General features: G+C 32.2%; 1 protein-coding gene across 1 annotated transcript; it reads right to left on the reverse strand.

The window, feature by feature from the left end:
• Positions 1–11,455: 11,455 nt before the first annotated feature.
• On the reverse strand, positions 11,456–41,811 carry LOC127703807 (hemicentin-1-like). Its single transcript, XM_052207880.1, has 13 exons — positions 41,777–41,811; positions 32,509–32,571; positions 29,590–29,889; positions 27,440–27,709; positions 26,910–27,173; positions 24,036–24,332; positions 22,419–22,739; positions 21,019–21,114; positions 19,926–19,947; positions 17,901–17,929; positions 17,093–17,254; positions 13,857–13,900; positions 11,456–13,629 (listed from the first exon to the last, which is right to left on the reverse strand). The coding sequence occupies exons 2-11, from the start codon at positions 32,567–32,569 to the stop codon at positions 17,196–17,198; spliced, it is 1,719 nt and encodes a 572-aa protein (XP_052063840.1). The 5' UTR covers positions 32,570–32,571; positions 41,777–41,811; the 3' UTR covers positions 11,456–13,629; positions 13,857–13,900; positions 17,093–17,195.
• Positions 41,812–72,089: the final 30,278 nt, after the last annotated feature.

Genomic DNA, 72,089 nt, shown 5'->3' on the forward strand with positions numbered 1-72,089 from the left:
CATACTTTGCGATGAACTCTTTTAAAAAAGCTAAAAATAAGTTTGTGATTAGTAAAATATTCTGTATCTGCATTGTAGATGTCTAGATATTACATAAACAGTTACTCTGATGTAGTAGCTTGTAAATTTTAAAAATTCATTTGTATACTATAAATACTAACGTTTCTCGTTTTTATATAGATTAGACCGTTGGTTTTCCCGTTTGAATGGTTTTACACTTGTAATTTTTGGGGCCCTTTATAGCTTGCTGTTCGGTGTGAGCCAATGCTCCGTGTTGAAGGCCGTACCTTGACCTATAATGGTTTACTTTTATAAATTGTTACTTGGATGGAGAGTTGTCTCATTGGCACTCATACCACATCTTCCTATATCTAAGACATAATTTTAGGACAGTCATTGATGATCAACGTACATGTATAAAAGAGCTGCTCAATGGCGTGGGAAACGGTAGACCACATTGGCAGTAACTTTTGAGTAAACTTATAATTGAAAGAGATAAACAAAAGAAAGTGTAATTGTGGATTTCTACAATTCAAAACGAAATATGCTGAAAAAATCATATTAAGGTCAGCAAAACTGACGAACGTAATTCGGAAATGGAATGTCATTTTTTTTGGAGAGATTACGAAGAAGATTCAAGAATTGGATTTGTTTGAGCAGACTTAAGATTTACGGATTGAAAAGTGAACGTAAATGTTTCGTATGATCATACATTTCGTAAAAATATAAGTTTCCCGTCCATCAATTCTATGGTTTAGAGGATGTGTAGGATATACGTCCATGGTAAAGCTACCTAACGATGAAAATAACCAAATAATATCAAGTGAGCATCGAACCGTCTTCAACAACAGACACTTGTCAATACATATGCCTTGTCTGTTAAAGAGACAATCTTCTCATAAATGTAGTATATTAAAGGTGGTTGCTCAAAGGTTTAGATTTCCCCTGCATTTGTTTCACTCATATAGTCAAAATCAGAAAACCTGCTGGAATTTTTGAAATAAGGAAGTCTATTAAAATAATCTTAAAAAGATGCAACTTTGTGATGCCATATCCCTTGACAAAACTAATCAAAGTAGTTTAAAGAATTAACACGACGGGTGTTGCATGTAGAATACGATCTGGTTACCCTTCTGGAGCACCTGAGATAACACAAAATAGATTAATTTGTTTGTCTGTTAGTCTGATAAGTCGAAGAAATCATAAGTTGAAAAACTGTGTGAATGATCGACCAAAGTGCATTTTCAGAGACAAAGAAGCTGTTAGATCTATTATCTCTTCACGATAAATATGTTGTTGTTCCTGCGGACAAAGCTTCAAATAATATTGTTTTTGTATGTAAATTGTCCTACTACGAGTGTCTTGTAAAAAGAAATAGGTATAAATAAGCACTCAGGTAATCCCTCATTCAAATACATATCATTTGACAAGGAAGAGATTTTGGCGAATCATAAGTCCTACTTGGCCTCGATGAACATTGAACAGCGAATCTGAGGACGTGTCTGTATTGGATACCTAAGCTTCGCAAAATTCCGCACAAACAACAGTACATAATTGTCGGCTCATCTGCATGTTCTACTAAGGAATTGTCCATTAGATTGACAATCTGTCCGCAGTGAAAGAGGGTCTTCAGAAGTACTGGGAAACAGTTTACTCGACGTGCAGTTATATTAACCATGTGTGGATTCTAAAAAATCTAAAGAACTTCTGGATAATTTTAAATTTCGATCTTTTCTCTGAAATTATTTCTATCAAAACTTTTGATTTTAAACCCTGTGTACCACCATTCCCCATGTGAAATTGAAAAATCGTCCAAAAGAACAAATCCACAATGCTTTTCAATATGAGTCAGGTAGGTTCGATAAGGTCATGAAATGGCCCCTATTTCTGGCTAAAATTTAAAATTAGGATTAATTTACCAATAAAAAAATGAATCATAGCTAATACAATGACAATATCGAAAAAAAAAAATTGATAATTTATATACTTGCGCTCTGTTCATGACGTCACAAATAGCACTCATTTTAATTTTCGACGAAAAGGGATACATTGATTTCTTGGATATGAAACATAGAGCGCAGGCGTCGACAAAAAAAAATCTTTTAGCATAATCTTTGTTATGGCATTTTACATATCTGACACAAATATTTAGTTTGTCGACGCCTGCGCTCTATGATTCCTAGGCATTAATTTGGTTGAAATCAGTACGATTTTGTCAAATTTTGCAAAAATCTCTGTTTTTGACCTATTTGGGATGTAAAAATCAACGCTTCAGAATAAAACATTGACAAAAATACTTCTATTTAACTTCTTCACATGTCTTTTCATCAACTTAAAACATTTTTTATCCTTAAACATTGAACTTAATAATCTGGGCCAAATATGACCCTTACCGAACCTACTCTAAAAGAAATAATCTCACAATGCTTTTCAATATAATAAATTGTAGCAAACGCCATAAATTTATTACTTTGGGGTACTATACGGCATATTTTGTTAATCGTGAACAAAAAGGTAAAACATGCTTCACAGAGGAACAAGTGATCAGTATGCTGGAGTTTCTTATTGAAACATATTTGTTGAATTTGGAGGTAGTCTTTTTCAACAAATTGTCGGCATTCCTATGGGAACGAGCTGTGCGCATATCCTTGCAAACCTCTTCTTATTTTCATATGAGTCGGAGTTCCTGCAGACACTGGTCAAATACAAGAAATTCAAAGAAGCCAGATCATTTACTGTAAATTCAGATATTATTGCGTGCATTTATTATTGCGATTTTTCAAGAATGGACAAAAATGCGAGATTAATTATTGCGATATCAAAAAAATCTGCATACAGATATATGTTGCAGACATCAGAATGCGAGTTCTTATTTTTGCGATAGTCACCCAGTCGCATTATTCGCAATAACTTCTGAATTTACAGTAATTTCACATTCAGATACATGTATATTGATGATGTTTCTTTCCATTAACAATCCACACTTTTCTGATTGAGTTCCATTAATATATCCTCCAGAACCATAAATAAAAGAAACAACAGACGAAGATTCCTCCGCCTCATTTTTAGACTTATACCCCGAATTTGACAAAAGCAGTCATCTCAGTACCAGAATCTATGACAAACGAGACCATTTTAATTTTGAAATTATCAGTATCCCCCACATTAGTAGCAATATATCAACTTCACCTGCAAATGTGATATACATTTCCCACCTCATTCGGTATTCAGGAGCTTGTAGCTGCTACTCAGACTTTATAAAACGTCGCCAATGTCTGAGCAAACAGTTGATGAACCAGGGTTAAATACAAAGAACGTCTCGTCCTTTTTCTAAAAAAAAGTTCAACGGAAGATACAAAGACCTTGTTGAGAAGTATTTCGTATCATCTTCACAAATAATACATGATTGTCCTGATGTATAAGAGTCTAGTAAGTACTGACGTTATTTGTCATCTAAATTACGTGTCAATTTGTTGTCAACATTGTTGTCAATATAATGGAATTTTATGCGACTGTCATACAAATGAGAGGTTAAGCTAGCTATAAAACCAGGTTTAATTCAACATTTTCTTCATAAGGAAATGTCTGTAACAAGTCAGGAATATGACATGCAGTTTTTTTTCATTCGTTTGATGTGTTTCAGCTTTTGATTTTGCCATTTGTGAAGGGACTCTCCGTTTTGAATTTTACTTACTACCGAAATTGATGATTTGAAGCATTTCGAGGCATTTATATACTTGGGTCATAGGTTTCAAAATCACCAAAATGTAATTAAAGTAGAAACATGAATCTGTATTACAGCAAATTCTGATAAAAACTTGAGGACTGTTATAAATGGCCTTAGTCTGAAATACATTATGGGGAAATTGTTATTTTGGACCAACAGATTTTGTACCTCTATGGCTTTTGGTCGTCTCTGTTTTTAAGATTAATTACCCACTCATGTTCAAAAATGATTCTGTGTATTTATCGAGAAGGACGTCGTTTGTAATGTCATAGGCAAAGTAATAGGTAGTTACTGCGTTTTTGACATCATTGATTAAGTGATCGGAAATGTTAATGGTTAATGCGAATCTACTTAAATAGATTTATGTTGACGGTCATCCTGCAGTATCGTTCCTGCATGCTTGACTTCAATGTTTGGGGAATGCCTCGCTGGGTTGCAAAGTCTGTTGACAAAAGGGATGTTGTGAGATGGAGAAAAAAGTATTCTTCCAATGAAATACTCACACAATGCCGACTCCCCCAATAAGCAAAACCTAAACCCCGAAAAAAGCAAAATAATAAGTCCATATTAGAGATCATATTATCATAGCAAACATGTTACAGGAATGAATGCGACAAAACGGAGCTACCCCGACTGAGACTTAAATTTAAAAAAGCAAATAAGACTAATGTCACATGACGAATGCAGGATATGAAAAAATTCGTTGAACAAGTTAACATCCCGAATAAAACAGAATGGCAGAGAGAACGCTCTTACGATATAATCGGTATCGACGTTAATATTAAGTTTATACGTTTATACGTTTAAATGCGAGACTTGTATTTAGGATGATAAATTTTGAACTTTCATTTTAGTTCAAAACAAATTTCTTTACGTGGACATCACGATTATTAAGTCAGTATGTCTGAATGAAATAAGTTAATTTGAGAAACATTTTTTGCTGCTTTTAAAAAAAAACACTTATACAAACATCAATTTTTCTCAAGAAAAAACATATTTGACAACAAACAAAAATGGTGCAATACAGGTCTAGCCTAGATTAAACTGAAAAATCATTTCATAGTATACTTCCTCCGATGATCACTCAATAAACTTTTACGCTTAATCTATTCATATAAGTTTAGCTATACAATTTTTAAACATTATAAGGATGTCCGTTATGATACGTATTATTCGTCATTCAATTATATTTGAGTTTAAAATTGATAATCCATTTGAGTTTCCATTTCCTTTTCCGAATGAATTCCCATTTGAGTTGTCAGCTATTGTAGAATAATTTTAATAGAGTGTTCGTTTTCAACTATCATTTTCCGAAAATAAATACAGAAAGGGGGACATCGTTGGCATTTGCATTATTTGCTATTAAGAGAAACTGTCAAGTGAAATAACGGGATTGCAGCATGATAATGTAAATAACTGACTTTTGATTGATCCAAGACGACAAAATTTAACATGTTCTTAAAGTTAACATTCAACATACAGTCGTTGTTTTTAAATTTAGTTTCCCCTATCAACCGCTATGTCCGAATGAATATACATTTTTATGACATAATCTAAATAGTAGGGAAAGAAAACCAACGGTCGTTCATTGACCGTGAAAGGTCCGCCAAAGCGTAATTTTGTTAGTGAAAGCAATGCATATCCAGACCGGACTGTATAGGTTCTGCTCATACATGTAGTCGAAGGTCGAAGTGTTCACAAATTTAGATTTTTTTTACAAGATTGATTCAAGCGTGTGATTTCTAATACAAAAGTAATATGAATGGTTTTATTTTTTTTTATGATGTAATCAAGAATTTGTATAGTAAATTAACAAATCTTTGTTGTAAATAAACATCACCTCATTTTCATTTATTGTCATTCATGGCACTTATGGATAATTATGTTCATACCTTAAGAAAATATTTTTATCGATATTTATGAACACCTATTTATCATGTTTATATCTGTTTTCACATAAGAGGAATTAATAACAAGATATCGAACTCAATATGCCAACAAGGGAAAAAATCCTTGTATCTATACACGAGCCTATCGCAATACTTGACCACTGGTACATTACGTATTTTTTCCAATAATGTTTTTCGATATACCGAATGACGGCCGTGTTATTATAAACATTATTGAGAATGTATTTCAGTTTCAATTGGGATCAAGAATAGTTCATAATAGCCCACTTTCAGACAAAACATATGATTTTTCTCAATATTTTATTTTCTTCAGATACTACTACAAATCTGGGGCCTGTTTATCGAAGCTGTCTTTTGATCTATCCTAAGACATATCTTAGAACTAAATTAGGATAATGTTAGGACGGACTAACGACATGTCTGACCATACACATTGAAGCTTTATTATGACTATCGTAGCTAGGATTCCTTACCGCTGTACTAGTGTTAGCGTAAAGGACAATAAGATATTAAAAATGAAAAAAATATGTAAAAATGCGTCGCATTTCACCTGTAATAATGATTATAAGATTAAAAATAAGAGTTATGAGTAGTATTATTATAAAAATGATTAATAATATTTAACTAATTGACCGAGCTCTATTTAAAAGTGTACATTTAAACTTTTTCGCATCTCGTTGGCTTTTGTTTGTTTCTTTATGTTAATCTGCAAATTCATGTTCAAATATAGTAGCGGTATTGCAAGATGAAATATGTCTTCTTCTGATGGTTCCGTGAACGACATCAATTCGAGAACAACGTCGTTTATAATATTATAGTCAGAGACTGCATTTTTGATCTCTTTTATTTGATTGTTGTAGGCGTTCATCCTGCAATTTTTTTTCTGCATGATTGTTTGCAATTTTCGGGGAATGCCTCACAAGGTTGCAAAGTTTGATGACACAAGGGATGCTAGATAAATGAAAGAGAGTCTCGAGAAGTAAAACCGATATAAACTCACGACAAGGTATCCTTCCAATGAAATACTCAAGCAATGCCCCCTCCTAAAAAATAACAAAAGCATAAACCCACAAAACAATAAAATAAAGAAGTCCATAGTTATCCTTGCAAATATGTTGAATGAATGAACGCGACAAAAAGGAGCTACCGCCGATGGAGACTTAAATAAGTAAGACTTATGTCATAAGACGAACACGGAACAAAATTGCATAAAATTCGGTATCAACGTTAATTTTACGTTTAAACGTTAAACATGTTAAAATGTATGATATAAGGCTTGTATTATAGGATGATGAGTATTAAACTTTTTTTAAATTCAAAACAAAATTCTTTAAAGGGGCACCGCAATATTATTAGACAGTATGTCAAAATAAGATAGGTTAATTTTAGAAACTTGTTTTGCTGCCTATTAAGATTTATAAAAACATAATCATTCCCCCCCCCCCCCCCCCCCAAAAAAAAACGGATTTGACAACCGATACCTAATAGTTTAAGATTAACAACGAACGACAATGATGCAATAAAGGTCTAGTTTTAATTAAACTGACAAAGGATTTTATAGTATACTTCCTCCAATGGTCACTGAATAAACTTTTATGTTAATATTTTAATAAATTTAGTTATAAACTTTGTAAACATTTTACAGGATGTTCGTTATGAAACGTACAATTTGTCATTCGACAATATAACAATTGAGTTTCCATTTCCTCTTTCGAATTAATCGTCATTTAAAGTATCCGCTATTGAATATTAATTTCAATAAAAAGGTCGTTTTTAACTATCATTTTCCGAAAATAAAACCAGGAAGGGAGACGCCTATGTCATTTGCATGTTCATGCTATCATCTGAAACAGTTCGAAATAATGGGATTGCAACATCATAATGTAAAAAATAAATGATTTCTGATTTAATCCATGACGACAACATTTAACGTATTCCTGACGTGAACATTCATACAGCCGTTTTTTAACAACTTTGGTTTCCTTTTTTTCCGAATGCATACACATTTGTTATGCCATAAACTATATCGATTTAAAGAGTCCAGTTAACAACCCAAAGTTTGTACAATATTAAAAAAATTCCCCCAAAAGTTGGTATATTTGTTTAACATTATAATTATTTATGGGATTTTTAGCTTACTATGCGGTATGAGTTTTGCTCATTGTTGAAGGCCATACGGTGACCTATAGTTGTTAACTTCTACTTCATTTAGTGGAGAGTTGTGTCATTGCCAATCACACCACATCCTCTAATTTTAAATAGATGCAAATAGCACTGCTATACCACAAAAAAATACATTCTTAAATTCCCCGTTTTCATTCTTAATTCTATATCTCAAGTGCGTCAATCTAAATAATATACTCTTTTTTATGTATATTGTAACTCCATATAACGCTCCACTTGATGTAAGATTCTATCGATTAAAGATTATTTGAAATTAGAAAAGTAATGTCAATCTGCAATTTTGAACAACCGACAGTTCACGAATAAATTCTCTTATTCTCATAATAGTATATTTATACTTTTCTTGGTCTTCTAACTCATAAGATAACTTTGTTTCATCTTTACATTGCGTTAAATGTACATTGTATTTTATGATCTAGACATTGACAATGACATCTCACATGGCTGTTAGTTGGTTTATCAATAAAAACATGACAAATTATCGTGAAAGAATAAGTTACCATGAGTAACGCATGTAACGGTGATCAAGCTCTGATAAGACCGAGTAAGAACTGGTATCGGATTGTGAATGCAATGAAATTTAATTCAATTTCAAAATATGTGAAAATATTCGTTGTCTTATCAAATGCGATAAAACGAAATATGCCTGTCAATATGACCCAATTTCCTTCATAATACTGTTTACTAAGATAAAAAAAAGCGCGTTCCTTTTCAAGAAATCAAGAAAGGCGATGAGCAAACACGTTTTGAATCTAAATGGAGTCAGATTCTAATAAATGTTGATGTATCTAAAAATAAATATTATTTTTGTCTGATAGCACAGTAAAAGGTAATAGGTGTTGATATGTTCAAATTATTTATTAAAAAGAAGGATTTTTGTCAATTTTAATCTAAATCCGGCAAAGGGTAATTTTGATTCTGGAAGCAATGTGTGACCATTTCAGACCGTATAGGTTCTGGACATAGTTAAACATGTTTAAGGCCGTAGGTGAGCTATAGTTGCTTAAAACTACGTCATTTGATCTCTTTTTTTTTATATTTGTGTCCTTGGTTATCATACCCGACTGTCCATTGTTTTAATTATTTTGAATATAAGAGTTAAAAATAATATTGACTCAGGCGTGTGATTTCCTCAATTTCGTTCTTTCATCATTGAAATATTATCGATTTTGGCATTTTGACTCAGTGTAGATTCGTATGGATTGTGATGTATGCATATCAGGAGACGCTTATACTGTCAAAGCATTCGATTTTGTAACGTTTTGAGTTAAAAACGATTCCTTTTGTTTATGTTTGTTAGCTTTATTTGTCTTCTTTGTCAATTTATGAGATTGGAATACTTTTGCCTTCATGCATGTATTATGACTGGTTGTAAACAAGTAGGAAATACTACAAGTCGGATAATAGATACACGTTTAAATCTAGTTTTTTGTTACTATGTCATGCATTCAGAGATAAATTTGGGCATTAGTAGTTTACCGATGTATAAATCTCATATATTGATTAAAACCTTAAATTTTCTTTTTTTTAATGCGTATATAAATAAATGGAACTAAACTGTAACAGAAAAAAACAATTTCATTTGCTAGTTGTATGACTAATATAACGACGTCGGTTACCAGTTTCTTAAAGCCCTTAAATTAAGAACTATTTGATCACGTAAATAATTTTAAACCACAAATCTAAAAGAAACGATTGTTAAAAAAATGATCAGACAATATTTTTTTTACAACGCTGATGAAAGTGTAAGGTATCTAGATTCCTTAACAATAGTAATGAATGATTTAATTGACAAGTTTTGCCATGATTGTAGTATTTCAATGATCAGATTGACAGGTCTATTCCAGTGGTTGTCGTTTGTTGATGTGGTTCATACGTGTTTCTCGTTTTTCGTTTTTTATATGAATTAGACAGTTTATTTTCCTGTTTGAATTGTTTTACACTAGTCATTTGGGGCCCTTTATAGCTTGCTGTTCGGGTGTGAGCCAAAGCTCCGTGTTGGAGGCCTTACTTTGACCTATAATGGTTTACTTTTTACAAATTGTGACTTGGATGGAGAGTTGTCTCATTGGCACTCATACAACATCCTCTTATATCTCAATACATATTTCAACACTGAACCAATGGTTTACGAAGTCAGCTGTGTAAAAAAAGGAGACATAAACACATACCAGCGATATTCTAAATTTTAAACAGGCACATTAATATTTTGATGGGTTTAAGAAGTTTTGCTTTCTCAACCCTTTCCCTTTTAAACCCCCAAAAAAAAAGATTTATAACGTTGGTGTGTCCTCGGTGCTTTTCTGTATTTACTCCGTGTTGAAGGCCGTACTTTAACCTTTAATGGTTTACTTTTACAAATTGTGACTTGAATGGAGAGTTGTCTCATTGGCACTCATACCACACTTATTATATCTAATTACCTTCGTCAGGAACGGCAACCCGTAAATTTGAAGTCAAAGGATGTTTAAATACCCAAAAACGTGAGCGACTATGAGACAAAAAGATTATCCATATTTATCTAATGTAATGTAATAGAAACTTTGCCTGAGTGAGTTGGTGTATATGCTTATTCGTCATTTCTAAATATATTTTTTTTTATGTTGTAGTGTGTGTACTGTTGTTTGGTTTTTCGTTATTTTTTCGTTTTTAGCCTTGGCAATGTCAGTTTATTTTTGACTTTATTCTCTTAATACACGGATAACTGAAAAAGATTACAATTTAAATACGATCTGTATCTACGCACCGACTACTAATGTAAGGATTTATATACCATCGGGAAATAACAGCCCACCAGTCGTCAAATCGACTGATAGCTAGAAAATAAAAATAAGACTTTATACAGTTGGCGCGTCCTAATTTTTTCTGAATTAAAACAAGGAACCTAAATTAATCAAATTCCTATAAGATCGAAATTGTAGGGGGTGTGGACCCCTTAGTTTTTAAAATTTCTAAATTGTAAACGGACATTTGTTTAAATCCGATCACTGGAATTGCACCATGTGTAAATCGTCCACAAAGAATACCTAGTATACATATTTGTTTAGGGGCCAGCTGAAGGACGCCTCTGGGAGCGGGAGTATCTCGCTGCATTGAAGACTCATTGGTGGCCTTCGGCTGTTGTCTGCTCTATGGTCGGGTTGTTGTCTCTTTGACACATTCCCCATTTTCATTTTCAATTTTACAATGAAACAATACAAACTAATTAAATGCTAGTAGTTTTAACCTCCCTATTAATACTTCAACGATTATTCTGATGACAACAGTCAAGTATGAAAGCTGTTGCATTTACCCGTAATACTACCTTTTTCAAATAGGGTGTTTTATTATTTTCAATAAAATAATAAATGTTAGATATTATTAGTTACATAGTGTGCTAGTGACCTAATAAGACATGTATGGGGTCAGTTAATTCTGTATGAGGTGAGAGCGAAACTCGAATCCCCATATGGAATTTACTGACCTCATATATATCGTATTAAGTCATTTGCACACTTTGTTACGAATTTATCTTACTGACTATCTTAACATGTGGTATTTAAATTGGTGGCCTACTTATGTCATCAAGTCTTCAATATTAAGATATCTACTTCCATTGGTTTTCACAAAAACAAATGACAACAATAACAACGTGTTAGATTTTTGTTTCATGAATTTATTTCAATCTTTCATCATCAATTTCTTCGTCTTTTGAAACCTCTAAGATGTTTCCCCAAAATCGTTTTTTGTTTACAAAGGGCCGTAACACCGCTACTAATCATGTATTGAAATAAACCACTCCTACTAACCCCATATAAAATGTACACGGTTTCCACGCGGTTGCTTTTTACCAATCATATTCCTAGAAATTTATAGGAGGTAAAATAAATAATAATATCATTCTGCAAATGCTTTTTCATTGCAGACTTGCTAGATTTTCGAGACAAACCAGTTTTGATCAATTTTTCATAAAGTTTTGTATGTTTAATTTTTAGTTTTGTTCAAAGAGAGGCGGAAAATACCAATGGAATACTCGAACTCAAGTCAAAAAAAAACTGACAACGCAATGGCACTGTCAAGTAAATAGTAAAAATAATATAGCTTTTAAATGACATCCCTAGACTATTTGACTTTGAGAATTTGAAGAGCCATACATATATATTGTATTGATAAGATCAAAAGTTTAGACCATCTAATTATTCATCAATATTTCGACAATACGCAATATGTTCTTCTAACTGTTTATTAAATATATGTAAAATGAATATTCAAGTTCATATTGTTTCACTACAATGATGATATTTTGCTGATATGCATAATTGAATAGTCTGAAGAAGAAGCAATATCGAGATCTGTTACCAGAGGGCTCAGTTTATCGTTTTTGTTTTTATCTATTTCTGTAACACCTTATGCAACCCTTAAAACATACAGAGTTTTCATTATTTTTCACTTAACGTTGTTTGATGGCGAGCTGGGTTCATGAACAATAATTGTTCTATATCATGAAGATAAGTATCAGGCATTATGTGTTTAACTATTTCGCAGAGTGTTTAAATGTTTAGGTAAAATGTCCCTCTCTTGTTTTCCGAATGTTTCATAGCAAAAGTGTCATTGACTATAATTCTTGAACATGATTACTGGTTTATCATTAATTCCATGATCCAAAACATGATTTCACGTACCAAACTTGGTCGCAAGCAAAACCTTTACACACATGTTCATAAATGTGTCATAGCGCACTGATGTGCTTTCCTCTATTTCACAAAAGCTGACAAGTATGTCTAGAGACCATTCGTGTCACCTACCAACATAGATTAGAAATAATTCAGTTCGCTTTATATATACCTCAGTTGTTTTTAACAGGATACAGTTTCTAAGATCACTCGTTTTGTTTCAGTAGGTCTAAGGTAAACAATTAAGATGTGGGTATAAAAATAGAAAAAAAAGCTTGAGAGTTCAATGCTGATAGTAGCTTTACCTATCTTTTGAGACTACATTGAGTCGAAAGTACGGTTGCGATTGAAATCTGCGGTTTGTTGGACCACATTTTATTAATATATTTTATATCAAATGAAACATAAAAGAAAAGATTTGTATGATGCAAAAATTAGAGAATGTACCAGGGGCAATCGAAAATTGTTACCCCAATTAGATAAACAACACTATTGTAAAACAACTCGATACGATGAAGAGAAAAAAAATAATAGCAACATATATTCCTGACAACCAGAGATTGAGCAACACGAACTTATAGAAAAATGAAAATCTCCCTAAACAATCAAAAAGTTAATTAAGCATAACACAATTTACAAGTATGTAATACTAAACTACTTCTCAAAATCGTAATTGCATAAAAATAACCAAAGAGTTGTTGTAAACAGAAGCAAATTAACAAACATATTTTATAATTGCGATCGATGTAAAGAAACACACAATGTATAGATTCCTAACATAAGACAAACGCACATTTGTGAATGTTTATATTGATTGCCATTTTTCTATCATTGATCGCCCTTTTACATTCATAATAAGTGCATTTTTATAAAATTAAAAGGAAAAAACACGGGGAAAACATCGAACAACAAATCAATCGTCAATAATGTTCCACTGCTGAACGTCTTCCAAGGACACAAAATCATCGCCATTGTCCTTCCCTTTAATAGAACTTTCGTCATCCTCATCTGAACTAATGAGCGGTTCTGTTTTTGCTGAAAAGTCGATGTCTGCATATGGTGTTCTGTTGCCATCTCCATGGATGTAAAGATTTCCGCTATGTGTTTGGGGTTCAAAGACAACATCAACATAGTTCAGTTTTGATGAACCACTTTCCTGAAGTAGATATAAAACTCGCATAATTCTATATACCGGTCAAGGAGAGATATACATACACATATACAGTGAATACAAGTACATGATATACAATGTTAGCTTTCACAAAAATAAAAAAAAATCACTTATACCTCGAAATTGGCTTCCATATAAAGAGGATTCGAAAGTAAGTAATCGAGATCAAATTGTGTATTTCCAAATTAAAAAATTAAGGTTAGTATATTTACGGTGTGTCGTTTTTTTCCTTTTCTGTCTGTTAGCTGGAATTTGTCTGTAATAACTATAAAAGAATGCAGTCATCTGATTGAATTTGCGATAGATAGAACAATAAGTTACAGTTAGTGTACTTAATAAAAGAGGGACGAAAGATACCAGAGGGACAGTCAAACTCATAGATCGAAAACAAACTGACAACGTCATGGCCAAAAATAAAAAGACAATCAGACAAATAATAGTACAGATGACATAACATAGAAAACTAAAGACTAAGCAACACGAACCCCACCAAAAACTGGGGGTGATCTCAGGTGCTCCGGAAGGGTAAGCAGATCCTGCTCCACATGTGGCACCCGTCGAGTTGCTTATGTTATTACAAATCCGGTAAATAGTCTAATTCGGTAAGTCACATTCGTGAAAAGGGAAGGGTATTGTAGTTTCGACATAAGGAACATATCCGATATCATCTGTGAAACGGTTATTCCATAACGGTCAACCAACTCGTGATGGCGTCCGTAAAATTTACGAATGGATGACTTCAACTTCACCATTTGGAACTCTTGGTTTAATAGCTTCCTTGTGAGCAGCAATCCTCTATCAAGGAAATCATGATAGGAAACACAAGCCCGGGAATATCGTATCAATTGGGAGATATATACTCCGTATGCAGGCGCTGCTGGAATGTTGCTACATAGAAATGGAAAGTTCACAATTGGGAAGCTGAAATCATCTCTTTTGTCGTAAAGTTTTGTTTTCAACCGACCCTCATTGTCAATTTCTAGATGTAAGTCAAGATATGAGGCAGACTTAACTGTATCTGTAGTATCCTTTATCTCTAGTTCGATGGGATAGATTCGTTCAACATAGTCACCAAATTTTGTATTATTTAGTGAGAGAACATCATCTATATAGCGGAACGTAGAGTTAAAGGATATTGCTAACTTCTTATCTCTCTTCCTAAGAAGCTCCTGTATGAAGTCAGCCTCATAATAATAAAGAAACAAGTCGGCAAGAAGAGGGGCACAATTGGTTCCCATTGGAATTCCGACAGTCTGTTGAAAAATACGTCCTCCAAATGTAACAAATATGTTGTCAATCAAGAAATCAAGCATGTTGATAATGTCAGTTTCAGAGAATTTTTTGTTTGAATCAGAGTGATTCTTTACAAAGTAGGATTTATCCCTCCCCAAGACAAGATACTTGTATCTACGTTCGCCATTCTTTTTAATGAAACAAAGTAATACCAACTCTTTCAATTTGTCTTTTAGTTTGGAATGGGGAATACTTGTGTAAAGTGTAGAAAAGTAAAATGTTTTAATACTATTGCAAGATGAGAGAGTCTTAGATTGTATGTACTCTAAAAGATCTTTGGAATTTTTTAGTATCCACATCTGATTCACGCCACCTCTAGAATAGGCAGTTTCACAATAACTTTGGAGCCCGGCTTTGATTGCTGATAAAATAGATGTTAATAATTTAGAAAGAGGTTTCGTGGAGCACTTGGAAGACCCAGCAATATACCGTTGTTTGTAAGGACACTTATGTAGTTTAGGTATCCAATACAGTGATGGAAGATCCAGTTCTTCGTCTTTGGTTGAAATTCCAAAGGAACATAGAACAGACCTATGATTATCTAGGATTTCCTCTTAGGTAAGTGTCGTGAGGGTATATGTTGAGTTTCCAAGTGAATTGTCAATACCTAATTCATTTATCAAGCAATTCATGTAATGATATTTACACACAAAAACGATGTTGTTTGGGGCTTTATCTGCGGGGACAACAACATATTTGTCATGGAGGTAGGACAAGTGTTTTGCAACATTTGGGTCTTTAAAAATTGATGTAGCGTGGGTATTGATATGCCCATTTAGTTTCTTAATTCGGATTTGTATCAACGACCTCACAGCCTTAATCCATTCGGAAAGAGTATCTACGTCTTCTTTCTCGCGTTTAGCCCATTGCCTGGCATAATCCTCGACTGAATCCATCAGTATTTTGAAGTTGTATTTCCAATTGATGGATTTAGGCTCACGATATTTCGGACCTTTGGATAACAAATTTCGCAGGGAAGTGTTATCGACAATGTTGAGGTCTCCGGAAATAACGTGGCCAGCCGGATTATATGTGAATTGGGAACTAGCACAGGTGCAATCAGGAGGTTTAGACTTGAAGTCGTCAATGTTGAGATCCTGCAAAACGTGTTTGTAATTGAAAATTTTAGTTGCAATTGGTTTGGTATAGGTATAAGAAATTATTGGTACAGACTGATCTTTAAAATAAGGAGGTATTTTCGACTGAACTAATTTATGATGAAGGATATTGCCTAAGTTGACGCCATCGAGACCTTTGTTGGCAAGTTTAAGAAAAGATCTTTTCTCTTTTTCATCTTTTCCAATGCGAACTGGTTTGAAAAGTCTGTGACTTGCAATATCCGAAATAATAGCTGTAAGTTTGTATTGGTTTGAATGAGGGTTTGTAACCGTGGTTTCCAAACATAAATTGAACAGAGAATGAAGTTTTGAAAGGGGTAATGAATACAGTTTCGTGCGAATGTGATGAATACCTAACGGCTTTTGTATAAATGGCAGCAAGTCATTAATAGAGACATCATGCAAAGTAGGTGATGTATAATGACGATGACCATGACTGCGTCTACGTCGAGGAGTAGAGTTGAAAATATTCATCACATTCACCGAGCTACATGAAGGACTAGATAGAATACCTATACCATCAACTTTGTCATTGCAACCATATGGTGTCGCAGTTCCCAATTGTCGAATCCAGTAGTCCTCTTTTTGTCTATGGAGAGGCGTTGCAAGTTGAGGATTGTTAGTCTTGTGGTATATTTTTTCGATTATACGAACTGTCATAGAAACGATGGAATGATCAGGCTGATTGAAATGCTGGTACATTTAATAAGTTGATAAGCACGAAACAGCAGTTGCTTGTAAATTTGTATGCATAAGAATTCAGACATTACGGTTTCTTTTATTGAGAAAAGATCAGCTAGTTTTACGGCAATGAGTTCTTCTTACCATATTTAACATATTTCGATGCTTTGATAATTGTTTCTTATCATGTTTTTCCTTACAAAACACATAATTTTATTACAAATATATGCTAAAACATTTAAAAAAATACAATAAATAAATAAGTATCTAAATTATATTATTTCATTGTCACAACAATTTACCTACTCTTTTGTATACATTTTATCGTTTTGTAAACAAAAGTACTAACTGCTTACTTTTTTCTTGTCCGGCAATCTTGTACGTCACTTCCTGTTTGTCCAAATTTTCCTTGCGTCTGTCAATTGAGGAATATACGTCTGTTCTACCAGCAGATGCTGATTATGATCCGTGTAGATCAGCGGCAGACCCATACAGATTATTCACGATTACACCTACTCCTATAACAAACATTTATTGTGATTCAACTCTCATTCAAAATATAAATTATATTTTGTTTAAATAGGCTTAACAAATTGTGAAATCGTTTCATACGAAACTAGTCCAATCTTTTTTTTTTTAAACGATAACAAATATTTTTATTCAATCATTTCCTGATATATAAATACCTGAGTAGCCCAGGTTGCATACGTTGGAGCCCTGTATTTTTAACAGCCTCACTTGACCAGGGAAAAAATCAAATGAGTTTAAACTCCCATAGATTTACATACATAGTCCAATGTTGAACATGTATGCGAAGACTTGTTTTATTGTGATAGCAGTTTCACAAGAAAATAAAAAGTATTTATTCATAAATCAATGCAATGAAATCTAGAGCATTTTATTCTTATAATACATAAGGAAATAGTTATATTAGTGCTGGTGATTATTTGTTTATTATATTAATGCTGGCGACTATTTTTTTATTAGCTTAACTATTGAATTACAAGTAATACAAGTTATTTGGAACTCGTTTGTTTGTGACTTTTTAGAGTGAAAGGTTGAGGGTAGTTAATATCAAGGACTGAAATTTCGAATTCATTGTTTTGAAGTTTCCGTTAATAAAATATTTTTACGGGCATTGATAACATGAGTTTGAAAACTTACCTTGTATTTGTTGTTCGTTTTCTCTAGACCTACAGGAAAACAAAAAGACTGTTAGTTTGCCTTTCTAATATTTATACACATATATACAGATGTTTCATCATTGTCAAATGTCAAAGAAAATGTTTTGTAATTTTCAGATTTGCAACTGCTTTATATTCTCTTCATTGACACAATATAGATAAAGTAGAGAATAAGTGAACGAACACTATACTATAAACTGTCCATGTTTAATTTCCCTGTTGCATAATTAAAGAAAAACAGTTGAATTTTGAATAACTTTAAGTTGATAGATATATTTATATTCAAGGTGATACCATTCATTGTCACTACAGATATTGCAAAGACACTACTAAGAACTTCATATTAAAATTAGACATGTTGAATTTTAGCACCGCCTTGCAGTCCTCCTTTCCATTAATTCATGTCATCCAATTAAAATGACAAAACTGGCAACAACGGTCTACAAACCACTTTACAGAAAGTCTTAAACCTGAGCAACACACAATCGATTTGCTAATGGCAAATGAAAAATGAACAAGCATTCTGAGAGTGTTGCATGGCAATACATAGTCCCCTACCAGTTAAAAATTAATTGTACTGGAACAAAATGCTAACTTGATCTATAACTTGTCATGGTGTAAACTATATAACAAATATCAAGTCAATATCTTCAAGCATGACGAAAAAAAGTGCGGAAAACTGATAATTTAAGTGAATTTTCTAAGTCCAAAAACCATAACTCTGCATAAAATCTTCATTTTTTTTCTTTAATCCTTGCAATAAGATCAAGTGTAGATAAACATTTTCTAAAGATGAAAATAGTAAAATTCAGTTATGGTATTTGAACAGAAATTCCAACTCCGTGGGATATGTTTGCCTCAGTATCTTGTCTGTTACCGTTATTTGGAGGACATGGCACTCCTAATTGTTTAACTTATATGACATCTCAAACGTCATGATGACGGTTAACAGAAACTGCACCTTGAAATTGAATTCGTATTCAAATATCAGTATACATCACATTTTGATAAGCAATTCTATGGATAAAACATCATCATTTGATAAAATGTTGAAATAAACTAATTGATTTAATTGCCATTTAAATACAATGAATGAGGAATAGCCCTGAAAAATTAACTATGTGTGCTGAATAATTCTACTATTGACCTGTGTATAACATTTTGCGCCTCTTTTTTATGTGCGAGTTTCTTCTCATGATAATGACGTAACCAGAGTATGTTAACAAAACGACAACGACCAGGAAATTCAAAGAGCTCCGAGGACGCCAGGTTTAAAAGTCATCAGTTGCCGAGGATAGCCCTCACAAACGACCCTGTGCATAGGTATTAAGTGTTATCGACTAGCTCACACACATCAAATTGTTTAATTATTCAATATTTATATCACATATTCAACTATACACCAAAAACCATTCAAACCGACAACTGTGTGGATTGTTCTCATCAAACAAGCATTATTATGCAAATGATTTCCATACAGAATATAACATATATAACCCAGGGCACTACTATCTCTTTAAACACCTTTGGGGAAACATATCTGTTGATTGTCAGCAAGGTGATATATTCTATTTAATCATACGGATGATATTTAGAATTATCGTCTTCTTTCGTCATATTTGTGATTTGCTCTGTATGCAATGTGTTGGTAAACATCAAAGTTTAAGATTTACTCATATCTTCGTATTCCTACATTACGACAGGCATATTTCCTGATTGTTAAATAACTGGTTATAAGAACATATTCTTTTCTATCGACAAATTTTAAAGAAATTTTCATAGTCAATGCTTTAGATTGAAGAAATGTTAAAATAAAACATAGAAATGGAAGTAGATTAATCATTGTTAAATATTCCAAACGTCTATTCAAATATCGAGTCAATTTGGAAAAAAAAAGATGTATCAACAACAGAGTATAAAAAGTATATCAGCATAACCGAAGAGACATTAGTTGTCAAAATGCGTGTGTACCGTTAAAGTGATAACAATAATACAAACACTATACCTTTGATAATCTTGTCTCTTTGCTTTTTTAATAATAAAAAGATAAGTTATAAAATAACATTGGAAACATTCTTGAAACACATTAGAAACAAATTGCTTTTGAAGACGTATTCCTATTTTTATTGTGCATTGATTCCAAAATCAGATACAAGGTTAGACTATCATCAATCTTATATAACATGAACATCGGACCCTTTAGTTTATGGCAGTCTATTTTGATTTTACCTGCAATCATTTGTAATTAAATTATGATTTTACTAGTTTATGTTAGTTTTTACCTTAAATTTATAAATTAAGGCGACAGTTCTTAACCAATGCTCAAATCTCGTAAATCGATAAGGAGGAGACACATCAAGGTAATAAATAGAAACTAAGGGAATCCCTACATGAGCTAGAGTTGATGTGGCAATGGGTAAGCGTCTCTTACTTTGTCTTCACCACCCGCCATGTGTAAATTGGTACCTAAAGGTCTTCCTAGACCACAAAACATGTCTTTATTGAGTTAAGACACATCGTATCGGTCAACCAATGTTTGTAGGTGATGGTTGAATGAACGGTGTGACGATTTCACATTCCTCATAACTCTGTTTGAGCAGTTTTTGTGTAAGGAGCACACCCCTTAATCAAGTCAATTAAATATAGAACAAACATGCACAAGCGTAACGTATTATCTTATATATGGTTATATCGTACGATGTAGCAGAATGCATGTTACTGTTTGGAAATGGAAGTTGACATTTGGAAAGTTGAAGTCATTACGTTTATCATATATTCTACCTTAAAGTCGTCCATCTGTGTCATATTGAGGAAAAGATAAGAGACGTAACCATACATTGAAATATGGGTTATTTAGTGACCGACGTATAACTGACGTAGATGAAATAAGTAAGTTCTGTCCAAACAAAACCATAAAGTCGTTATATATCTAAAGTTTGAGAGAGTTTCTTTTCAACCACAAATATAAAATACACAGGATATAATCTGAAATGATACGTTACACTTGTTGCAACTTTACTTCATTTGAAAGTATTTCTTAAAAAGGAACATTAAATGTTTTCACTGACATAAATTGTTTGATTAACAGTAAAACCAACCTTTTCTTAAGCGCCACCATGTAAATAGTATGCAGACTGTAAAGGTGAAAACAAGAACAAATCCGATGTATTTCGTTCCAGAACTGCTCATTTCATCTTGGATATAGAATTGAAAATTATCATAAAAATATTGGCAAGACAGAAAGATGATGAAAGACATAATGGTATAGATTGGTTATTTCAAACAAAATTTACTCGTGCAGCTCCCTTTAATCATGTCTAACATTTTTGTAACTTTATTTTATATCCATGCCATATTTTCAAGGTTTTGATGTTTTAGATTTATATAATAAAAAGCGTAAATAAAACACGTCAAATGAGGATTTCATTACCTCAATCATTCTTTATGATCAACGTATAACGCTTATATTTGATCCAAAGTTATGCATGCCCTTAAGACTTCTAGCAGTATACATTTCAAAAATAAGATACCTTTTTTAAGTATCGTATTAACATCTGTCAAAGTACTATTGCCTTGTTTGTTACATGCATACATTCGCAATTCATATTTAGTGCTTGGCTCCAGGTTTTTTAAGCAATACTGGTTAAAAGAGTCTTCAATTTCAAGCCACAACCATGCCAAAGATGATGCTTTCCTATACTCAATAATGAATTTTTGAGAGCTTCTGCCATCAAATCCGGTATGAAATTCTACATGAATTTGATTTGTTGTCGATTGACCGCGAATATTCGTTGATTTTTCTGTTTTGCTTGAAAAGGTAAAACAATACACGGAAACACTAAAACAGATATATCCACATCCGTTTTATTTTTATACAAAACATTTATTTACACTGGATCATATAACAAATCTTATTTGTTACATGCAACTCACGTTCATATTTCAGTCATAGCTTTCACATTATGTACGATATACTTAGTAACTCAAATCAAAAATCTGAGAACAATTAATGCCGATAACTCTTTGTGTTTCTATATCTTTATTCGTATTTCGGGTTGCTCAGTCTTTAGTTTTTCTGTGTAATTTTTTGTGATTGTTGTAGGATTTTTCATCGTTTTTATTTTTAGCCAATGTTTTGTCTGTTTGATATGATTGTACCATTGGTATCTGCTCTCTCTCTTTTTATACTGTCATAATGATGCATACGTCTATTTAACATGTTTTGGCTCTGTTCAATAAAGACTTTTATATAAAAAAGATAAAAATTAAAAAGTCAGTTTTAACAGTTCAAACGATGTGGCACATGTATACATTCATAATGTTTTTTTTTTCTAATTGACTTGTAAAAAATCAAAAATCTTTAGGCTATTTTAGAAATTTATTTTAAAACAAATTCTGCATACATGTGTAAAAGATATTTATGCCACATGCACCATTGTAACTATTAACAGTTGCGCATTTATAACACTTCCCTAACGGATTTATTGATGATACTCACTTGCAGACACAAGCGAAAAATTAAACGCGATTTCCCCAAACTGGTTTTCTATATTCACGGTATAGTTTTGAAAATCTTCCTTTTTTGTTGTCTGAATCCAATACACGCATTTATACGAAGGAACTTTGAATAGATTTCCAAAAAAATCCGTTTTTGTCACAGATGGAGAACATGTACTAGTATTCAGGAGCATTTGTCTTTCATCAAACCAATCTGCTTTTAGCACGTTTGAAGAACTAAGAACAAAAACTGTGACACTGGAGGTGTCATCAAAATTGCCAATAAAAATGTGTTTTCCTGGGTTAACTAATACCGGAATACCTGCAATTGAATGATGAAGATTTATCAGAATTATTTTATGAACAAGCACTTAATAATTATATTGTATAAAAAATCACATATAGTTAATTTTTGCTGTATGTCTAGTGGCTAACAAATCGTGTCTATTTTACGTCACAATAAGTCACTTTTTTTCTTCCAAATCAGGACTAGGAAGCAAGCACTTATAATTCAAATATCTTAAAATACTTAATGTGTAAAATTTGAAACAGCAAGCAGATTTTTTTTTATCTTACGACATGCTTTAAATGTGCGTTGAAAATGAATGAAATTAAACTAACATCCTCGACTCGTTTGACATACATAAAATGTAACAAATGCGTTTTTGTCCATATATTATATATATAAGTTTTCCGTTTTACATACATCTAATATTTTTTAAGAAATATTGAAAATTAACTATTTCGAACCAATATTCATTAAAAGGTCTTTCCTATATTTTAATTTTTACAATTGTATATTTTTTAAATATTCGATTTTATTTATGCTCTTTAAATAAACTATAAGTCAATATTATCGTTTTCATAATCTTATCTAAACTCTTCTAATAGCTCAAGTTTGTTAGGCCGATTTGTTATAGTATGCCGATTGTGTTAAAGCTAGCGGAAGTAGTAGTAAGCATACAAATCGAAATAATTAATAAAAAGTAAAAGAACATTCGGAAATAATTTTGCTTTTATAATTATTCATCAACTTACAAAAAATAAACATCATTAGGGAGGATAACAAACAAAACTTTCCATACAATATTTAGAGTATAATGTAATATTGATTGCTTTGATCTGCAAGACGGACAAGCGACACAAAAACACAGGTCTTATTTAGTATTATAGATACCAAAAAGTTTATCTCGCTTTGTAACAAAAAGCAGCTAAGAGACCGTTGGATAGTCTCATACAAGTACTTGTATATACAAACACCCATGTTTCGCCTCGGTCAACAAATTGTTTGGGGAATAACCAAAAGGGTCAAGAGATTGCTTTTTTGACCCACATGGTAATATGTATAATTGTTATATAAACTACATTGTAAGTCGATATATGATTACATTTAATTACACATTATCATTTTGACTGAAATGCACTTTAAAAATCTTTCATTCGAGATCATAGAACTAGTAAAGTTTTCATTTTTAACTGTTTTATTATATCTAAACTGTATCAAATAACATAATAATCTGCTTTCAACAAAATAAGATGTTTAACTTTGTTGTTATAATTTTTTTCTCAATAATTTTTATAGTTTTTCTAACGATAACAAGTAAAAATGACTCTCTACCTTCAATGATCACTTCCACCTTTCCCGCTTTCCATACCAGGCCGTCCTCATCTGGAATGCCGTTTGTTACATTGCAGATATAAATACCACTGTTTTCATACGTAAGTTCTTGATGTGGCAAAATGAGGGTTCCATTTGTATATCCCTGAATAGTTCTTACAAGCTGATCATTATGAGTGAAATGTCGCCATTCACTGAATTTGTACGTGTTTGGTACACCTTTAGCCTCACATTTGAGAGTGATAGGTCCATCGTTTGTTTTAAAGGTCACGTTATAGTTTTGAACGACTGGGGAATCTGTAAAATATAATATCTGTCATCAATAGCTTAAAACATCTAAATGCATCATAGCATGTGTCAACTAAAAAAATAAACAAGTCATTTTATAGATCGTCTAAAGCTATTGCGAAGAAAGCACATACACTGCTCTCCCGCTAATGTTTTGTAAAACTCGGTTATCACATTGATTTTAACTCTAAAAAAGGGAAAACATCCTCTTTGTTGGTGACGTCATTTGTTTATGAAGCTTGATTTGCCACCATGAAATCAATAAAAGGTAAAAAGTAAAATCACACAAATACCGAACTCCGAGGAAATTCAAATTGGAAAGTCCCTAATCAAATGGCAAAATCAAAAGCTCAAACACATCAAACGAATGGATAACAACTGTCATATTCCTGACTTGGTACAGGCATTTTCTTAGGTAGAAAATGGTGGATTAAACCTGGTTTTATAGCTAGCTAAACCTCTCACTTGTATGACAGTCGCATAACATTCCATTATATTGACAACGATGTGTGAACAAAACAAACAGACACAATAGGTAAAAATGTCAAAAATTGGGGAACAGCAGTCAACATTGTGTTATAATCTTAATCACTATAAAAACAAACTAATATGTAACAAAGAAACACAAAAATGTATGTAGACAAAGCCCATTAGCAAAAATGAAAGACAAGAATACAAAAATTTACCATAACACAATGACGGGATGTATAAGTACAGAGCCACGTCATATGTAACAAAGAAACACAAAAAGGCATATAGAAAAAGCACATTAGCAAACATGAAAGACAAGAATACAAAAGTTAAACATAACACAATAACACAATGACGGGATGTATAAGTACAGAGCAACGTCATATGTAACAAAGAAACACAAAAAGGCATATAGACAAAGCACATAAGCAAAAATGAAAGACAAGAATACAAACATTTACCATAGCACAATAACACAATGACGGGAAGTATAAGTACAGAGCCACGTCAAATGGATATAAAAAAATAGACTAAACAGTAAAAGTAATATTCAAAAAGACAAATAAAAGAATACTTTAACACGTTATTAAGATAATAAACAACGTCAGTACACAGAATCTATACTTCAAGACCATCGTGTATAATTTGTGAAGTTGATACGGAATATTTATCAATAAGGTCTTGGTATCTTCCGATGAACTTTTTCAGAAAAAGGATGAGATGTTCTTTGACATACCCCTGGTTCATCAACTTTCTGCTCAAAAAACTGGTGACGGGTTACAAAGTCTGGGTAGCAGCTGCAAGCTCTTGAATACCGAATAAGTTGGGAAATGTATATCCCATATGCAGGTGAAGTTGGTATATTGCTACATAGGTGGGGGAAATTGATAATTTCAAAATTAAAATAATTTAAATTAAAAAGATACCAACGCCACAATTAAAACAAATCCGAATCCCCCTTGAGGCAATTAGTTCCTTCTTCACTAGCGACATTCGTCGTTGTGATTATTGTAAGTTGCAAGTAAGAATTGTGCGATAAGTATCATTCGATAATACTAGTATACAAATCGTGAATAGTTGGATGGGATTGAAATAGCGACAAGTTGACTACATCTTTGGTCATTTGTGACACATATATTAAATAATTTTCAACCAAAGCATGATAGCAACCGTTACAACTGTTAAAAGAGATGACTTCAACCATACAATTAAGAACCAAAGATGAATACCATTCCTGTCAGCAGGAACCACAATTCAAAGGAATCCTAATTTGAAATGTAAGGCTTCCAATAACTTATCAACTTTGCGATACATAATTGATATGCATGTGCTTGAATTTCTTTGTATATAAATGAGATCTAAATGGTTATTGAGGTCATCATTTTTTTTTCTATCTTATTGTAAAGCGTAGTTAACAATCAATCAGCTGTGTCCCTATATAACACAGTTTAAAGTATAAAGCAGAACTACATTTTGCAAATGTGTTTGTGGCATCAGTGAAAAAGGAAAACAACATTTCATAAACTTCATGCGTACGAAGCCTTCATCAGGAACGCTCAAACCCTAATACATGAATGTCATCGATGTATAAGATCCGAAACTATAGAAGATCTATTTGACCAAAAGGTACCTAAAAATTATACCGAAATCTATCGACGGTCAACTGTGTATCCACCGATCGTAACAGACTTGTTACCAATTACAAAAAGAAAAAGAAACATAAAATGAAAAAGCAACACCACAGTAAAAGCGAAAAAACGACGCCAAAACTCTACACCTTAGATAACACAAATTTATCAAAACAAGGTCAATCCGTCTTCTTGTGATTATTGAGGATTACTTGTAAAAGAATAGAGAAGTGACGTGTTGTATGTTACTGCAAGGTGAGCGGGACTAAGACTTGAACCATACGGATCTGTAGAATTTTGTGGTTTCCATATCTGATTTGAAAGTATAAATACTTCGTAAAAGCGTTTGCATGCATTCCCCGAAGTTTTGTTTTTAATATATCTTTAAATCATATAATAGTGACAAATCTCCAAACATTGTTCCAAAATAGTATGATCCTATCAAAACGATAGCACGAAAAAGTTATAAAAAAACTAACTCACTCACATGTTACAGTGACATTTACAACATCGCAATCCTCTCCAGCAATATTCTTAACAGTGCAGGTGTACTCGCCAGTGACATCAGAATCTGCACGTACAATTTGTAACGTCTTTGTATTGTTATTTAGCAGTCGCCCATGTTGGTTCCATGAAAAACTGTTGATTATTTCATCATTGCCAGATTCGTCCTGACATACTAATGTAATGCCGTGACCTTTTTGTACTGTCGGTGGACTTGGATATGAAACAACTTTCACATCAGGTTTAACTGTTTAATTTTAAAATAATTAGACATACATGTATGAGAACAATGTTGTAAAACCACTCATTAGTAATTTGATATTCCAACTAGTTCAGATTAACAATTATATTGCTTGGTTTTCGTGTATTATTGATCTTTTAGAGACGACAATAAATCATTGATGCAGCCATTAACAATATTATTAATGCGATAATAATGTTTGATTTTACGTTATATTTTAAAACATTCACATAACAACTATTTTAGATTTATTATATTCTACATTTACTTACAGATTAGACTCAGTTGTACTTTCGCTTCAAGAAAATAACTATTTTCACTACTGTTTGCAAAGCATACAAACTGTTTCATGTGGTCAGATGGCTTTGCTGTGAATTGATATATTACATACTTAGACTTATTTGACCTAAGTATCGTGCCTCCAACTGTCCAATATACAACCGTATTTTGTTGTGCACCATGTATTGAACATGTCAATGTAATATTTTCTCCTTCTCTGCGTTTTATTTCACTAGAATTGTTTGCTTCGACAATAGTCACGGCTTAAAGAATAAATTAAAAGACAAATGCAAAATATGTTCATAAGGTTTAAACCAGTTAAGCAACTACGAATCAAATGAAGACATCGGATCACTAGTTTTCCGAATTCGAAACCAAATAACCTATGAATCTACATACATACGTACGCATTGGGACAGGTAATACTTTAAAATACACAGTCCCTTGAATAGTATATTTAGCTTGAAATTAACCTTGTGTAATTGGTAGCAATGTGTATCTTATCCCCATCAAATCTATAACACAGGATAAAGACAAAATATATACAAAGTATATCAGCAAACAAATGGTTCTACTTATAAATGTTCATCCCATTATATCACTTTCTTTGATATGGTGGTTTGTCTGTGATGAGTAACAGCGTTTTAATTGATTTTTGCATTGTTTCGACCCAAAAGGTTTTTTAGATACTGCTAGTGCTCTTTGGAAGCTTTATCATTTGTACTTTTTTGAACAAATGTGCGAAATATACCATAGATGCATTCAAAATTCATAAATCGAAGAGAAACTGACACCGACATGGTAGATAATTTAACGAAAATATGGATAAGTCCACCAAACAATACTCAGATGCTCCGAAACCTTAGCAAGACCTATTTTACATGTGAAACCCGTCGTGGTACTCCATTGAAATACTTTTGTATGATCTATCGAGCGAGTAGGCGTCACGAAATAGCGCATAAGGTATTTACTCTTAGCCTACCTTTATACATGAACAAATTGGTAAAAACAATCGATCATGTAATTGTCTCACACTAAATCTTTTGGAATGAAGTTTTCAGAACAAAGATGATTAAGAATGTTGCTAGAAGAAAAAATAACTAAAACGTCCATATTTCGGAGGCATGCTAATGACAACAAAACATTTTACACATACGTAAGACAAAGGATATTGAAATAACAACAAATTGCAAATCAAAAGCTCAAACACATCAAATGAATTGGAAACAATTGTCAACTGTCAAACGGCAATGTTTGTTCTCAAATTATTTGACAGATTTTAGTTAAATATTGAATTAATTACAAAGTTGAAGAGTTCATACAAACTGTTTCGTATTGCCACTTCATACACTTCACACTGTAATAGTTAATCAAATAAAATAATTGTACCATTCTGCAAGGCCACTACTTTCTATTCAATAAACAATAGTTTGCACTATGTAAGGAAACGTTGTTTCATAATACTTTGTTTTTAATAAATGTGACATAAGCTGCAAAATGCGTTTGCACCTAATTGACTCTTTTTAATTTGATTTATAACACTCAATATCTACCATAACGTAAACGCATCCATATGAAACAATAAACAATGCATGAACTCGCAATAAAGAATCAGCATTTCGTTTGTTTTATTTTAGATCAAGATATCATCCAGTTAATCACCGATGTGACTCCTGAAGGATGCTGACAGATTTTCCTATGTCCGGTTAATCTCATGTAGAAGATCAACAAACTATGTAAATCGGCGCTTTGTTTGTAGAAGAAGAGTTTTCGTGGATTTAATCAGTCAACGAAATGGTTCTTCTTGAGGCTTTCGCGTTGCACGTTCGGTTTTGAGATTCTTTGCTTTCTAATAACGGAAAAAGCTGAGCACTTACGCAACCCATCTTCAACGTATGGTTAACTGTTTTGTACGAACCAAATGGGGAGAAACCATTGCCTACCACGACATGATATAGCAGAGGCTAGTATTGCTACACAATTGGAATCAAATAGGTTTCTAATAGCGAGTTAATATTTCAATATTCCACTTTCAATAGTGTTTGAAAAAATAACAATCATATTTGTCTTAGTATAAATGTAATACACCTTCATTAGATAAAATTTTGTATACAATTGTGGCGAAGGATAAGTTACAACTTACACCGAATTTGGATATCAAAACCGTACATGGGTTCTTTTGCATCAGGGTAAGTGACAAAGCAACGGTACTGGCCAACATCTTCTATTTTGAAATCCTTTATAGTCAAGTTTTGGCAGTCATCTGTTACATTTATTCTGTGAAATAGACTTTTTTTTATAGCTGCGTTTCCATTTTCACATGACGCTAATATGTCTCCTGTATCAAACTTCTGCCAACTACTAGATTGGTTGTCCGGACATGTCATTTGAATCTTCTCCCCAATAGCAGTAAATTGTACAGTAACAGGACTGGCTGATAAACCTAAAAGAAAATAAGCATAAAATACAAGTATCATGCAACCGCGCTCATACTACCATATTGACATGTTTTGTAAACATGAAACCTGGATCATAATGATCCAAGTATTGCGTATATTGTCACATCAAAATTGACAAAATGAACAAATGTACTAAGTTTCAAGTCGATTTGATTGATGTGACCCCTAATTCATGGTAAACTAAATTAAATAAAACTGAAACCGATCTTAGACGAACTGATGAATGGAGTAATTGATGGGAGGTCTTACAGGTAGAGCGCAAACAGCTTGTTTTTCTAACTTTTTGATATGTTCATTGAAAACATTGGCACTTCTTGCTGTTGTCATTTTTTTTTCGGGTAAAAGTAAACGATGTATACAGGTTTGGTACAAAAACAATGTAATCATTAAATGATTTTGCGGTTGAATCCAATGCAGAATATTTTTAGGATGTGTTTCATTCTGATAATCATGTTTATATAGATACATCTGTAGCATGGAATATGTTGAATAAGCATACATAATCAGAGGTAAAATATGTTCCACCATTTGAAAGTTTCTCTATCTACTATCTATTCTTATTTCATATAAAAGCTCATTTTTATTAAGAATTTTCATTAAGTTATTCTTATCCAAATTGAATGATTATTATATACAGAAATGTCTGCAGTTTCTTGCAATAAGTAGTTTGATACTTGTATGATTTATACTTTGTGGAAATCGATGTTTTAAAGCAAATCTGAATTTCTGCACGAAAACAATATATATGGCTTTATGGCTTTATAGGTATATATTATTTCATTTCAATATTTGTTTATAAATAATTTCATTTGAAATGACATAATATCCATCTTAATGCAGGGCTAGAAAACGTTTCCCATTGACAGTTTAACCTTTATTTTAAATCGTTACCACAGGAAGTTTCCTTTTAATTAAATAGCAAAGATAAACGCAAGATATTTCCGTCCACATACCATTCTAGATTAATGATCATCACAGATAAAGCAATCAAAACCGAGGCTGTTATACCATATTTATAAGAATGAAAAAAAATGATGTGATACATATAACTTTATGTAAATAATCTGACGGCGGCTATATATTCTAGTACAATGTTTTTTTAGAATTATCTATTTGACTGGTGTTAGAAGATATCCCTATCTCACATTGATTCCAAAAATACAATTTTTAAGGTACTTTTTTTCATAAATTAAGGGATAATAAACCACTTTCGGGTTAATCAAATGCACTTCCGGTGTCAAATACGCTGATTTCAAAATTATATGAATTGTATATACTTTTGCTTGAAATAATAGAGATAATTTGCTGCTTCTGGTTTACAAAATTTCACTTAAGTGTCATCTGATATGTTACTTCACACTGAAGGCAATTTCGAATAACCTGAACTTTATGTAAATAATCTAACGGCGGCTATATATTCTAGTACAATGTTTTTTAGAATTATCTATTTGACTGGTGTTAGAAGATATCCCTATCTCACATTGATTCCGAAAATACAATTTTTAAGGTACTTTTTTCATAAATTAAGGGATAATAAACCACATTCGGGTTAATCAAATGCACTTCCGGTGTCAAATACGCTAATTTCAAAGTTATATGATTTTTATATACTTTTGCTTGAAATAATAGAGATAATTTGCTGCTTCTGGTTTACAAAATTCCACTTAAGTGTCATCTGATATGTTACTTCACACTAAAGGCAATTTCGAATAACCTTTGCAAGGTCAAATGTCAACCATACTTATTGCTAAAGACCCCAGGGTTGTATCATGTATAAAAATAAATTTGTAGCAATGTCCAAATCTACAAATGACTTCAAATCAAAAGACCATAAGTTTTTTTCTGCATATGGCCAATGAGGTATATCACACTACAGCTAATTTTAAACATTACAGGGAAGAAAACTTCCATTAAATGTAAACCCTTTTATTAAACCAAAAAATGTGTTGTATGCCACAACTAAGTTTAGTAAAAAATAGTTTGTCCATATCTTGTACGGTATCTGAGGAATAGTGGTAATAAGACAAAATAAAATTTTGGAACATGACCTTGACCTTCGACCTTCACCTCATTTATTTTAAGGTGGACCAAGGACCACAAATCAAAATGCCTAAGATCTCTATCACCTAAGGTTTAACAGTTACAAATACAAACCACTTATATCAAATACATAAGGGGAACTAACTCTCATATGGAATCTCTGGATTGCTTCGGACAACATTGTTTTCGACATTTCGATCTCATGAGGCTGTAACGAGAAATCTGGGAAAACAAATTTGTCGGTTTCTTTTACGGTTCCGAAGGAGAAGAGATCACAAGAACAGTGTTCAGGGAGATAACTCTTACAAGAAAAGTGTTCGGTTAAATGTGTCAGTTTCATAAGCGTATAAACTGTTCGATATCATATACCAATTATCTAAGCAATATCTTGAGGAACAATAAAGCCTCGCAAAAAATAAAAGTGGCGAAAGAAAAGAAAAAAAAAACTCAGAACAAAATCAGTAGGTCTTTCCACGACACAGTGGAAAGACATAAGAAAACTACATGTCTTATAGTATAGGATAATTTATTCAAGAACTAATAAGAAAAACTAAGTATCTTACCTTCAAATAATATATACAACAGTATGTTCCATATCATACTTTTTATATACAATTTTGCCATTTCTAAAAGTATAAACATGTATATGTATTAATCTATTTGCTCTTATGGTTGTGGCCAATTAAGTAAGGAAAAATATAATTTATCATATCACTATGAACAGAGTGTGATATGAATAATTTGACTACCTCCGTAAGATATTCAGTATGCCTTTCTAAATTACAAAATGTACGGTGCACATCACAGGTCGTGTCATGGCTGTTCAGAATATACATTTTGTACATGGGTTTTGAGATGGGATCGTTTTCAAGATGTTTGACGATTAATTATATGCAGGGGACGGGGCATGTCATCAAGGGGCAAAACTATGGGGAACTAGAGCGTTTTCATTAATGCAATTATGACTATATAATATTATGGTTAATATTAGTTTTGATATATTTATTGTATGAGGGTTCTGAACATGACATAGAGAGAAACCCCTTTAAGGCACGACAAAGGCATGGCAGAAAAGAAAATGTATGGTTTTAGGGTGGATAAATAGAAATCAATTATTTGACGTTGCAGTTCAAATGTCAAAGGTATTATTCAACGGTACATAACACCGATTTTTGATATGCTCGACTATCAATTATACGAGGGGCTGGGGATGACTACCAGGGGCAAAGTTCATTGCATTAAAAAAGTCTTGAAAATGGCAATACCAAATTAGGGATGTGGGTGGACATGTAAAAATAAATTGACATTGAAAGTCATGCGTCCAGGTAATAGGCAACCTTGCATGGTACGTTATATGTCATCTTAAAGTAATTTACACATCTGCCGAATATCAAAAGCATATGTCAAAGGATAAACAAGTTAGAATCAAAACAATGAAACGTTAAAAAAAAACATATTTTTTTTTTGTCAAAGTGACATGAAGGGTATGGTGTTATACGACATAATTTGTACATGTAATTAGCCGTTTTGTGCCCGCAAAGGGTTGTTTAAGAAGAAGAAAAAAGATAACTCAAACATAATGTCTCTATTCTTTGAAGTAGAGACATGAATACTTAACACAATCCAACTAATCACATCTGGATAAATAAATTTTTAGAAAAAAAGCCACGATAATAAATATAGAAAGTGAGATAACAAAACTTCCGAACTCCGACATGTCCAAAGAAGATTCAAAACGGAAAGTCAAAAGGAAAATCAAAAGCTTAAACACATCAAACGATTGGAAAAAAACTGACTGTCATATTCCTGACTTGGTACAGGCATTTACTTATGTAAAAAATGGTGGATTAAACCTCGTTTCATAGATAGCTTAACCCCCAACTGGTATGCAACTTGTTTATAGTTCCTTTATATTGACACAATTGGGTAATCAACCCAAACAGACATAAAAGTAGTCATGTAATTTCCAGTAAAACCATAGTAAAAATATAAACTGAATTTAACAGAATATAACAATATTTCATATGCAAAACACATACTCCTAGCAACCAATCAATATTCTGATAGTGATGATTGTTCAAGCATGTAATGTAACAAACTAAACATGACCATTTGAACATGAAAAAAAGTTCAAGGTTATGTGAGAAGGTGTCATCATAGACTCTCTGTAGACATCACTACACGAAATCTCGGATTTAAAGAGGTATGCAAATGTTATGTAAATATATTCAGAGACCGACATTTACATATATTAACAAAAGGCTTTACATGCTATGGAAATAAAATAATTATATTGAGCATATCTTTGAGGACCTCCTAAATAATGTCAAAGATATAATACATTTACATTTATATTAGTAGGTCCGCAAATATATCTGGCAGAAAAGTAGTGTTTGTCGTGACAATTGAAATAGCAACATCAGTTGTATTTTGAACAACGCCTAAGAACACAATGGACATTTGTGTTGTTGTTGCTCGCAAGGAAAATAAATAAAATCATTCTAAAAGTAAGTGAACATGTATCTGTTCATTTTTTATCGTGAAACGTTTGATTTTCTTAATCGTTTTGGCTTAAAAAATCAAAAATGCTGACTTTGGACGTGTAACATAGGGACGCTTCAAAGTACAAAAGTTCTAAATTTTCATATTGAATCGAAATAATTATATCATGCCATGCTCTATGCTAATTTTATATGGGTAAAAACATATTTGTTGCGTCTGGAGGACGTGTTTATCAACAAATAATCGGCATTCCAATTGGAACAAACGGTGCCCCTCTTCTTGCCGACTTGTTCCTTTATTCATATGAGGCTGACTTCATGAAGGAACTTCTTAGGAAAAAAAAAGTTAGCGGTATCCTTTCACTTTACTTTCCGTTATATATATATGATGTTCTCTCACTAAATTATTCGAAATTTGGTGACTATGTTGAACGAATCTATCCCATCGAATTTGAGATAAAGGATGCAACAGATACAGTTAAGTCTTATACCTAGAAATTGATAATGAGGATCGGTTGAAAACAAAACTTTTCGACAAAAGAGATGATTTTAGCTTCCCAATTGTGAACTTTCTATTTCTATGTAGCAACATACCAGCAGCGCCTGCATACGGAGTATATATCTCAAAGCTGATATGAGAATACCCCTAGTTTTTGGTGGGGTTCGTGTTGCTCAGTCTTTAGCTTTTCCTGTTGTGTTTTGTGTACTATTGTTTGTCTGTTGGTCTTTTTTTTTCTTTTTAAGCCATGGCGTTGTCAGTTTATTTTCGACTTATGAGTTTGAATGTTCCTCTGGTATCTTTCGCCTCTCTGTTAAAGATGTTGACAAATATAATGCCTACTCATGTTGAAATGAGCATAGAGCATGGCATGACAGAATTATTTCTTATATAGGTAAAAGCTATATCACTCATTCAACCTTAGCATTCAAATCAAAGTTCACAAAAAATAACAGGTGTCTTCTATTCCGTCCGCAATTTTTTTGGAAAGTAAAATGTAAAGGAGTCAGTTCGGTAAGGATCATATTTGGCCTCGATTATCAAGTTCAATGTTTCAAGATGAAAAATATTTGAAGTTGATGAAAAGACGTGTGCATAGTGTGAAAAAGTGTTATATAACTACCTTTGAAGATGTTATATATTAAAGCGTTCATATTTACATCCAAATTAGGCCAAAAATAAAAAGTTTGCAAAATTTCACAAAATCGGTCGGATTTCATCCTAATCAAGGCCTTTGAAACATAGACCAGAGGCGTCGACAAACTAAACATTCAAGTCAGACATGTAAAATGTCAAAACAAACATTATGTAAAAAGATCTTTTTGTCGAGGTATGCGCTCTATGTTTACTGTTAAATACTTAGTTTCTTTATAATTTCAAAATTCATCAACGGACAATTTAAGAACGTTTTTTTTTATAAATCATGTCAGTACCGAAGTACTGACCACTAAGCTTGTGATACCCTCGGATACTGATAGTCCACCAGCAGAGTTATCGATCCAGTGCTGAAAAAATTGAAGACAAGACGTTATAAATTGCATGCATCCGAAATGCTTTTCTGGATTAACTGTCAGAAGGAACGCCTAAAGACGAATGTTTGAAAGCCAATGATGTATAAGAACCAAAACTGTTGAAGAGCGATATGGCAAAAAAAGACCTAAAAATTGCTAAATTCGTTAAGGTAAACTATGCCTAAGGGAGTCGAAACCTTAGTTCCTTTATAATTTCAAAATTTATTAACGCACAATTTCCAGAAATGGTTGTTATAAATCATGTCAGTACCGAAGTACTTACTACTGAACTGATGATACCTTGGGTACTGATAGTTTAACATCAGAGGTATCGACCCAGTGCTGTAAAAAATGAAAACAACACGTTATAAAGTGCATGCATATGAAGCGCCTTTATAAATTATAACATTTGAAAGCCAAGGATGTATAAAAATCGAAATATTTAAAGAGCTATATGACAAAAAGGGCAAAATTAGGAGCCAAATCGATCTATGGTTAACTTTGTCTGAGGAGGTTGAAACCTTAGTGTATTAATAATTCATTAACGGATAATTTTAGAAACGTTTGTTATAAATCAGGTCAGTACCGAAGTAATGAATACTGAACCAATGATGAGCTCGTAGACTGATAGTCCACCAGCAGAGGTATCGCCCCAGTGCTGTAAAAAAATAAAACAGCACGTTATAAATTTCATGCGTATGAAACGTTTATCTGGATTTACCTTCATCAGAACGCTCAAAGCCGATTTCTTGAAATATGGATGTTTAACAACCGAAACAGCTGAAGAGCTAAAGGACCATTAAGGACATAAAAAATATAGCCAAATCCGTCTAAGGTTAACTTTCCATGAGGGAGTTGAAAACTTAGCTTCTTTATTATTTCCAAATTTATTAACGGACAATTCTATAAAGGTGTGTTATAAATCATGTCAGTTCCGAAGTAAATTATTACAGTGTAGAATAAATTCTATCATCTTAGATATTTGATGATTGTGTCGTAGGATTAACCATACGTCGATTCAACAGCCTGATATACGTCACAGGACATTCAACAGTACGATGTCTTTCAACTTGTCAATAAACTTCTCGAGAAAACGCAGCATGAATTTCGGCTCAATCGTAGTATTGATTAGTATACGTCATATGAATAATTTTTGTTACCATCCACACTCCACAAATAATTTTGTAAACAGTAAGCAATACGTACTGAGCGGCAAATATTGTGTACACAATTCTGCTTCTGTACATGTTTGATTTATTGTTCAGTTTTTCTCACCAACAAAACACTAGAACATTGTCATTGCACTACAAACCAGTTGTCGACACTACATATACACTTATTTAATGTGTTACGCAACTAATTATTAATGAACTTATTCCTTTTTCGGTGCCGAGCGTCTGATCCCATGACATCGGATAATTGTTTTGTTTTTGTTTGCATGAATTATTCAGAAATAATCATGCGTTTAACAGACAATAAGTGCTTAACGTTAAACGAATAGAGAATAATGGATAAAAGGTGCAGAATAAAGGGCAAAATAGAATAGGGAAAATGGACCCAAAAAAAATCGGAATAGAGAAAAGTAGGATATTAAAGTATAAAGAATAGAGATAAATGAGCACAAAATGTAAAGGATAGAGACACATTGGCTAAAAAAAGAATAAACAGAAATGAAGGAACCCATCCACATGAAATTGATACAAGGCAAAAAAAATCATGAACATAAAATTGGTAAAAAAAATCATTTTATGACAAAAATTCCAATACACAGTCAACCGATAGTTTCAGCCATGTTTACTTATTTGTAGAGAATATATTAACGATCATTTTCTTTCTATCCGTTACAGTTTTAAAGATAATAGCGAAACTCATAAAAATATTTATAAAAAAAATGTCATTCAAGGTCGGCAAACTTTTATGAGAATCAGGAGTGCTTCACATTTTGTTTTGCCAAATTGGTCAGAAAGAAGATATTGATTTTCTCCATTTAAGACGGTGTTTTAAGATTATATACAATACTTCCATTTAACAGGTTTTGTTCTTTTCTTTTTTAGCAATGGCATCCGAATTGATTGGAAGCAGGATCATATGACACTTTTTTTTATTAAATACACATTCAAAGGATATATGTGGCCAATTATACTCCTATAGTTTCAGAGGAGAAGTTTTGTTTTGTAAAAGATGACGGACGATGATGACAGAGGTCTTGTAATGAGAATAGCTAAAAAAAAGTCCGCATTTACCAACACTTATTTTTGTATCATGTGACGATAATGAGTAAACACATGATTGATGACATTCATCAACACTAATGTTCATGTCTATTTATCAATAGCAAACACGATGATTTCCTCCTTTTCTGACAAAATAATCGGATACACATAATTAAAATTGAATGCGGAAATATTAAAATCTAAATTTCAAAAATAAAAATTGCACTAAGAAATACTATATTCCTATTTAAAAAAAACGATGAGTTTTGGGTCGTGTGCATAAATAAAATACTTCTTCTCTGAATAATAAAAACATAATACGTTCATGTACCATATACCATATTCACATTACCCCCAAACTAACTCAAAAACTATTAAACTTGTATGTGGTATGATCTGTGTTTGTGATTGAATTTCACTTTCCTGCTAAACGCTCAAATAATTGAAAAAAGACGACATGATGTAATATTTTTATATGCAAAATCTCTACACGCACTTGACAATACCAACAGCCAAGAAACAATGACTTAATTGTTATTTATCATCTCAAAGTCACCTTGAGACGGTCAATATGGAGCAAACAATCACACCAAAATATAAATTCAAGACCAGAACTGGTTAGAGTGGGATATTTTGCTAGATGTCGATACTAATCTGTTATTAAGAAACACAGCAGCAGGGCAGAAACAACAAATTACATATACATGTTAACAGATTCTTTCTTATGTTTATATTAAACTCACATAATTATACAAAATAAAATCAATCTTTACATGGACGTCGCTGAAAATATTAGCACTCTTTTTTTTAAACAACATAACTTGTTTTGTTTTGCATTTGCAGATAAAACAGAAGCGTTTAACAAAGATATGATCAGAAATAAAACGTTTCACGGAATGAATGCGATTTTAAGAGTTTTAAGAGATGTTTTAACCAAAGAGTAACGGTACCAATTGTACAGCTCCAGATGCGCATTTCAACAATAGATATCTCTTCAGTTATGTTCTATGCCAACTATTTAAAGTGTCGTTTTAGGATAAACATATTATCTTTATAATTTTTGTTAGATTGCTGCTGTTTAATTTCTGGTGAATCACTTAAATATTCTGTCCATTGTCTAGTACCATGTTGAGTTAATCGTTTTGTTTCCTAAACGTTTGTGTTTAATAGTTTAAAATGCTATTCAATTTCAAATAAACATACCTCAACTAAGCAGATGTTTCACAATAAAATGAATTCCTGTATCCACTTTAAGCAATATCAAAGTATTTTGCTGAAGTTGGGTCAATGGGATGATTAATTCTAAAGTGTAAAATGGTGTTCCCATCGTTTACACAATAATATAGCCATTTTATATTAATTATTTGTGTTATATTAAGTTTTTACTATTTACAATCCAGTGCCGACAGTTGTCAACACTACATTTACACTTATTAAATGTGTTACGCTACTAATTATAAATGAACTCATTCCTTTTTCGGTGTTAATCGTCTGGTCCCATGGCATCGGATATTTTTTTTTTTATTTTGCATGAATGTTTCATAGATAATCATGCGTTTAACAGACAATAAGTGTTTCACGTTAAACTATTAATAAGTTTTTACTATAAAGATATAGGGGGTGGGGGTTATCTAATAGAGAATAATGGATCAAAAGTGCAGAATAAAGGGTAAAAAAAAGAGAATAGAGAAAAATGAACCCAAAAAAAAAGGCTGAATAGAGAAAATGGGATATCAAACCATCAAGAATAGAGATTAATGAGCACAAAATGTAAAGGATAGAGACAAATTGGCTAAAAAATAAAGTAAACAGAAATGAACGACCCCATCCACACCCTCTACTCTTTCTAGCTTATTGATGTTTCGGTGGGTGATGCTTCGTTCGTAAAAAAAAAAAATGTGTTTTTCTTTTACAAGAAGTTAAACCTGGTACTTTGCATTAAATTGATATACAAGGCAACCAAAAAATTCATGAACATAAAATTGGTAAAAAAAAAGTCCTTTTATGACAAAAATTCTAATACACAGTCAACCGATAATTTCATCCATGTTTACTCATTTGTAGAGATTATAATGCCGATCATTTTCCTTCTATCCGTTACAGTTTTGAAGATAATAGCGAAACTCATAAAAATATATTAAAAAAAAAATGTCATTTAAGGGCGGCAACTTTTATGAGGATCAGGAGTGTTCGACATTTTGTTTTGCCAAAGTGGACAGTAAGAAGATATTGACATTCTATTTTTTTTTTTACTTCTGACAGATTTTCTCCATTTAAGACGGTTTTTAAGATAATTTACAATACTTTAATTTTAAAGCTTATGTTCTTTTCTTTTTTTTAGCAATGGCATCCGAATTGATTGGAAGCAGGATCATAGGACACTTTTTTGTAAAATACACATCCAAAGGATATATGTGGCCAATTATAGCCCTATAGTTTCAGAGGAGAAGGTTTTTGTAAAAGTTGACGGACGACGATGACAGAGGTCTTGTAATGAGAATAGCTAAAAAAAAAACGTCCGCATTTACCAACACTTATTTTTGTATCATGTGACGATAATGAGTAAACACATGATTGATGACATTTATCAACACTAATGTTCATGTCTAATTATCAATAGCAAACACGATGATTTCCTCCTTTTCTGGCAAAATAATCGGATACACATAATTAAAATTGAATGCGGAAATATTAAAATCTAAATTTCAAAAAAATAAAATGTGCACTAGGAAATACTATATTCCTATTTAAACAAACGATGAGTTTTAGGGTCGTGTGCATAAATAAAATAATTCTTCTCTGAATAATAAAAACACATTGTACACTTAAAATACGTTCATGTACCATATATCATATTCACATTACCCCCAAATGAACTATTAGACTATTAAACTTGTATACATGTGGTATGTGGTTGAATTTCAATTTCCTGCTAAAAAACACTCAAATAATTGAAAAAAGACGACATAATGTAATATTTTTATATGCAAAAATTCTACACTCACTTGACAATACCAACAGTCAAGAAACAATGACTAAATTGTTATTTATCATCTCAAAGTCATATTGAGACGGACAACATGAAGCAAACATTCACACCCAAATGTTGATTCAAGACCAGAACTGGTTAGAGTGGGAAATTTTGCTAGATGTCGATACCAATCTGTTATTAAGAAACACAGCAGCAGGGCAGAAGCAACAATTTACATATACATGTTAACAGATTCTTTCATGTTTATATTGAACTCACATGATTATATAAAATAAAAGCAATCTTTACATGGACTTCGCTGAAAATATTAGCACTCTCTTTTTTCAAACATAACTTTTTTTGTTTTTCATTTGCAGATAAAACGGAAGCGTTTAACTATATGAAATAACTTTATTAGAAAAAAATAAAACCCTGACGGGTTAAAATGCAAACATTATATACAAATGAAACATACAATACATGTAAAAAGTGTTAAACACGTCAAGTTAGTATTAATAATATATATATATATAAGTATATTTAACAAAGATATGAAGTAAAACGTTTCACGGAATGAATGCGATTTTAAAGAGTTTGTGGTTATAAGTTAATAAATGCTATTCAATTTCAAACTTACATAACTCAACTAAGCAGATGTTTCACAATAAAATGAATTCCTGTATCCAATTTATACAATATCAATGTATTTTGCGGAAGTTGAGTCAAAGGGATGATTAATTTTAAAGCGTAAAAGGATGTTCCCATCGTTTACACATTAATATAGCGATTTTATATTAATTACTTTTGTTGTATTTTTGAAGTTTTTACCATCCTATCATCACGGTTTCCCCTCGAACTAGCGTTGTGTGGTGGCCTAAGTTCTAGTAGAGAATTTTATAGAACTGAGAGCAGAATAAAAAAGGAATAAACCAATGTTCCTTTTTCCCCCTGAAAATCACGAGAAATACAATTTTGAAATAATTGTATTCTATTTAGCGTGTATTTCTGGAAATTAAATTGTATATTGATGTAGTTTGTTACATTTTAAAATAAATTTATTTTGAGCCATGTACTTCGCTGTGCGTTCAATAAAATTTGTCTATTTACAATAATGCATAGAATAAATTTATTCTATACATCCACACAACTTCCTGACCATCCAGAGTTATAGAATAAATTTATTCTATACATACACAAAACTCTCTGGGCAAACAGAGTTAAAAAATAAATTTATTCTATACATCCACAGAACTTTCTAACCATACAGAGTTATAAAATAAATGTATTCTTTACATACAGAGACTTTTCTGGGCAGACAGAGTTATAAAATAAATTTATTCTATACATACAGATAACTTTCTGACTATCCAGAGTTATAAAATAAATTTATTCTATACATACAGGGAACTTTCTGATCATACAGAGTTATAAAATAAATTTATTCTATACATACAGAGAACTTTCTGATCATACAGAGTTATAGAATAAATTTATTCTATACATACAGAGAACTTTCAGTCCATCCAGAGTTATAAAATAAATTTATTCTTTACATACAGAGAATTTTCTGGGCAAACAGAGTTATAAAATAAATTTATTCTATACATACAGAGAACTTTCTGACTATCCAGAGTTATAAAATAAATGTATTCTATACATCCACAGAACTTCTTTTACAGAGTTATAAAATAAATTTATTCTATACATACAGAAAACTTTCTGACTATCCAGAGTTATAAAATAAATTTATTCTATACATACATAGAACTTTCTGACTATCCAGAGTTATAAAATAAATGTATTCTATACATGCAGAGAACTTTCTGACTATCCAGAGTTATAAAATAAATTTATTCTATATATACAGCGAACTTTCTGACTATCCAGAGTTATATAAAAAAATTTATTCCATACATGCAGAGAACTTTCTGATCATACAGAGTTATAAAATAAATTTTATCTGAAATACTTTGACTTGCAGAGAACTTTCTGGGCATACATTGTTATAAAATAGATTTTACTTACTGAGAACTTTCTGTACATACAGAGTTATGATAAATTTATTTTGAAAGTATATCAAACTGTTTGTTAAGGATTATCCAAAGAATATATGTATTCTGCACTCAAATTGCTTTCTGGTCATAATAACGTATAAAATAAATTTGTTTTGAAAGATATACTACTCTGAATGTAAAGAATGAGGCATAGAATAAATGTTTTCCCAACCCATAGTGCTGTCTGATCTCAATTGTTCATAAAATATAATTCAAGTTCATCAATTTCGCTGTCTGTTTAGAAGACGTCATAGACTAAGTTTATATTCAAATCTTTACTAATACACAATGAAATAAGGAAAAGTCCAGAAAGATCCGAAATTACAAATGTTGACCTCAATGGTATGTACTATTCACTGAGGTTTCTTCTTTCAGGATTTTTCTCTGTAGTCTTTTTATAACTTTAGTTCAAACTCTTTTTTGTCATGTTCATACCACTAAAAAAAACACAAAAAGTAAATCTTAAGTGAAAACAATGGACGAAATATTCCTATTTCGTTTAGCAAAATTGTCTGACTGACAACATAAAATAAGAAAATTGATTTATCTATACTTCTGAGCAAAAATTAAAAAAAATAAAACAAACACAATCTAGATGCCTTTTTTTGGCTACCATGTTTTATCATCTGATAAAGTTTGACTGTGTCATTCCATTCTTTAACTTTGATAAGCATCCTCAATCAGCTTCAAATTTATTTGGCATCGAAATTTCCTGAAGATATTCTGAAATCGTTTTCGTATGTCAAAACACAGTTTTTCGGCGTTCATTGATTATATAGTTCATTCAAAAATCAATGTGTAAAATTTAACTGGATTTTGTATAAAACGATAATACGTTCTGGTTTTCCGCTATTACATACATTTTAGCAAAATATGTCGGTATTCATTCATGATGGTACAAATATATACTCCATTAACTTGTGATACAAATCGTCCTTCCCCTTACACATTACTGCTTTCTTGGTCGTCAGGATCTATGAAAAAAAATATTTGAACATGAATTGAACCACAATTAAAGTTCTGTCTTCACAGTACATGCCACGTCCAATGTTTGGTTATTCATTTTCTAACAGATATTCTATAGGTTTTTGGAGTATATGCTCTGAAAAATGCAGCAACGTGTACTTGGGCGTTTTAGTTAAAAAAAAATATCAATCTACTTAGTATATCAGATCTTGAAAACAGCATACATTAATAATAACAGGTTTTAGTCTTAGATGCATGATTTTTTTATTAGTTGTTATTGACTTTGACCTAGCTGTCAGTAACTGTGAGTATTCTCAGATCTGTACTTTGTGTCTTTTTGTTAAAAGTTGAAGATGCATGAAATCCCTGCCACGTCCGGTCTATGTTTTTGTTAATTGTTTTTGTGCTTTGTATCAATCTAATGAGTTATAAAGTCCCTTTTACCTGATTTTTATAGTTTATTCTTATGTTGTACTGTTACACCACTGTTCCATGTCATGGGGAGAGATTAGTACCAGCAAACATGTTTACCCCGCCACATTCAACATGTGGCTGTCCCATGCTAGGAGCCAGTACTTCAGTGGTTGTCGTATGTTGCTGTACATCATAGGTGTTGTTCGTTTATTGTTTTGTTATAAATTTAATAGTTAGTTAGTTTTCTTGTTTGAATGTTAACATTTGTCATTTCTAGGCCTTTTATAGCTTACTATGCGGTATGGGTTTTGCTTATTGTTGAAGGCCGTACATTGACCTATAGTTGTTAGATTTTTCATTTGGTCTCTGGTGGAGAACTGTCTCATTGGCAATCATACCACATCTTCTTATTTCCATATTCATAACGAGTGCGAATTGGATATTATATCGAACGATATCCATTTCTTACGAGTTGTTAAACTTATTTCTCTCATGGTAGACATTCTCTTTGTTTTAAATATAAATTCAGCTACTCGTTTCCCTAGTCTACTGCACATACCAACATGGCGCTGTGGCACAGGAGACAAAAAAGGTCATTACCAAATTTAAGCAGATTCTAGATTTTTTTCTTACGATTTGAGACCCAAATAGAAACTGGACCCCTGTTGTGTTCACCTATCGCTACACTAACAACAGGTACGGCCTAAGTCCCGCGGTCAGCTTTCGGTCTACGTGATTTAATAATTTAGACGAGACTAGTGCATCATGTGATGTGCTTATTATGTATTATACTGAGAAGAACTCAAACGAGAAACTAGCACATTCCTATCCCTACTGAGTTCTCAAGGAAATAAAAGATACCGGCTCAGTTTGTCAAGAATATGATAACACGCTCATGGGGCTGCCACCATCGGTTTTCAATATTTGAAGCAAATTTTATCATACTATGACTGTGGTTAATTGTGGATCTTTTAAATCCAATAGTATTTTGTTTCCCCTTTATATATAAATGAAATTGAATATTCAAAAGATTTTTAAAATAATATCGGTAAATATTTGATAGATCAACATATAAAAATTAAATATTGTATTTCTCTTTTTAACGCTCAGAATTTTCAGTCAGATAAGTTTTGATTGTTTTTTACCTTTATTTTTTTGATGGGTTGAACACAACTGCACATTTTTACAATTTTATTTTGGTTAGAACGCATAGCAAACTTTTCCAGATATATTTTTTTTTTGTGTTCACGTCATCAGAAAATACAAATGAACCTGAAAAATATTATGGCCAACTAACCAAATAAATTTTAAACATTTCTACATCTTCGATTTAAGTTGAAATGATAGGACTTTTTTTTTGAGTGGGAACTCACTTTTGTCTTCTATCTGTACATCTTCCTGAACTACAATATAATGTCATATTTTGAATCATGTGCATAGACCTGTGCATAAGTCTAGGAGTACGTCCATTTTTGAACACAATCATCCGTATCATGTCTTAAAATGTACATAAAATTAGTACCACCTAAAGATATGAATAGCTTACCGTACTGAGTTAATTAACAGACACTTATTTATTTTGCGGCATCGCAGTATTAACATTTGAGGTCAAGTTGTCAAAAGTTCCTGTCAATATAATTTGTCAATTTCGTAGCGAATCGTTTAATTTGTAAGACTCGTCCAATTAATGCCAAGGTAACAATGGCTCCAACGCGGACCTTGTTTAACCCAAATAATGCCAATGTTAAATATAAGGTAAAAGTCCGAGTAAGCCTTTTCCCTCCATGTTATTCTACAGCGAAAAGCTTTCACATATTATAAATTATAATTTTAATTAAAGCCGAAAATAATACAGATATACAGCTTTCATACAGATAATACCATCATGGACATACTGTATCTATAAGTGAAACAATTGGTCAAAAAAGAAACGTAAAATATTTATGAAATTATTGTAACTCTCATGTCCCGATATATTTTCAAAACATTTCTGAAACAGCCGATACCATGAAAATTCTTCAACAGCACAACAAAACTCACATATGGCATAAGTAATTCTATAGACAAGAATTTTTTTATAAGCATTTAAAACTCGCCAATGAGTTCTTATTTATAGATATAAGAAGATGTGGTATGAGTGCCAATGAGACAACTCTCCATCCAAGTCAAAATTTATAAAAGTAAACCATTATAGGTCACAGTACGGTCTTCAACACGGAGCCTTGGCTCACACCGAACAGTAAGCTATAAAGGGCCCCAAAAATTACTAGTGTAAAACCATTCAAACTTTTAAGTAATTGATAAGTATAATGAATACTCACTGTCTGCCGTTGCATATTCTTATCCGTTTAGGTACCGCCCATTTAACCGAGAGAAAAACAATTAAAATATTAATATTGCTATCAGTGGCCCAAACGGGAACATTTATGGAGACAAGGTCAACTTCTCTCGCTGTTAGAAATAGTATGCGATTTCCTTCACATGAGTTCTAGATATAAATATCGATCAAATGAAATTTTATAACCCATAATTATTAATGATGTTCGCTTTTTTTTATTCTAAATTAACAAATTTTAAAGAAGACAGTGTTATAAATTGAAAGTATTCATATAACGGATGAAGAAAAGCAAGGTCCATGTTCTTGTTTTTGAGATATAATCTATTGAAAATTTGGCGCGATATGACTCTCTGGATTTTTCATACTGTAAATATTGGCACGACGGACAGACGGACAACGGTATACCATAATACGTCCCGTAAAGGGGCATAAAAAAAATCATCATTTATGGGATATAATTATGTTATCAGCAGTTTAATAAAGCCACACAAATGACCAGGCTTCAACACGAAGGGAAATTGTACGTATTGGCATATATTCTTTATAATTACCAAGACAATGAGAGTAAATAAAATGTTTATCAGTGTACATATATTTAGGCGATGGTGAAATTTTAACAAATTACATTTAGTGGCGGATCCAGGATTTTCTAAAAGGAGGATGGGGCTGGTAAGCCGACGTTTTAAGAATAGTAACAAGTCTATATATTTGTCATATATCAAGATCAATAAGGAAAGGGCGGGGGGGGGGGTCTCCTGACTCCTAAAATCGGCATCTGCTATTGATAAAAAAATGTACTGTGGTTAATTAACCCATCAAAATTAAACATACTAAACTATAAGGTGATTTTATAAATAATTATTTTAACCGATTTTATAAACCAGAAATTTATCTGAATGCTATTTGAATAATATAAAAACAGCATTACAGTATAATATTCACCTCCATCAATTTAAAGTACAGATCGAATAGTGTTATAACCTAGTATCCCCGAGTTATGTTTCTGTCAACAGTTGTCAATATATTACAGTTATATTACATGATAAAGCCCAAATTTCATCCTAAAATTTAGGAGATATCAGATTGAACAATTCATAAATGCTAATTAATCCATTAGATAAATTACAACCTCTTATCAGCATCCCTGCTGCTAAAGATTAGAAAGTCTAAAAACAGGGTGTGAAAATTTTACATAAAGCCTGGTTATAACAAGGAATTGTATATTTAAAAGGAATGGAAACGCGGCTCGAGATCAATCGGGATACCCGCAGAGCACCCGCAGAGCTATAATCCATGTCTGACTCGGTCGGAAGTATGATGAATTATATAAAGAATCATGACGGTGGTCCATTTCCTCCCGACCGTGCAAGGGCTGTATAGCCAGTCAAGGTCGTTAAAAACTTCCATTTGTTGTTGTCCATTTCCTGTCATATAGATCGGTCTTTTAAATTCACGGAGTCATCTTGCTTGAGAAGATATAAAGGAGAGAGAAACCTAAAATCAAGAATAAACTTCCATTCCGTGAATAGTTAAGGCCTTAGGTATCATTTTAATGCCTCATCGAACATACGTTTGTAATATTTTATTATGAAAATTCTTATTAAAATAGACCTCGGTCTTGAAACTTGAGTGAGTTTCATCCGGATTACAAAACAAAAAATACAGTGTTTTGATTTTTTTCTAAAAGCTCGGCAACTACGAAGTGCAAAACAAAATAGTTGATATCATTATGAAGCTGAAACCTTATTCTAGCATTTTGCCATTTTTTAAGTTTCTGGTAATATTTCTGAATTTTCAACGATTTTTCGCAATTTCAGTTTTGAATTTCATTATTCTGTCAAAACACGTCTTTCAATCTGGGAGTGTAATACGATTTCTTCTAAATATTGGAAAGTAGAAAGAATAAAGTGAGAAAATGATCATATATCATTTTAAAGAAGGAATATTTTCCTACAGTTTGGTAGAAATTACGAATGCTAAATGATATTGGTACAATGTAAATGACTTTATTTCGAAACATGTTGAAAATCTTAAGTAGTGCGTCAATAAATACACCAACACGCCGTATTCTGGTAAGAGTTAAATAACTACTTGAAATAGATGTGACATTGACATACAATTAAAAAGCTTAGTCTTTTTTCTATCACATAGTGTTGGTTTTATGAAAATGGTGATAAAAACGAATTTGCTATGATTTTTCAAAATCCCATGTTTATAGTTCACATTGACGCCATTTTGTTCAGTCAAGTTCCACACCGACGAAGTCGGAAATTACAGGCAAGAAATGTATATATATATATACCGTTTTATACACGATTTTAATCATTTATGTTTTTTGTCAAATACTATTTTTATACTTAATCGTTGTTTGGTATTGCAGTTTGCCATTATTAAGCTTTGAAGCAAATTACCACAAGCTTAAAAGCAAAACAGTTCCTTCCTTTTTTCTAGAAGAGCAGTAGTCTAGAGGTCGCAAAATATCCCGTCGGTGTTAAAATAAATAATATGCGAATGTCGGAAAGTTTTAACTGTTTCTAATTAAAAAATGTATTGCACCACGGCATAATTTAGCATTTATTAACAGGTGAGCTCGGCGTGATTTCTTTTTGACACCTTAAATCAGGAACAGCCTATAGTTAGTATACACTGTTCCTGCTTAAATATATATACGACAAAAATTAGCTTATCAATGATACATGATAGATTATACCTGCAAATTGGATATCCCATACCGGTGTTTATTATAACACCTATTATCTAAGTTCTTTTATCTAGACAGAATACTACATCTGTTCACGTAATTCTTCCTTTATACTTTTCTATACCAGTCATATTCCAAAAATTGAAAAGTTATTTTTTAACTTTTTGCATTACCTTAAATCTTTTTAAAAACTCGTATAATGTCAGATTACATCTATTAATTGATTTTAATTGTTGCATACCTTCGTGAAATATCAAGAGGAGGTACAAGAAAAAAAATGTTTTTCAGAAGTAACTTTGTTTAAGGTTGTATTTTTTGTTTATTTCATTTAAGGAATTGTATATCTAAATAGACAATTCCTTGTTTCATTTCATGATTAAATGAACAAGTTCGATAACTACTGCCAGATAAGTAATGAGCCAGTTAGAGCGACGGATGTAATTAACACACCACCCAAGTCAGAGATGCATTATACAATTTTCTTTGAAGTCGGCGGCGTTTCCATTCCTTTTCAATATACAATTCCTTGGTTATAAGGACAGTCACCAAAGAGATAAATAAATTAAAATGGAAACATGTGTTATTTTTGAGGACCTTATAGAGTGAAATTTGTGATAAGAAAATGACATATATGTGTTGGGGATATTTAGAATTCAGAAACGATATTTAAATAAGCAATATGAATTGCAGATGATTATAGTTACAAAAATGTATAACCACACGTGTGACACAAAGATATAATGAGGTAGAACTTATTTAAATTAAATGATCATGAAAGGATGACTTTTACCAATTCTTGACATTATTCCTGCAGATAAACTTGGACTGTAGACCATATGGGAACACTTTATGGAGTGCAAATCGAATACAATTTATACTGAAGTTTTATGGTTCAAAACATTTAGATCAATACTATTTTTAGTATGATAATTCATTTTAACATTTATACGAGTGGAAAGTATTTTTGGTGTTCTAAAATCTGTGCAACAAGATGGCAGACCAAGTGGATTTTTAAACGAGGAACGAGAACTTCAAAGTGTCGTACACTTATTTCGTTTATTTTAAGGCTCATTACAGTTCAAGAAAGTTTGAATGATATCCTGTTAAATGTTGGGTTAATACACAGGTATGTGAAATTTAAAAAGACCAAAGCATAACTCAAGTATTGTTTATTATTCAACTGATATTGGTTGTATTATATTTGAAAATTTCGCTAGAAAGATATGACATGGTGTTCTGATTTATTTTCATATTTAAATATTACAGAACTGTTTTTGTGAGAAAAAAAACCATTTTTCACAAAGCAATGGAGACTTATTTTAAGAAAGTTTTCACCTGCATTAATTTCTCAGCCGAGGGCCAGTTCCTAAAAGTTATTCAATAAAACTACCACCTAATATTTTGCAGGACATTCAGCCTTTAAACCATATCATACATTGTTTAAATAAATACATTTTAAATGATTAGGAAATATGTTTAACTACCAGTAGCACTGGTGTTAAACTGATAATCGTAACTGGAATTACGACGATCCCAATATGACGACGGCAGAAATATGTAAAATCTTTTCAGTCATTTTTCTCAAATGTAGCCCGTTGTTGTCAAGAGTTACTCAGCTGCAAGGTTTTTCTATACCATTACATCATATTTGAATCGTAACGGTGCACTATAATTGTCTAAGCGCTTAGAAAATTGCCGTCGAAAAATTCGGGATGATAATCGTAATTCGATGGAATTTTTCTTGTTTGATAATCGTTATTTCTTTATGGGATAACAGTAACTGAAAAATAATAAATGTGTCTTCCAGCTTGTCAATGGTATTTTGTGTGTAAAAACGGCACTGTCCAGTTAAACGATGACATTAACGCGCAAAATGAAAAATAATGAAGCAACTTACAGGTTAATATTTAGGACAAATTTACTTGCATGTATATATATCTCGATTTATAAATGACAACAATATGCATAACCTTTTAATAAATACATGTACCTGTTAAAGATATGGAAAATGAAGCAGCTGTGGAGTCAGTTATTGTGGTAAATAGATAATATAAATTCTTTCAAAGTTTTAATGTTGTTTTCGCGTTTAGGTTTTTTTTTGGAAGTGTGGAAAAGGTGGGGAAGGGGGGGGGGGGGGAGTATTAGCATTATCCCATATCCCAAAAGTGCAATCCTTTCAAATGAAAGTCCTGTATACCACATTTCAATATGCCATATGTTTTGCCTCAAATATTACATTTATGCAATCGACTTTTAAATCAATAATAAAGGCAAGTTAACCTCCCCTATCTCAATATTCCCTATACCATGGGGTGGCTATGGGTAACTTCCTATATAAATATATAATATAACATTGAGAATGGAAATGGAGAATGTGTCAAAGAGACAACAACCCGACCATAAAGCAGACAACAGCCGAAGGCCACCAATGGGTCTTTAATGCAGCGAGAAACTCCCGCACCCGGAAGCGTCCTTCAGCTGGCACCTAAACAAATATGTATACTAGTTCAGTGATAATGGACGTCATACTAAACTCCAAATTATACACAAGAAACTAAAATTAAAAATGATACAAGACCAACAAAGGCCAGAGGCTCCTGACTTGGGACAGGCGCAAAAATGCGGCGGGGTTAAACATGTTTTTTAAGATCTCAACCCTCCCCCTATACCTCTAGCCAATGTAGAAAAAACAAACGTACAACAGTACGCACAGTACAACTCAGTTTAAGAGAAGTCCGAGTCCGATGTCAGAATAGGAAACAAAAGAAAATAAACAAAATGACAATAATACATAAATAACAACAGACTACTATCAGTTACTGACATGCCAGCTCCAGACCTCAATTAAACTGATTGAAAGATTATATCTTCATCGTATGAATATCAGGCACAATCCCTCCTGTTAGGGGTTTAGTATTATACCGTCATAAAATATATGAGAAGAACATAACCCGTGTTATGCCAACAACTGGTTTTAGAATAAATATGTTTAATTCCGATGCAAAGACCCTATAAGTGAATCAATATTAAAGCCAAAATATGCAATTTTTAATGACCTGACAACAGTATCGTAATTATATCCCTTCTTAATAAGTCTGTTTAAAGGTTTTGTTAGCTTTTGATGTGAATACTGACATTTTTGTGCTTTGTAAAGAATATTACCATAAAAGATTGGATGTGAAATACCCGAACGTATAAGATGTCTGCATGTTGAGTTATATTTACGAATGATGTCCTTATACCGATGATAAAATTTAGTAAATGTTTTGACTAGTTTATGATATCGAAAACCCTGGTGTAATAATTTTTCAGTAATATATAAATTTCTTTCGCTAAAATCTAATACGTTGTTACATACACGAGCGAATCCGTACAAGTTGAGATATATAAACACCATAAGATGGTGACAAGGGAACGTCATCATCTAAAAATGGATAATTAACGATAGGAAATGAAAAATCATCCCTTTTATCATAAATTTTTGTATTAAGCTTCCCATTAATGATAGAGATATCAAGATCGAGGAAAGGGCAGTGGTCATTGTTGGTATTAGCTTTATTTAAAGTAAGTTCAACAGGATAAATTTCTTTAGTATACATACTGAAGTTGTCATTATTGAGAGCCAATGTATCATCCAAATATCTAAAAGTATTGTTAAATTTTCGATCAGATGTTGTTTCGATGGGTCTTTGCTGATTTTAGTCATAAATTGTAACTCATAACAATACAAAAACAGGTCCGCAATAAGTGGTGCACAGTAAGTCCCCATTGGAATTCCGATAACTTGACGATATACGGAATCTCCAAAGCGAACAAAAATGTTATCAAGTAAAAATTCAAGGGCAGATATAGTATCAAAGCATGTCCAATTGACATAGCTCTTTTGTTTGTTGCTACTAAAAAATGACCTAAAAGAGTTTGAACATATGTATTCGCATTCCGACTTTTTAAATGCCCATTTAATTAGGTGTGTGAATTTTTTCTTAATAAGAATATGAGGCAAAGTGGTATATAGGGTAGAAAAATCAAAACTTTGATCAGATTCAAAATCACCAATATAAGCATGCAATTTATCAAGTACTTCCAACGAGTTTTTGACACTCCAAAAGTAGTTTATTCCACTATTTTCAAAGGCCTTATTTGAACAATTTATTATCAGGTTTTTGATTGTACCAAGTGTACTAGTAAGTAGAATAGACAATTTAGTAGTGGAACAATGACTTGAAGACGAAATAAATCTATATTTGTAAGGTGATTTGTGTAGCTTCGGAAGCTAGTACATAGTTGGGACTTTCATTGTATTTGGTTCTGCTTGTAAAGAAGTAGCTAATAGTTTATGTTTGTTACAGATATCGTTTTCTGAAAATGAAGTCAGTTGGAATGTTGGTGAATTCGTGATTTCCTTCTGCAGAACCTCAATGTAAAATTTACGTCAAACTATAATGATATTATTAGCAGCTTTATCAACCGGGACAAAAACAAATTCCTTGGCTAGTTCTTTTAGTTTATGTTTGATACGAGAGATAGGATTTTTATGGTTGTTGTTAAGATTAAAATAAGTTATAACATGGATCAGATTTTTGGTCTTCGGCAATATCTGAAGGGGTTAAATTTTTTTTTAAATTTCAGCCGCACGCCAGAAGTGACACCACCCCTTCCCCCGTGCCTTATACAGACCTCATTTATCATAAGATCGCTGTCAGTTTTGAGTTCCCTGTTGTTTATATTCGGGGATTGGTCCACAAATTATGTAAAAGGGAAATGGGTGGGGTGTGCTATAAACTGAACGTTTATACTAAATTTCTGCGAGAAATCATTATGAACAAAATTGTCCATCAGTTACTTAACTGCATTATTGGATTTAACAGTTGATACTTTGATTGGTGGATATGAGTTTTCATTTTGCCCTTTTCCTTATATTTCAATAGAAATACATATAGTTTAATTTTGGAGTGAAATGTATCCCGGTTAAAATAGCCGTTCATATTTTTCAAGTGAATTCACTTTTGTTCTGTTTTACATTGATATTTTATATGATTTTAAAAATTAAACTAAAATATTTTGATTAAATACCCATGTATTTTAGGACGTTTCTTTAAACAGGGTGGATGGTAAAGGATCTAGAATAGTTATCAGTTTATTGTTACTATTGTTTATTGTTCCTTGTGTTTATTGTTCCTTGTGTTTATTTTTTCCTTGTGTTTATTGTTCCATGTGTTTATTGTTACTTGTGTTTATTATTTTTATTAGCCTTAACTAAATGGCGCGTATAGTCTTGCGAAGCATTTGAAGGACTGAAAAAAAAACACAAATATATATTATATATATATATGTGTATTGGTCCTCAGAAGGCATAATATGTAGATCATCACGGTCGAAACTGGTTTAATTACAAAGACTTTAATAGATAATCAAACAAATATGTTGTGCTTCAGAAAAATGCATGAAAAAAATGAAGGACGCCTCCGGGTGCGGGAGTTTCTCGCTGCATTGAAGACCCATTGGTGGCCTTCGGCAGTTGTCTGCTCTATGGTCGGGTTGTTTTCTCTTTGACACATTCCCCATTTCCATTCTCAATTTTATGACAATTATGAAAGGCTAATTTTTGTTTTCATTTGATAGAAAAGTACTAAGTATATGGTAATTATGCAAGTAGAAAAATGTTCTTTGTTACCTCCAATATTTTTTCTCTACAATAACTTGTCTTCCATGCATATGTATGCAGCATATTTTTCATATACCAAGTATTTATGATTTCTTGAATCAGTTTGTTTCTGATATGGCGGAATATGCGCTATGATTTCTTAAAGTTGCAGTCATTCTTTGAATAAATATAGCTTTTAAGGTAATTTAAGGCCACATCAATTTGATTTCTTGATCTTCGGGCTTTTGGCCGAACTATTAAAGAACACAAATCCATGTTTGCCAATGAACTCCACGTCACCATGTGCTTAACTCCATAACACACATAGCATTCCAACTTTTCTCTACTCTTATATTATCATTAAACGTTCTAAGGATGTCATATTATTAGAATGCCAAACTGAATTAGTGTTGTTAAAATTTATAGTTATTTTCTGAGATATCGAAATGTCAGTGACGGTCATGAAGTAGCTAAGCATCTTTATAGTATTTATGGGCTATACAACTTTTTACACATTCAAAAAGGTGTGCATTTGTTTTCAAGTCCGTATTTAAATAGAATAACAAACAATATTTCTTTTTAACTCTAAACATGAAGAGATCATGATGACATTTTTTTTTAATTTTCTCCCATATTTTGTGACGGTCCTAGTTCCTGGAGTTTTCAGTATTTTAACATGGTTCGTGTTTCCCCATTTACAAATTTATTGAAGCTGGTCCCCTTCCAATTTTATGATATATGTAGCTGTTTACACTAGAACTGTTAATCATATATACACAAAAAGAAATGTCATAAGATGTGGGAACGTTTTCGTGATTAATTCATCACCATATTTTCATCATATGCTATTAGATAGACGTTTTTCGTGTCAATACCAATCAAACACTATTATATCCAGTTACGATTATCTTCTTATTTATTAATACCGAAATTACGATTATCATTTTTGCGAGTTACGATTATCATCCCGAATTTTTCGACGGCAATTTTCTAAGCGCTTAGACAATTAAAGTGCACCGTTACGATTCAAATATGATGTAATGGTATAGAAAAACCTTGCAGCTGAGCAACTCTTGACAACAACGGGTTATATTTGAGAAACATGACTGATAAGATTTTACCTATTTCTGCCGTCGCCATATTGGGATCGTCGTAATTCCAGTTACGATTATCAGTTTAACACCAGTGCAGTAGGTGACTTCAGATAAAATTACTAACAGATGTGTACCAAGAAGATCATTTGATACATGTATTCATGATTATCTCAAATTAACATACATGTAATTGTTTTTATCTAATTTGCAAAATTGTCAATTTATCTACAATTTTCATCAACCTATCTTAATTTATTATTAAATTTTCAGTTAATCAACCCATTTTGAAAAACCCTTTTTCACTTTTTTGATAATACATTTTTCGAACAATTTTTGTTGGGCCTGGCTGGGACTTCAGTCGAAGAAAGCGAGACTTAGGGAGAGTGATCCGATGATCGCGGCGTTAACTAACTACTTAAAAGCTTAATGTTTCAAAAGGTAGACGACCTGAATGCTTCATACTTTGTATATAGATGCCGTCTGTCGTATATCCATTGTCCTTGACCTCTTTTTCATGGTTCAGTGACTACTTGAAAAAAAAAAGTGAAGATTGTTTGTAATGTTAATTTCTCTCTTATTGTGGCCAATAGAATAACTATATTTAGTATGCGCGTACATTGCAAGGTCATCATGTCTGTCGGACAAATTTTACTTGACTTCGACCTCATTTCATGGATCAGTGAACAAGTTTAAGGTTTCGTGGTCCATATCTCGGATACTATAAGTAATAGGTCTACTATATTTGGTGTATGGAATGATTGTAAGGTGCTTATGTCCAACTGGCATGTGTAATCTTACCTTGAGCACGTTTTCATGGTTCAGTGGTTGAAGTTAAAGTTTTTGTGTTTTGAATACTGTATGCGATAGGTCAACTGTATTTGGTGTATGAACATATTTTACGATGTATATGTCAGTCTGGCAGATTATATTTGACCATGACCTCATTTTCACGGTTCATTGCTCAATGTTAAGATTTGTTTTTTGGTCTGTTTTTCTTACTAGTATACTATACGTAAAGGGTTAACTATATTTGGTGTACATGTATGTAATGATTGTAAAATGTATATGTCTGTCTGGCATCTGACCTTGACCTCATTTTTATGGTTCATTTGTCAATGTTAAGTTTTTCTAGTTAAGGTTTGTTTCTTAAATATTATATGCAATAGGTCAACTATATTTGATGCATGGAATGATTGTAAGGTGTACATGTCTGTCTTGCACGGTTCGTTTGACCGTTACCTCATTTTTGAATCATGTTAAGTTAATGTGATACTTGTAATTAACCTTCATATTTAGGACTATCAACATAAAATCAATTGTCAGTTAAGCAGGCGAGATAGTTTTTTTTCAAATTAAATCAGCGTGTTATTCATACATTCAACGCGAGATTTTTTGTAACTAGATCGAAACAATATGCGAAGCTGCATTACAAGAATATCAATCATTTTATGAAATATTGTTCTTCGATTTCAGAAAATAAAACTGGATACATGATTCAGAAGAAAACCGAATAACCCTTAACAAACTCTCAACAGAACCGATGTTATTTCAAGACTTAACGAACAGTATTTGATTAAACATAATTGAATACTAGTAGGTAATTATTAGTTAAAAGCATGACATTAAAGTATGTCTTTGAAAAAAATTTTCCAAGTTAAAAATTACCATGATAATTATAGTTAAGGTTTCAAAATTAGAGTGTGGTTATATAAAAGGCTGACAATGAGACAAAATAATAATATCAGATTGATACATGGCATTTTTCATATCAGATGTATTATCAGCCCAAGGTTCAATATCAGCCCAAGGATCAATATTAGCCCAAGAGCCGAAGGCTCGAGGGCTGATAAAACAATTGATTACATGTTATGATCTTTTGCCAAATGTTATACATCCGATAAGAAATCTTTCTTTCATATGCCTCAACAGAGGGGAAAACAACAGTATAATATATTTTATTGACGATAAAAAACAATTCAACAAAACATAAGTGCTTGGAAAGGTCAACATTTGTAAAGTAACTTTCTAAATTATGCTGGAAACTTTGAAAAAATGCATTTATTATATAATTTTTATTTTTTTTTGCATTTTACATAATTTATTTTCATGTTTATTATAATAATTGTTTTGTACCCTACTTTGTTATGTTTTTCACTGAAAACGTACTATTGGGGTGTATTTTCCGGAATTTGCCGAGTAACGCCGGAATGCCATGTGCGATAACGTTACGGAAAGGCATGTGATAATAGCTGGAAGCATGTGATAAATTCTTCATATCAGCCCGCTAAGCATCAATTCGGAAAATACGGAATTCACGTAAATTTAATGCTATTATCATACTATAAAAATTATAAGTTATTTACTCTAAGTATATGATAAAAAAAGATATTAAACTTATTTTACGTTGACATTTGCTGCTTCTCTGACAAGCACGCATCAATTAGAAGAATAATCGATTGATTTTTCTTTGTGTTCAATGGCAAATATGTCATGCATGTTCAGGATGAAAACAAATCGATGCAATAACATGAATAGGTTGGTCTTGCAATAGGGGTCTACTGGGATGAAGGGCGGTAAATTTAAAATATGTTTGGAAAATGAAGGTATATTGAGAACGAAATTGAGACTTGTAACAGGAGTTGTTAAAACCCTAAGGTATCATGTAGGAGTAAGAGAACAAAATTGGTTGACTTGGAGTAAAAATAATTTGTCCGAGTGGGGTAATAATATTTTGTGCAGACTGTTACTTTGCGAGTATGAATGTGGAGAATAACTTTTGAATCTAGTTTTAACTTTTTTCTCCATTTTATTTTGATAAATAGCTTATACTTTAGAACTGATATGAATGAACTTGTAAGTACTGACATGTGGATAATTTCATCTTTCAGGTAGCAGAATTGAACAGCTGAAATACATGTATGTAATAAGGCATCTGAGATTAAGAAGAGCTATTATTTACAAAGACAGTTGGAATATTAAAAAGACGAATATCTGCTATCTTATCAATTGATCAAATGTTCTCAAGATTAGGACCAGATACATTATTCCATAGCTACAGTTTAGCTACAGTTTACATAATGAAAACTATTCTCTTACATGTGCATATATGAAACATTCAACAACATGTTAAAATTATATAAACAAACAATCACGATTTTTATAAACTTTCGAACCAAATAGAGTAACTGACTCGTTACAAGACTTTTATAATACGTATCAAAAAGGAAAAAAAAAACAATGTTCGAGGATGGATACAGATATGTTATGAAATAGAAGATGTGGTAAGATTTCCAATGAGACAACTCTTCACAAGAGACCAAATGACACAGAAATTAACAACAAGGTCATCGTACGGCCTTCAACAATGAGCAAAGCCCATACCGCATAGTCAGCTATAAAAGGCCCCGAAATGACATTCTCTGTATGTATAGAATAGATTTATTTTATAACTCTGTTTGCCCAGATTGTTCTCTGTATGTATAGAATAAATTTATTCTATAACTCTGGATGGTCAGGAAGTTGTGTCGATGTATAGAACAAATTTATTCTATGCATCATTGTAAATAGACAAATTTCATTGAAAGGACAGCTAAAGGAAATACATGGCTCAAAATAAATTTATTTTAAAATGTAACAAACTACATCATTATAACAGTTAATTTCCGGAAATACACGCTAAATAGAATAAAAATTTAAATTATTTCAAAATTGAATTTCTCAGGATTTTCAGGGGAAAAAAATGAAAATTGGTTTTTTCCTTTTTTATTCTGCTCTCTGTTATAGGGTTTTACGTTCTTTAACGTAATATACCTTAACATTTCAAATGCATGCTTATTGTTATCTCCCTTTGGCCATTAATACGCCTAAACCTGGTCATTGTAAAATTGTGTTTGTCTCTCTTTTCAAAATAGCGTATTACACGATAATGAGAGTTTCACTTATATTTGAACATACGAAAAGGCAAACTATGTCGTAAGGGGACACAGGTATATTTCAAATGATATATACAGTTTACAATTTGACAAAGAATTTCTTTTCAGCTAATTTGTCAATATGGCGTGCAGCGTTAATTATCGAGTTTTCTGTACGTATTTCTTCTTAAAAGGATAAAGGTGACACACGTTCAGTAATTTAGTATTTAGTATTTATCCACTCGAGACAGTTAAATTTTCAAATTTAAAACGCGAGGCTTGCCGAGCGTTTTAAATATTTAAAATTTAACTGCCGAGAGTGGATAAATATCGTATTACACGAGATTTGGTGGTAGAATCTCTTTCTCTAATGATTTTTAAACAATACGCATGCAAATTTATTCCTTCTTTTCGAACGATCTGCAAAAAGATGTGTTCTTTCTATGTGACGTCATCAGGCATGGTCGCCTTTTTTCATGCCGTCACAATAGGAAATTCAGAGGAAAGCAAGAAAATTCGACGTCACAATCGGATTTTAACCAATGAAGAACTGAGATCAAACGAACCACACGTTGATTAAATTTTTTTTATACAATGGGTGCAGAAAGGGATAAATTGACGAAGAATTAGAGAATTTTTTTTCTAACAGTTAGGCATATTAAAATACCCCTAAAATTTGATTATCAGGTCGTTTATGGGGTGATCATTTGATTGCCATTCAAGGTTTTTTGTTTATATTTTTAAGATTACCAAATATGATTTTTTTTTTGTCTCATTAATTACTCAATAATTTTTTTGTTAAAATGAATGATGTGTGTCATGTGTGTGGCATTTAACATAATCTTTCAAGAAAAGCAGTTTGAAAACTTTTACCTAGGAAATCTAATTATGGGAAGTGAAAACAGAACATCTCGCGGTGTCATAAATTTGCAATGTTTAAAATCCCTTGAAGGATGCAGATTCATGAGTGTCAACAAGGGTGTTACGAACGGACGGGTGGACGGACAGGCAGAAGGATTGAAAGTAGCATTGTGTTACTATTACCCCTCAAAGCATCGCTTGGGAAAGATAATTACTCTAAAAAATGAAAGCTGTCGCGGGAAGAAAAAAAAGTCGACATGTCCAAAAGTTATTCAAGGTGAGATACGGTATCATATGACGCGGAATGGGTAATCCAAATAGTAATATCTTAATCATTTATGTCAACGAAGCGTGGTATGGTACAAGGCAACTATAAATTTTACATACACTTTTGGCTATAATTATTTCAGCTCTAAAATGCATACACATTCGGCACCTCAAATATCAAACAATAAAACGCACTACACTTGCACCACCAATAAACACACGCTTTCGGCTTATAAAGTTACATACACCATTTTGGTTTCTCTAATTTATACATAGAAGCGTTCGTGAATTTGGCTTTAAATTTTTCAGTCGTAATTCAAAGGACTCGCACTTTGTCGTAAATAAACGTTCTGCTTTCTATATGCTTTCCGCAAACCAACATTTGGCATTATTTTTTTTCTTTCCAAAAGGGTGGCATCCTCTCAAACTTTGTCATTTAATTTCTAATTTCCAAATTTCCTGCCCGAGTAATGGCAGTCCTCCTTTACCATTGCGTCCTACAGTGTTTTTTCGGGTTTTTTTTTTGCTTTTTTATATATTTACTTATTGAACTTTCATTATTAATTTTCATTATTTATTTTTTTTATTATTTTTCTTTTGTTTGTGTTTGGTTATTAAGTTTTTTGTTTTGTTTTTAAAGATATTAATTATATATATAATCATATAACTAAATATTAATATACCAAAGTCCGGCAAAGTGCCGACCATGCAGATCTATTTAGTATTGTTAGGTCGTTAAATTACCTCAGTATCGAAAAGACGGATAAAAAGCATAAAAAGGAATGAAAAATATTGATTTTCAAGTACCGAAAACGTTTGTGGTGAATTATGTTTTATATGAATGTTTTATTTTATAATTCTTGATCACATTTTCTTTTCGTTCAGTTGAAAGAATGTCCATGTTTTTGATAAAGGGGGCAACCCTGTGATTTTTAGAGGAGGAGGTGCTTGGATAGATTTGTTTGTTTTAAATTTTTTCGGGGAAATTTCGATTAAGCCTATTTTTTTCCCTCGCTTGACCACACGATTTTTTTTTTGTATTCCCAATCTAGTATGGCATCTAGGGTTGTTTTTTAAATTAAGAAGCATTGGAATTAGAGATAAGTTTTATAATGTCATTAAAGATATGTATGAACAAACAAATGTATGTGTTAAAACATAAACAGGTCTAACTCCTTTCTTTAAATCTGAGATAGAAGTTAGACAAGGGGATAACTTTAGTCCATCCCTCTTTAAGCTATTTATTAAGGACCTCCCAGAGTATTTATTAGATAATAACCATGATAGAAGTATTCAACTTGGTTCACTTAATTCAAACTGCCTCCTATATGCAGATTTGATTTAGTGCTTATTTCAAAATCAACAGAAGGCCTTCAGTCATCTATTGATAGACTATCAGAATATTGTAAAATGTGGGGCCTAGAGGTTAATATGAAAAAGACAAAATGCATAATATTTAATAAATCAGGAAATTCCTTTATGATAATAATGTCCTAGAAAATGCTAAAAGTTATCGCTACCTTGGAGTTATATTCCACTGCTCTGTCAGTTTTAAAGAAGCTAGACATTCCCTTTATCAAAAAGGCTTAAAAGCATATTTTAAACTTTGTAAAACATTTGGTAATCAAAAACCAAAGATAAAAACATGTTTTCATATTTTTTGATCACACAGTAAAGCCCATTTAATTATATGGTAGTGAGATGTGGGGTTTCTCGAAAAAGTACAAAACATTAAATAACCCCCCCCCCCCGATAATATTATTTTTTTTATTTAATTTATGTAAAAACCTTGTACAAGAAAGTTGCACTTAAAAATGTGTAAATATTTATTAGGTGTAACAAGAAAACCACAAATATTGGTGTAATGGGAGAGGTTGGTCGTTATCCACTTTTTCTAGAAACAATTTATAATATGTTAAAGTACTGGAAACATCTAGAAGAAATTGTGATACATTGTTATCTGCATCAATGCAGGAATCCTTTTTTTTCACAATTGAGATTGAAATATAACCACATATGGAAAAACGAAATATTTTCTGATTTTAGAGATGGTAATAAAACAAATAAATTGCGTACATATAGACTGTTTAAATCTCAATTTAAATTTGAATCATATTTAGATTTGAATAATGAACAAAGACATATGATTACTAAATTTCGACTAAGTGCACATAAATTATAAATAGAAGCAGGAAGATATAAAAATGTAGATGTAAATGATAGAATATGTCGAATTTGTAAAAATATTATTGAAGATGAAATACACTTTTTGCTTCAATGTCCAAAATATATAGAAGAGCGCAGGAAATGTTTAGCATATATAGAACAAAGGATGCCAAATACAATAACATTAGCTGGTGAGTCTAGGTTTGTCTGGGTTATGAGCTCCGAGGATCCCAAGATTGTTAAACTTTTAAATAAATATCTTGTCTTATTATTTAAATAAAGACAGGAATTCTTACAAGTACCATAGTATGATAATATTAGAAAATATATGAAAATTATCTAATTGGCAAAATGTTTCCTCCAAATTTAGATCGAAACGAGTAAAAAGATTTCCTATATGGTTCGTTGTCAGGAAATTTATTTACAAGGTTTTTTTCAAATTAAATTATAGTTATCTCTTATTACAATGATAGAGAGTTAGAAATGGTAGGTTAGTTTGGCCCAGCTTGTCAGTATTATAGAACTGGGTCACTGTACCTAATATATTATTTAATTACACCTTATGTAAGAATCCTGGGTTTTGATTGGTTGATAGCCAGTGTATTTTTCACCAATTTACTGTAATCAAATGAATATCGTTCATTTTTTAACGCCGCCAGGGTATATGCAAAAAGGATATGCCTTTTTTACCCTCTCTGCCGTGGTATTTGCCAAAAAATACTCTATCCGTCTAGACGCTTGTAACGTCACGATCATCAATGCGTTTTTGAACGTTAACATTCGGTGTAATTAAACAGATATAGCATGTTCTTGAGGGGTATTTGCGAAAAATACCAGTCTTGAGAATGAATTTCCCTCGCCTTACGGCTCGCGAAATTTAACATTCTCTCGACTGGTATTTTTCGCAAATACCCCTCCTTAACATGATATATCTGTTCAAAATGTACCAGCTGGTTTTTATTGCTGGTCTTAATTGAATGGTGTGATTTATTTATTTTTTTTTTTATTTATTTGTATTGTTTATCTTGTGCTTTTTTTCATCTGCAATTGTTTTAAACAATCATTGTAATCATTGTAATCATTGTATATACATTCAATGTAATTATTCATCTCAGCTTTGGGCGCTGTGATTAGCAATACAAATTATTCTATTCTATTCTATTCAATCATCTTATTTTGCGGCCATTCTTCTCTATTCTGACGTTTGATTTTAAAATATGCTCATCCAAAATTGGTCCTGCTTGTTTATTTTTAAATTTGATCCCAATAAAATGGTTCCTGCCTATGGTTTATTCAAGCAGATATGATTGTATAAGGAAGAACCTCATGTTTAACGCATAAGCTTGTTTAGTTTGTTATTTATGCACTGATCATTTATTTTTTCGGGGGGGGGGGGGGGGGGGGGGGGGGGGGTAGGGGGGGTGGGGGGATGCTTGGATTTTGATGCGGAACGGATATTTTTTGGAAAGCTTCGGGGCCAGATTATGATAATAGCATTCTGAAAATCAATATATACAGAATAACAATCAAACCTACCACGAAGTTCTTCACATTTACAAAAAAAAATGAAAAAAAAAACAATTTCCAAATATTATTCCTCATTAATACAAATTTTTAAGAATTCTTTAAAACTTACCTTTAATTCTTTTTCAAAATATCTAATAATTATAATGAACTGCAAAATTCAACCTATATTGAAACACAGTTTCTTCTCTAAAATATGATTTAATGCTGTATCTATTTTTAACTATGAATATACTTACAATTTCTATTAATTGTGTAATACAGCTCTAATTTGGTTTATGATGTAATATTTGACGTAGCATAGTTTCTGACACAGAATGAATGTGATATAAGAACTTAAATATTTTGAAATTGAACATTGAATATCCAAAATTTTAATACATGGTTAAAATCAGTTAAAATCAGCATATCAAAGAACCCCAAAAATTCAATTTTTTAGAACCCGTTGGACCTCAATTTGGACCAATTTGATAACGGGGTTAAAATCTAAAATCTAAATATACTGTTATATTCAGCATATCAAAAAACCAAGGTCCAAGTTAAGTTCCAAAGGGTTCAAAATGAAACACAATTACACTGTGTTTAATTTAAACAAAAAAATGAATTATTGGGCTTCTTTGATATGTTTAATCTAACCCATATTTTAATTTTTTTTTAAATTAAAAATTTAAGTTTAATTTTGGAGCCTTTGGACCTTAATGTGGACTTTGAAAACCGGTCCCAACATTAAAAATGTAAATATGGGTTAGATTAAACATATCAAAGAAGCCCCCAATAATTCATTTTTTTTGTTTAAATTAAACACAGTTTAATTGTGTTTAATTTTGATCCCTTTGGAACTTAACTTGGACCAATTCAATACAGGCCGTAATCAGTCTATGGAAAGTGCGGATCGAGAAAACGGTTTCTTATGTGGGGTCGCGATATTTTCTGATACGAAATTGTACCAATAGCAAAATTATAGCACAATTTTATATCCGTGTTAAAATTGTACTGCTACGTTTTTATTATGTAAAAAAATAATTAAATGCTATTTATGTTATTGTAGATGTGGTATGTTTTATTGTAACTATACGTTTCATGTTATATGAGGTAGCTGTTTTATCCCACTACTTACAGTCAAAATAAATTTTTGTTGCATCTTTCGAAATTCTTAATTTTTCTTCAAACATATTTTTTTATGAAGTTTTTATGGACTTCTACTTTTTGAAATTGCCTTGGAGTTAGTTTTTTTTTTTGTTATTTTTTATATACATGTTATATGTGAAGAATAAAATGAAGTCATGTTGTATAGACCGACCCAATTTTGTGTTCCAACTGTTGGTATCGACATGACATCTATGAAATTTCTATATGAACACGTAAAAAATGCATTTCCGATATACTTACTACATGTAAACGTATTAATGGTGTTTAAATCCTAGTAAAAACAATTCTAAATACCTTGTACATGATTGTTTGCGCACTTTTTTTTTACATATTTAATTCCGTAACATGTTAAGATTGAAGAAAGTGTTTAGGATTATATTTTTGATCATGTTTAGCTTTAAAATTAGTGTTTAAGTCCTAATATCTTTAATTCTAAAATACATTATTTTAAAAGTTTTTATATTCAAGACATGTGAATATTTAATGTGTTTACTTAGAAATGTGTCTAAATAATAACATAATTCTAAATACGAGTTTTCAGACATGTTAAATAGATGATCGCTGGAAAATATAACTTACTTTAAGTATTGGAAAAGAATAACGATAATCATTCCTAGTTAACAATGTCAAAATTATGTTCTTACTTTACACATTTTAACCTATCGAATGCAGTTCTTGGATTTTTTTTAATCTCAATCAAATTGCAATAACATTACATCAAATATAGATTTTCCAGACATAAGAGGGCAAAACAATGTTATTATAGATATGTTTTGTCTCGCCTCTATGAAGCAATGGAGACGTGCTGTTTCCAGTGGCGTCGACGGCGTCAACATTTTTTTTTCTTCAAATTTGTAATAAGATAAGTTTCTCAAAAGGGGGACTACTAACGATGAGTCAATGGATATTTGGTATGCTTTTGTATTATCATTCAATTTGGCATTTAGTTATGGAAATTATACGGCCTCAACCTCTTAACGATAGTTCATTGACTGCGAAAGTTTTGAAGATCGCTTAAAGTGAAAGTTTTTGTTTATGTTAGTTTAAGGAGATCCATTAACAATGGGTCAATAATATTTGGTATTCAGTTGTAACAGCATTATCAAATCTCATTACCAGGGAGATTATTTGGTCTTGCAAGGCCCAGCAACTTCAGTCATGTTTCATTGACTTTGAATGTTTTGTATACTAAATGCATAATAAAGTAGTTTCATTTTAATTTCAACAATTGTATTTAACTATTAAAATTACATATAGACATGACAGATGATACATATATCTGTGTCAACAGTTTAATATTCTAGAGTGAAATTACCAATACATTTTTTTTCAGTGGAAGTTAGAAGGTGGTAAATACTGTGCAATATTGATTTGAAAAACCAAAATTGATCGCCGAGCAGGGGATATTGTGTCTTCTTCTTTTAAGTGTATAATTGGTTTATTATGTACGCATATCATCTATACGAAATGTCAGTGATACTTTTCCCTGTACCATCCAACTTGTCATGAATAATTGTCGATTTTTCTACTTTGTTTAGATGTTTTGTGCAACGTTATCGTTTTTTTTTTATATGAAAGAAGTATCACAATTCTATTAGAAAAATATCGCATTGGAAAAGTTTTTTTTTATAATAGAAGCATATCGCTTTTCTTTAAAAAAAAACGCTGCACTCATATAAGAATGGATTTATTTAATGCAAATGAATACTTGCTCGTGAAAATACAACACACTTGGGATAAAATGTTCAAAATACATGGCAAGTTGCTTATACGTTTGTCCTTTTTTAATACGTCTAAGTTTTAAAAAGAATAAACAAGTACTTTCCGAAGATCTTTCTTTCCTCCATTCAAATGTCAACAGTCGTCTGAGATTTCCCCACAATGCATCTCATTTACAAAAGAAAATATCGCTACTTCATATAAGAAACGGATTTCTCGATTCGCACTTTCCATAGTTTGGTAATATTAAAATTCTAAATATACGATTAGATCCTGCATATCAAAGAACCCCAATAATTCAATTTTTGATATCAAAAAAAGTTTTATTTTGGACCAGAAATCCAAAATCTAAATACACGGTTAGATCCAGCATATTCTGGTAGATTGGGTGTCTTCCGCCATCTTGGATTGTTAAGTAGCAGAAAATAATCGGTCGAGATCTGTATTAAATGAAATGTGCAAATTTTGAGAAAGAAATGTAATACATGTACATAAGTAATAATTGTCATAAAAATGAAGAAAAATTGTATGTTTTATTTTATTTTCATAACTGTTTTTACAAATACCGAATCTTTTTGTTTGATTTTTTTCCAACTTTGCCATTATGGGAGATAACTCACGATATTGTAACTTCAATAAAGGAATATGTTAGGAATTTACCTGTTTTGTATTGTATTGCAAGAAAACGAGGCCGGTGACCCCAATTTTTAATTTTATTTGCAGAAAGCACATTATACTAGGTATCTTCTCATATTTTATCTTACAATTCTATGGTTTAGTTTTCTTTCAAAAACTCACTTGTGTTTTTTCCATGCACAATCCATACAAAATCTGACAATTTTGAACAACCTGTAGCTTGAAAAAAAAGTCCAGTGACCCATACTTTTTACTATGTATTTGAAAAAGAAGCATGATATGATTTACATTTTGGCAAATTATCAAAAGTTATATGGATTTTCATTTAGACTCCTTCTACCTTAAAGAACCACAAGAAGTCAAGACTTTCAGTTCAACCACATTGAAATTGGTCAAGAAATAAGCACTGTATACAAAGTATAAACCAAGTATTGTTTTGGCCATTTTTCCCCAAAACAGTTAGGGCCATAACTTCCTAAATCAATCACAACCTTCCTTTTTTTGGTATGGACCTTGTGGTACAATTTAATAGCGATCAAATGACTTATACTCAAGTTATTGTTCGGAAACCAGGAAATCCTAGTTTTTGTTCTGCCCCTTTTGTTCCCTGATTCCTAAACGGTTGGGGCATAACTCCAACATCAATCCCAACCTTCCTTTTTAGGTATGAAACCTTGTGGGATAATTTCATAGAGATCCGTACACTTATACAGATATTGTCCAGAAACAATAAACATGCTTGTTTTTGGTCCCTTATTGGCCTCTAATTCCCAAAAAGTTCGGACAATAACCCCCAAAATCAATCCCAACCTTCCTTTTATGGTATGGAATGTTTTGGTGGGGTACAATTTCATAGTCTCATTCTCAATTTATTGTCTGGAAACCAAATGTCTCCGGACAACTACGAAGACGACGACGACGACGCTGACAACAGCATACTATTATACGACTGCAACAATATTGCGGTCGTATAAAAATCAGTAGCAATTGGCTCGACTCAAATGATCAATATCAAACACAAAAATAACTACCAAAAAACAATAGACAAAAAGATTACTCGCAGTTACTAAAAGCTAGTTCAAATCAAGATAACAACTAAGAAACAATTCTCTCAGACTTAAGCATCAAACAGGACACATCCAACGAATTTAGTATAAAGACGTCATAAGCAGTCTTTGGAACACATTCTCTTGTGTAATGCCGAAATATAACAAATATTCTCCCTCCCCCCAAAAAAACAACAGTAAACTAATGAAAGCACGCGATGTTTTCTAGCTCCAATTCCGATTTTTTTTTAATCAATTACAGAATTTATAATTTTTTACCTCCTATCAAGCTTTAAGTTTTACGAAGTCATTCATTCAGTATATTCGACATTTTGATATGGTCCCATTATTTTCATAGTGAGCGTAGGTATCGATGTAGGTATATATAATAAGTGTCTGTGAAGATGACTTTTCGAAAATGTCTAGTGTTCTTAATTAAGATTTGCAATTACCATGTTAACAACATATTTATTCTATCAAACATTATCCTGTGTTTTTCTGTGAAATTAATGGCAAAATATGGAAGGAAAACTTCAGTTTTCACAGTTTAAGGGTCACAACAATAGAAAAAAACGCATACATGTGTAAGTACTGATCCGGTGACAAGTCTCATTTGTTGGTGTCAATTTCAAGAAAAGAGCAGTAAATTTTATAAACAAGAAAATACAAACAGTTCAAATTATTTTTGAAACGCAGAAAAAAGGCAATACATATACTAAAGCTTAAGTTTAACTTTAAACAAATTATAATTATTTTATTTCAAAATAATCTTGACTATTTTATAACACATGAGAACAAGATGTCACACTTAAATAACTACATCAGCGGTTTTCCGGTAAAACTACAAGTAAATGTATAATAACATGAATGAACTAAATTATACTCTCTTGCCACTCAACTAAACCTGCTGGTGAATTGAAATAGAGCTTAAGATAGTCTCGGTTAGGTTACGTCTGGAGTATGGCTTCATCCAGGTTCTCAATGGGAATGCATCATATTCAATCATGATGTATGGGGTGTTCTTCTTATTGCCAGTCATGCAGCGGGTGTTTTCCTCAGTCAAAGTCCTTTGTTCAGAATGGTTGAAGAGCTGAACGTCAGACACACATCCATTTGCACCAACACTGACCTATATGAACTTGTAGTCTGCGTCGACGAGGGCCAGTAGTGTGATTGAGAAAAATCCTTTGTAGTTGCAGTACAGTGTAGTGTACCAGAGTCCTTTGGGCACTTTATCATAACGTGCTTGCCATCCAGTGCTGCACATGCATGAGGAAAGTTCACGAGATGGCGAAGGGTGACAGCCAATTTCAGTCCATAAAAAAGTTGAAAAACTTATAAATGTCATTCCTTCAGTGATATTATAATTTAACTTGCTTTCATTCAGATGAAATAGTTTAATTTTATCTCGCTTTCATTCGGATTAAATTATCAATGCATAAACATGTCAATTCACATAAAATTGGTGTTATGTTTTCAATTTGTGAGATACGGGTTAAAAACTCCCATAACATATCAGCGTCCACTCTGAGGAAGATTTTATAACCATTTGGTGCAAAAGTCTCTCATACTGCCCAAACAGTGGTCGCCCTGTTAGCCACTGCCTCATCTAGATTTCTCGGCGCCCGTTGCTGTCTACGCTTTCTTGTTCGTCGTCTATGCTCTCTTCAAGCTCTGCTCCGTCACAGCTTTTAATCTGTCACTCTGGAGCCCTAACTACCTTGTCCACAAATGCAACTGCTCTATTTCCATGTAGATATTTTAAATGTATGATTTTACTCAGACCTTCCGTGAACTACTGAACGATAACCAAATAAATGGAGAATATGTTCATGGGACACAGATAATGCCCCCGCTTGCATACAACGTTATAAAGGGACTTAGGAACGGTAAAAGTGACAGCATCCAAATTTGGACTTGATCTGTGTTTAATTGTAATAAGCATTATGTATAAGTTTCATAACATTTAGTTGAGGGGAACTAAAGTTAGAGAACGGAAACTAATTTTTGGGACGTACGTACGTACGGACGGACAAGGGTAACACTTAGTGCCCCCTCCGCTGCGGCGGGGCATAAAAAATTCAGACGCTTTTATACTGAAATTTTACATACCCGACCAATTCCCAACTATCCATACACGATCAGGTCGATCTGGTCTGGTCGAGATAGAGCTGAGATCGAGCATAGTTGATTCGGTCTAGCTAGTCGAGTAAAGATCGTGTATAGATTATGAATTGGTCGGAATAATAGAATATGTATTCAATTAGTGATCGGGTTGGAGTCGTGATGGAGTTATTAAGGAGTCGTGAATGGTCGAGTTAAAGTCTTGTACAATCGAGTAGCGGTCGGGTAGAAGTCGTAAACAGGCCCGATCAAGAATTTTGTTACACTTGATCGTGGGAATTTGGGCAATCGGGATCATCGAGTTGATCTGATCGGCAGTGTGAACCTAGCTTTAGC

The sequence above is a fragment of the Mytilus californianus genome, unplaced genomic scaffold, assembly GCF_021869535.1.
Source record: "Mytilus californianus isolate M0D057914Y unplaced genomic scaffold, xbMytCali1.0.p SCAF_51, whole genome shotgun sequence".
In the NCBI taxonomy this organism is placed as follows: Eukaryota; Metazoa; Mollusca; class Bivalvia; order Mytilida; family Mytilidae; genus Mytilus; species Mytilus californianus.

Coding starts and splice junctions, on each gene's coding strand:
- LOC127703807 (XM_052207880.1), bottom strand. CDS start 32,569: ATGGCAAAATTGTATATAAAAAGTATGATATGGAACATACTGTTGTAT. Junction 19,948..21,018: donor ATGGTGGCGCTTAAGAAAAG/GTTGGTTTTACT, acceptor TTATTAAAAAAG/CAAAGAGACAAGATTATCAA. Junction 17,930..19,925: donor AAGAGACAAGATTATCAAAG/GTATAGTGTTTG, acceptor GTTTTCCTGTAG/GTCTAGAGAAAACGAACAAC.